At 41.7% G+C, this 60,948-nt stretch overlaps 7 protein-coding genes across 8 annotated transcripts; 6 read left to right on the plus strand and 1 right to left on the minus strand.

Annotated features, from left to right (window-relative positions):
• Positions 1-371: 371 nt before the first annotated feature.
• LOC106649386 (innexin inx7-like) lies at positions 372-5,293 on the plus strand. The gene is made up of 6 exons (XM_014366760.2): positions 372-964; positions 1,345-1,435; positions 1,502-2,087; positions 2,252-2,442; positions 2,629-2,883; positions 4,089-5,293. The coding sequence occupies exons 1-6, from the start codon at positions 877-879 to the stop codon at positions 4,162-4,164; spliced, it is 1,287 nt and encodes a 428-aa protein (XP_014222246.1). The 5' UTR covers positions 372-876; the 3' UTR covers positions 4,165-5,293.
• A 19,369-nt stretch (positions 5,294-24,662) lies between these two features.
• LOC106649337 (MDS1 and EVI1 complex locus protein EVI1-like) lies at positions 24,663-25,902 on the minus strand. The gene is made up of 3 exons (XM_023462246.1): positions 25,826-25,902; positions 25,645-25,753; positions 24,663-25,562 (listed from the first exon to the last, which is right to left on the minus strand). The coding sequence occupies exons 1-3, from the start codon at positions 25,858-25,860 to the stop codon at positions 25,143-25,145; spliced, it is 564 nt and encodes a 187-aa protein (XP_023318014.1). The 5' UTR covers positions 25,861-25,902; the 3' UTR covers positions 24,663-25,142.
• A 2,404-nt stretch (positions 25,903-28,306) lies between these two features.
• LOC106649338 (serine/threonine-protein phosphatase 6 regulatory ankyrin repeat subunit C-like) lies at positions 28,307-29,977 on the plus strand. The gene has a single exon (XM_014366699.1). The coding sequence runs from the start codon at positions 28,307-28,309 to the stop codon at positions 29,975-29,977; it is 1,671 nt and encodes a 556-aa protein (XP_014222185.1).
• A 1,187-nt stretch (positions 29,978-31,164) lies between these two features.
• LOC106649339 (ankyrin-3-like) lies at positions 31,165-32,779 on the plus strand. Its single transcript, XM_014366700.1, has 2 exons — positions 31,165-32,106; positions 32,177-32,779. The coding sequence occupies exons 1-2, from the start codon at positions 31,165-31,167 to the stop codon at positions 32,777-32,779; spliced, it is 1,545 nt and encodes a 514-aa protein (XP_014222186.1).
• Positions 32,780-39,342: 6,563 nt separating this feature from the next.
• Positions 39,343-40,978, plus strand: LOC111694356 (serine/threonine-protein phosphatase 6 regulatory ankyrin repeat subunit A-like). The gene has a single exon (XM_023462230.1). It carries the CDS (start codon positions 39,433-39,435, stop codon positions 40,675-40,677), a length of 1,245 nt encoding a protein of 414 aa, XP_023317998.1. The 5' UTR covers positions 39,343-39,432; the 3' UTR covers positions 40,678-40,978.
• Positions 40,979-43,018: 2,040 nt separating this feature from the next.
• LOC106649340 (ankyrin-2-like) lies at positions 43,019-47,476 on the plus strand. The gene is made up of 2 exons (XM_023462229.1): positions 43,019-46,424; positions 46,598-47,476. The coding sequence occupies exons 1-2, from the start codon at positions 43,061-43,063 to the stop codon at positions 47,218-47,220; spliced, it is 3,987 nt and encodes a 1,328-aa protein (XP_023317997.1). The 5' UTR covers positions 43,019-43,060; the 3' UTR covers positions 47,221-47,476.
• Positions 47,477-52,272: 4,796 nt separating this feature from the next.
• On the plus strand, positions 52,273-60,529 carry LOC106649374 (innexin inx1). 2 transcript variants are annotated; one of them, XM_014366743.2, is made up of 6 exons: positions 52,273-52,574; positions 54,723-55,462; positions 56,875-56,982; positions 58,009-58,164; positions 59,657-60,116; positions 60,198-60,529. In XM_014366743.2, the coding sequence occupies exons 2-6, from the start codon at positions 55,211-55,213 to the stop codon at positions 60,311-60,313; spliced, it is 1,092 nt and encodes a 363-aa protein (XP_014222229.1). In that variant the 5' UTR covers positions 52,273-52,574; positions 54,723-55,210; the 3' UTR covers positions 60,314-60,529. The 2 variants fall into 2 exon arrangements, with proteins under 2 accessions (XP_014222229.1, XP_023318008.1); XM_023462240.1 differs by having other exon boundaries at positions 54,726-55,462.
• The last annotated feature ends 419 nt before the right edge of the window (positions 60,530-60,948 follow it).

Genomic DNA, 60,948 nt, shown 5'->3' on the forward strand with positions numbered 1-60,948 from the left:
AATTGACGAGACGATCCACGAAGTCGACTTTTGCGAAGCAGCAGCAGCAGAAGTCGAAACGATCGATCTCACAGTATGCAACGATAACCCTAGAAACAAAGCTGGCCACTCGTTTCTCAACCGGAGGGGATCGGCAAAAAATCGGCGCTCGCTCGCCGCACGATGCACTCTGCATGTGACAGCTTATTAATAATAATGTTTTTTTCCGAAAACATCATAATATAATGTACGCAAGTATACATATGCAATCGTCGTTATCAATCGTCAGCTCTCGCTCGTTTTCTTATCATCATACTTCTCGCGATAAAAAGCGTAAGTGTGTATACGTGTAATCAGTCCGCGGGCAAGACGAAGACAGAGAAGCTCGCGCGGAAAAAAGATCGAGTCGCGGCGAGGGGAGGTAAGAAGAAGCGGTAGAGGAATTATCATCGGCGAGTTATTATTACGGCCCCGAAGAAGAAGTTCGGTTTGTGTCAGTCATATTTCTGTATTTTTGATAAAAGAAGCTAGAAGCAAGAAGCCAGCCGAGCGCAAGCGCGTAGCTCGCGGCCCGTCTCTCTGCGCCGCCGTCTTTTATAATACAGAAGACCATACGGATTCGATAACGAACGACGAGGAAGACGAACTTTTCCTCGCGCGACGAGAGAGACTCTCGCCCGTGTGTGCGGCGCGACGTCGACGAAGAAGAAGACTGTTTTCTGCTCGCGCGTGAATGTGCGATCATCCCGTGGGCGCTCGCTGGTGACGCGCGCGCGTGTGCGACACGACGAAAATACTATACCGATCATCGTCGATTTTCTTCTGCTGCTGTTCCTGCTGTGTGGTCCAAGTGCTGTGTGACATTGACAATAACAACAACGACCGGAAGCCGCCAAGATGCCGAGCTTCATCGACACCTTCGCGATCGTGAAGAGCCACGTCAAGCTCAGGATCGATCCCAATTCGCCGGCCGTCGATAATCTGAGTGAGTGTACTATAGACCCTACTGAATGAACAGAAATCGGTTGAGATTATTCCTTTTTTTTTGTTTTACGTAAAAAACCGCGAGAGAACGAGCACCTGTTATAATTGATTCGTAATCTAGGTCGCAATAATGTCCATAAAAGTCACTTTACGACTTACCGAGCGCGCGACGCAACATAATGCCTTACAATAATAATGATTCATTATATATCGGGCGCGCGCGAGAGATTTGTTGGAAAAGCTCGCGAGCGAGACTTTTATGACTGTATTGTCGGTTGCTCCAGATCGTCGTCGTCGCAGTTGATTCCATTTAAGCTCGTTTACGTCAACTTGCGATTAGAAAATATAAACGATGTATTTTTTTTTGCTTTGTTTATCCAGTATTCAAGCTCCACTACAGGGCGACCTTTTTGATCCTCGTTTTGGCCACTGTCCTCGTTTCGTCGCGCCAGTACATCGGCGAGCACATAAGGTAAGTGCAATTTACGAAAATTCTTCATTCACCCGAGAAATTAAATTTCATTTCCCCTGCCCTCAGATGTATAGCGGACAAGGGCGTCGCCGAGTCGGTCATCAACACCTTCTGCTTCTTCACGTCGACCTACACGATCCCGCGACTGATGAACTCGAGCCACATCGACAGCGACCTCATACCGCACATCGGCGTCGGCACTGCGGCCAACGGCGAGGAGATCACCCATCACGCCTACTACCAGTGGGTGCCCTTCGTCCTCGGCATCCAGGCCATCTTCTTCTATCTGCCCCATCTCTTCTGGCGCACCATCGAGGGTGGCAAGCTGCGTCTCCTCGTCACCGGCCTGCAGACGGCCTCGCTGGCCCTGCGCGAACAGGCCCTCACCACCGAGTCCATGACCATCATGTCGCGGCAGGATCGCTCCAAGCGCATCCAGGAGATCAGGCAGAGCTTTCTCAGTAGGCTACACATGAATCGCTCCTGGGCCCTCTACCTGAGCATGTGCGAGGTCCTGAATCTGCTGAATCTCTGGCTGCAGATGCACCTGACCAACAAGTTTCTCGGCGAGCAGTTCTACAGTCTGGGCTTCGATCTGGCCGAGACCGGCATCAACATGAAGGGCGACGCTCTGGATCGCGTCTTTCCCAAGGTAAATGAAAAAAAAAAACAAGAGACAAGTTCTATTATTTTCCGGATTCTTCGGCTCGTTACGACTTGATCGTTCGAAATTAAAGCTAGAAATTCCTCCGTTCATTCGAGCCAATCGCCAGCAATTGGGACCAAGGCTAATTTTCTCTCTCGACTCTTTTATAGGTGACCAAGTGCACCTTCCACAAGTTCGGTGCCTCCGGCACGGTGCAGAAGCACGACGCCATGTGCGTGATGGCCCTGAACATCATCAACGAGAAGATCTACATCTTCCTCTGGTACTGGTTCAACTTCCTGGCGGTGCTCACGGTTCTCGGCCTCGTCTATCGGCTGTTCACCTTCTTGCTGCACGGCAGGTAACGTATACACTTCCTGGATATATATACGAAATTACTTACGTCAAAACGGCAAACAGTCGAAAAAAAAAAAAATGGCGTTACACGACTATCTTCTAACGTCTCCGATAAAAATCACGCGCGACACGTGACTCCGCGCAAGATTGTCGTATACATGTTTTGTTTTTTTGTCTCCCTGTCACGCAGGAGCAAGGCCTTCAACAAGTGGGTCTTCAGGCTCGCCTGTCCAGGCAGCTCGGACGCCTCGGCCATCCTCGAGGTGACCCAGAACACCAACTTCGGCGACTGGCTGTTCCTCTACTACATCGCCAAGAACGTCGAGAACATCGTCTTCAAGGAGATCATCGAGGGCCTCTCCGACGACATGATGGAGCGCAACAAGAGGCTGTACGCCCAGCTGCCCCAGGAGATCGACGACGACTACGAGAAATCGCCAAAGACGTACGTTCTACTTTTTTTTTATTATAGACCTTTTTTTACGACTGTCATCGCGGATATGCATATAATGCGCAGCGCACTGGGTTAATTACCTTTCGGTGTTAAAACGCAGTTGTAAAAAAAAGAACGCACGGCTCGTAAACTTTTCAACGCGAGGCTGCTGCTGTTATTAAGTTGCGTAAGAACCCATCATACCACGACGAGACAGAGAGAGGCCTTGAACTTTTCTTTTCTACCGATAATACAATACAATATATAATACATAACGGGAAACGAGTGAGAGAGAATATAAAAATCAAAAGTGAAAAACGCCCAAGACGGTTTGCGCGCGCACTTGAATCGACGTTAGCGAGAAACGTACGTATATACGCGCGTCGTAAGACAAATATTCGATAATGTGGCCGCGAAGATAAGGCTGGAAAGATTTCGAGTCGCGATCTGCCGATTCATCCAATCTTATATTATATATTATATACGATAGAGGAATCGTCGAAATTCTATGTAGCGATAAAAAAAATTTCACGCTTCTACCTTTTGTACGTACGTATACGCGTGAAATAATATATCGAGTTATGGAGTTTGCGTAGAGGAAAAACGGCGGCAGATTAGTAGGCGACAATAGTCGCGCTTTTCCTGCGATAAATCCACGCGTGCGTGCGTAGAGCACAACACAAATAAACAACGTGTCGAGGCGCAGGTACTCGACAACGGAACTCGATTATTTCGACGGATTCACGAGTTGACTATTCGCGTGCATCGTCGCTATTATATACATAATGTAATAGTAGTTGCAGCAGTGGTCGTAGTTGAGTAATGTCGCGTGCGCAGCGCGATTATGTTCTACAGCTCGCTCGCGAATGTAATATAAAAAAAATGAGCCGTGCTCTCGATCGCGTCACTTTTCTCTCTCTCGGCAATTTCTCGAGTATAGCTCGACGCTTTTCCGTCGAGATTCGCGCGTCGAGGAATGTTTATTTCCGGTGCTTGGAGAAGGCGAGGCGTGTGCTACCGGCTACACGTTACATTTATTTTATTATATGTAATGATATATTTGCTCGGAATCGACTCCGGCCGTTGTTGATCCCCGAGATCGTCGCGAGAGAGCAAACATAAACACACGGACTAATTGCAATCGATTACGAAGTAATGTAAATATTTAATTGATCGCACTCTCGTATTACATGTCTCTGTATACTTTTTTTCCACAGCCCTCCACTCATCGGCTTCATCTCGGAGAAGCCACTCAAGAGAGAGGATGCTTTGGACACCCTCCACGTGGCTTAAATCGCACCACTGGATGCTACTAATGATCCTGTCAACTAAATAAATACATCACACGCAGCGAAAAAAATCGTAATATTTTCCTTCCCGTAAGGTAAACGGATTGGTTTTATTTTCCGAGAGGGTAAAAATTACAATTTTTTTCACTCCGTGTATGGATCAATGTATGTATGTGTGCCTATGTGAATTTATACTTTACTTCCACACACGCACACACACATCGAATAAGAGGAGATGTAGTACGTGTTTAATGATGTTCTGCATTTATAACGATGGCTATATACGCAAGTGGTGGACTGTTGCTGCGGTCAGGACGTCGCCGCCGCACCTGCTGTATACTACCGATGCCTACTGCCACGCAATTGTCCCAATGACCTATAGAAGCGATGTCACTGCTCCGCCAATGGACCTTATTACACATTGTTGCCGAATTGTTACTGTTATTTCGTTAGTTTTATATACTTAAACTATACTCAGTGTACCTGTGCGCGATCGTGCATGGGTGCAGTGTACTCCGAATATAAAATTTCGGAACTACATTGTAATATGTACGCGTGTGAATGAGCTGCACACAGCCAGAGTCTTGAATTCTCTCTTAATTCAATCGCGCCCCTCTCTCTCTCTCTCTCTCTCTCTCTCTCACTTTTATAAATCTTGACGCACGATAAACTTTGCATGTCGTTGCGCTGCCGTTGTTGTAACTATTGAAACGCGCGGAGGAATTTGCAGTTGCCGGCGCGCGAGCATTAGAATTTTTCCCGCCGAGAAAACAGGTCGGTCGTTCGCGATTGCGCAACAATCGAAACTCACTACTGCAAACTTGTATGTGTAGGTATACAGAAGTTATGCCGCTGCTTTTTTTTCTTCTTCGAGCGCTTTTCACCTGCCGGCTCTGCGCGAGCATTTAACCATATATTATTGTGTCTCGCGCGCGCACTATTAGTTTTTCGATTTTATATGTTGCCAAGCGCGCTCGTTTTCTCTTTGCGCAAAAGGCAACGTTTTATTGAATTTACGCGTACGTAGCTCGACTCACTCGCTGTGCAGCATGCAAGTACCAAATAGCCATTTATTTTATACACGCGTGACTCTCGATGTGTGTATTGTGTGTGTGTGTGTGTGTGTGTGTGTGTGTGTGTGTGTGTGTGTGTGTGTGTGTGTGTGTGTGTGTGTGTGTGCATTTGTACCAATGCGTGTGTGTGTATGTACATAAATAAAAATATCAGAATGTGATGTGGCGAACGAGATTTGCTCTATCGATATACTACTGTAAGAACAGCGATCGAGAGCCGCGATGTAATGTATATAGCATATACACTTGCGCGCACCCGATCGATTCGATATTGTATCTGTGCCGAGCTGTTACTTAATAACGAAGGAATTTTTACTGTCCGTGTGTGTGCGTTGCACCGGTTGAAAATTGAACTTCTATTGTTGAACGTACAATAATAATAATAATAATGTCGTGTTTTATCGATTTTCATTCTCTTATACAAATAATAATAATATGTTGTTGCTGTTTGTTTATATGTAAGTACCTAGGAGGTAATTGATATTCTTTTAATATTATGCATTTGTGTATACGACTACGATGATGAATAATTATTATTTACACAGTTCAATGTGCGCGACGTTGCGCTCGTATGTAATGTATGTATACGCAGATTGCTATCCGCGGAAAATAAACTTCTTTTTTCCTATTTCTTTTTTTTATTACAAAAAATGTGTCACGGCGTCAAGGATTTATTAAACATCACATACCCATATGCCTCTTTTCCTTGCACACTTACACACATAGGACTTTCGTATAGCGACTTTCTTTGCATTTTTTATATGAAAAAAAGACGATCGAGTACGAGATCACGTTCTGCTGCTGCTGCTGTGCTACGTACGTCAAACGGCTCGTCGCCGTCGTCGCACGCACCTAGCAAAATCGTGTCAAGGATCATTCCTATAGCCTAGTGTTGTTCGGTTGTAATTGGTTGCAGCCGATGATCTACTATATGTAATATACCGCGGAGAGCCTACGGCGTCTACGCGCGGCCGCGAGACTGAAATTTTAAATTCAATTTGCCCGAGGAGATCTTGGCGATTCACGATTGATTCAACGACTCGACGAAAAAAAAACAAAAAAGAAAAACAAATGGTGTAGTACGTACGTAACAGCCTTCGCGCGCGCACTGGCGTCAATCATCGTCACTCTTTTGCATAACCGCCTTATCTCTTCTCGTTGGTAATTCACGATGAGTAGTCTATCAAATAATATAGAGGATAATATAATTACAATATTTTCACTAGTCTCCCGCAGTACCTCCAATTCAGATTTTCCGCGCGAGATCGCCTTGAATCTGTGCCTTAAATGGATCTCATCGGCTTTTCCGCGACAACAAACGAATGCGGCGATTATTTAATTCACCGGACGCGCGAGTGAGATGCGGAGAGTTGATTAGCCGATGATGCGCGATGCGCGTGTAATTGTTTCGCGGCGATGCAGCTGGAATATTTCCCATGCGCTAGCGCGAGGCAGGAAGTGATTCATTTCTGAATCGAGAGCTGCTTCTGCTTCTGCATTTTTTGTTGCCGTTGTTGCGAGATATCGTTACGTTGAAAACGCGATGATTTCGTTGAATCAAATGTGACGGCGTAAATGAGAGGCAGCGACGAGATGAAAGAAAATTCGGATGAAAAATAGTGCACCTCCCGAGCAGCGTACACAAAAATCGATATTCTTATGTAAACGAGAAATTCGTCGATCGTGCCCAGTGTCACGGCCGCAAAAACGACGACGTCGACGACCGTCACAGATGAAAAAAAGTACAATGACCTATCTCGTGGGGTGGGGCGCCGAGAGATGAGCCTCTTCTTTCAAAGAGACACATATCGATGTGTCAGATATATCTCGTGCTGATATACACGCGAGAAGGGGGGAAGATACGCGACTAATAACGTGTTACGCTACACGTAACGCGGGACACGTTTTTTCGAAATCTGCCTTCTTGCCATCGGGCGTGTCGCGTGTGTGTAGCGAGTGATTTTTATACGTATTAATAGAGGAGAGAGAAAAAAGAAGAAGAAAGAAAGAAAGAAAGAAAGAAAGAAGCTATGTACGGACTTTTGTCTTATGGTGCTAAGAAAGCTTATCGAACTCTCGCGAAAAAATGAGAGAGAGATCACAGCTTCAACTTATCTAGCTGCTTCGCACTTTTTTAATCGCATCAGCGTTATCGAACTAGAGAATTTAGCGAGAAACACATCTGTCTCAATTAATTATTTCGGCGATTATCGCACACATACGCACGCACTACGTGCTATGATTTCAGGCAAATTTCTTCGTCTCGCGCGAACGCGACGGCCCGTAAATCATGGGCATCGTTTATCATGAATGTCGTATAGGCAAAAAATGAGCTCCGTTAGCTATACATCGATTGGTAAATTAACTCTTCGCTTAATAAATTGTTAATTAAATAATCTTTTTTGCAAAAAGCATACCAGGACAAAGTCGAAAAATTAAATTTTGAAAAAAAAAAACAGCAGAACCATGATGTTCAAAAATTAAGGGAAAAATTTAAGGTTTTTAAGGTTACTACTTTTGAGCAGTCAGTTAAATTTAACAACTGACGGTCCAAACAACACCTTAGATCGTACATTATTTAAATGTACCAGAATTAAGGGGGGGGGGGGGATATTTTCTGCCGATTGGTATCATGGGACGCATCCCACTGTACTGGTCCCGAGTCCATACCTGCTATATATATAAGAGATAATCGATTTCGGCGCTTGCGGGAATCGCCGGAGCTGCACCGAACGCCACCTAGCGGATCGCGAGTTCATGAACTCGTAACGCTCGACGTACGTGACTTTTCCTCCCATCTCTCTTGGCTGGAACGCCAAAGCGAAAAAGTTGTAGAGCGAAAATTTCGGCTTCTCATCTCTCATCGCAATTTCCACTGACTTTCCGAGATCCTCGTCGTTGGAAAGCGGACGCTCGCGACATCGGCGCCTCAATCCAGCAGCACCTCGACCGCTTGGGGCTGGGGGCGCCACGGGGTAGTGCAGCGGGGGGTACACACGACCCTACAAGTCCGCGACGTCGAGCTTTAGCTCCCCCAGCCAGAGCTAACTGTCGCAGATCTCGAGAAACGTCCGCTGCAGCCGCGAGCCGTCGTTCCGGGTACATGTAAGCGATCTGCAGAGGACCGACTGTCCTTGTTTTGTTGGCCGAGCTCGGACCGGCGGCTTCTCTCAGTAGTCCCTCGGACAACTTTTCGCGTTGACCCTCTGCAGTGCCAAGTGCAGCGGTGTATCGACCGACTCGTCCCCCGCGTCCACCAGCACATTCCCCTAATTGACGCTGCAGCTCTCGAGGAACACGAACCAAATCATGTGCAGAGGACTTTCATCAGCTACATTGTCCAAATTCGGATCACGCCTCTCCTCGGATATAGAGCCAGGTGCAGCGGGGTGTTACCCGACCAGTCAGGCGCTTTGATCAGTGTCCGTCGTCGCTTCGGGTTTTGGAAGTGCCTCTCCACGAAGCCAAACCCCGAGTCGTGATCGGCCTCCCGCACAGGACGCGTGTGCAGAGGCCGAGCTCCGCCGAGTCAGACGCCGTGACACAGCAACAGCTCGGCCATCGACTCGTACCCGTGAGCGAGAGCCCGTGATTCAATCGATCTTGCCGAGCTCGAGGATTCTCCGCGCGACGTCCTCGAAGCCGAATCGGCAGACCACGTGGCAAATGCGTCAAGCAGTCCTCGTCCATGTAGTTCACGCCGACCGTATATCTCCAAGAGATCGGTCGGTCGCGCGATGCACCGCGGCGTAGCGCGACGCCGGATCGGTCGCGAATCTGAGAAACAGTACGTAGGTGTCGGTGTCTGTGCTCTCCGGTGTGAATTTGGCCATCATGGAGATCGAGTCGAAGAACGGACTCTGATCCATTTCTTCGGGCGGAAAGACGGCCCGGAGATAAGGAACTTGGCTCGACGCGCCGTAATTTTCGTACAACTCGTCCAAGTGCTCGAGCAACCGATCGACTTTCGTAATTTTTTGAATTCGTCTAATATCTATTAAAGGATATGTTCGTCCTCTTCATCGTATCTGTGAATGCAGGTGGTCGACTCGTGCTTCAAACTTTCCGCATCTTTCGGATCGCACTTGTCCTTCTCTCCGCTTGACTTTTTCGGTAACTCGATCTGTGTACTGCTTGACTTTTTTATTAACTCGTTCTGTTCATTGCTTGACTTCTTGATTGACTCGTCTTTATCGATGCCGAACGACCAAGATTGGGAGTCTCCGTCGGATCTGTTGCTTAACGAGAACATATTTAACTAACACAGTTCGCGTACACACACACAAACACAAAAAAACAAAAGTTGAGTACTTAAAATCTTTTTTTTTCGGCGATTTGTCCGATTCCGGCAAAATGACATGAGTCTTCACAGCATCTTTGTAGCGGCGTGTAGTAAAAATTCGCACAAAAAAGCGACTCAATGATACGTACTTTTTTTTGCAGCTCGGATGCGTCTCTATAAGTCATTAAATCGACACGTGGATGTTCCCAAGAGTCGACGCTCTATCCGATTGTTTAATTCTCATACATTATGTCACGCACAACAGTTGGGTATCCTTTTATTTTAATTCAACTCGGATACGTCGCTTCTATCGATCGTTGATTCACGTTTTTAATTACGTACGCATATAATATATTACGATCGCGACCTAGAGCCATACAGGAGGAATACGCGACGATTCCGAGTATTTAATCCGAATGAGAAATCAGCAGTACCTACCGGGTGCGCGCACGAACAACAATTATTTTTATACGTATAGGAGGCTTTGCACAGAGAGGCGAGATAGTTGACATTACCTATATATTATATACGAGATATGAATTGTGTCGGCGCAGCGGTGAAGTATCTTGTCTTGTAATACACTAAGCACGCGAGTACATTACCTCACCCGCGCAAACAATGTGCGATTAATGAGACGGTGCGGTACACTCGAGCAGTACATATTTTTGCAAAAAGACGCAACAACGCGTATTTTTAATTATGTATGCGCACAAGTATGCACGGACGATTTATATCAATAGGTAGCTGTGCAAAGCTATGATATCAGTAAATTATAATGCATATGTCTCGTTTGAGAACTGCAGTTTTTTTCCCACGCGAAAGAGAGTGACAATTGTTTTTGAGCGCGCAGGAGATACTCGCAAATACTTTCAAGCTCGATATTGTCGTTTTAGACGATAATTTACTATGTGAACACAAACACTGGGTTACCAAAGCGTCACGCGATGTATCTGTGACTTTATATAGCTCGTTCGATTATGAAAACGAGCACGTGCAGAAAGCGCGGGACATTTTATGCCTTCTTTGTCTTCTTCCGAAGAAAAATATCTTAAGGATCGACGAGTACATAGCTTACCCGGGGTAGGTTACAACCGAATTCGTGAACAACAAGAAAGACGCGTGAGAGCGCGATAGCCGTTAATGTTGTGCCTCTCGAGACGAGACTCGTCCACACATTTAGTTGTTTCGCGCGCTGTGATTGGTCGGATCAAGTCTGCTCACTCGATTCTGCACAGGCCCTTGTAATGTTGTAACGTCTCTTTACTATGCCTCGTTCGTCTCGGCCTTTCTCGCGCCCATTCGTCTTAAACCTGCTGCGGTGTGCGTGTCCGTGCACGAATTGCTCGGTCGAACGAAATCTTTCCTGTCCAATTCACTGTTCTATCGGTTCAATTGTGATACTCGCGAAAAAAACAGTAAAAAGTTACTCCTTTTACCGTGTGTGGTGTATAATAGTATAAGTGTGCAGAATGACCAGCAATTCGCGGAAAAATTTAGAAATCTTTAGGCAAAAATATCAACGTGTCAATAGGAATGCTGTCAGTGACTGGATTAAAATTGTAAACTGGGAAGTTCCGAATCTCCTTACAGTGTATTCCGGGTCCAAAGGCTACACTATTCCGATAAGCCAACTCATCGACTTCGTGATCAGGACCGGCTACAAGGACGAGCCCGACGTAGATGACAATGGCCAGCCACTGATGAATCGCGCTACACCGGTGCATTTTGCGGCTAGACACAAGATGAGCCAAGTCGTCCCTGATCTTTTTAAAATTTACGACAGGTTTGATGTGAACTACACTGACGAATCCGGCCTTACGCATTTTCATGCGGCCTGTATGTTCGGTTGTGACGATGTCGTCGAGAAATTCCTCGAGCTCGGCCTGGATCCGAATATCCTCGTACCGAAAACCGGCGATTCGCCATTGCACTTGGCTCTGAAGCACGAGCACAAGAGGGTGATCGAATTACTATTGAATAAAGGCGCCGATTTGAATTCGGCCAACGAAGAGGGATTGTATCCGTTGCATGTCATCTGTAAGAAATACGATGCTGATGATTTATTGAAAACATTCTTCAAGATCAACGAGGACATCCAGCGAACCGTGCAGCTCGATGTCGTGGACAAGATGGAACGAACACCGCTTCAATGGGCTGTGGCACATTGCAAGCCACACATGGTCGATATGCTCTTGGACCATGGCGCCAATCTCTCCGACTTCGTTTTTCCCACTGAGAGTCATTTCGACGAGAGATTCAGGCATGTTAAAGTTTGGTTTCATTTAAAATTGAGACTAGCGTCTGGCGCTTTGATTATCGTCGAACAGCTTGAAAAAAGAGGATACGAGCTGCTCCGAAGCGACTTACTTTTGCTCATGACATTATTCGACAAATATAAAATATTTGAAAAATCTGTGAATGTTGAAAAGTCTTGGCACGACTACGACGGATTTAAGAACAAAGAGGATTTGTACGAGTTCGCGTGCACGATGAAATGGGACATTGTTGATGAAGAGCACGGGAATGCTTGCGTCGTGCACCTTTGTGAGTTAATGTCGAGAAAATTTTTCCTACACCGGGCATTAGATCCTTTCATGGAGCTGATACACTACCGATTGCCGGTTCTCTGCTGTGAAATGATCATCGAGTACCTAAAAAACCAAGATGTATATCACATTTGTCTGCTGGTAGACAAAAATCTTACGGAAAAACAAAAATCAACGGACACGAATGATAGGATTAAAAATGAAATCAGTGCGACACATGAAATAAAAATAAATAACCCAAGACCTTCGAGGGTAGCTGGTAAAAATCATAAAGACAGTAAAAAAAGTGTAAAAACAAATGAAATTAAATGTAATGACCAAAGACCTGTGAGGACAACAAGCAAAAATCATAACAACAGTGAAAAAAGTGTTACAAAAAATGAAATAAAATGCGATGAGCAAAGACCCGTAAGGGCTAAGAAAGTTCCACAAAGATTACAAGATTATATTTGTTGAACATTATAAAGGTTCATTGTTTATTTGTGTTGCAATGTTTCATGACACACCTGTTTAAAGACTATACGGCCTAAAGCTCACGATGGCGTTCGAGTATATTTATAATCTCTTGTGTTATTCAATGTTATATATTTTCCATTTCAATCGAATAAATAAATTGAAAAAAAATGAGTTTCGATTTTCATTTGAGGTGCAAGGTGTTCAAATTGTGTATGCATTTACTCGGCAATTGAGATTTGTTTCGTTGATCAGCCCCGCCCGTACCTGGATATGACCGTTAGAACAAAGCGCTCGGCACGATGACGCCTCTCAATCTAATAATTGATAATTAGAAACACGTTAGAAAACAAAATTATTCTCGGAGAGAGAGACCATTTACAATTTAACACGGGCTACGCGTGTAAAATATCGAGAGGAAATTACGGGACGAAGTAATATCCGGAATCGCGTATTATATAGAGAGAGCTTATATGATCCGAGTAACGATGGAGCGCAAATACGTTTGTGTGTGTATACGCTTCCTACGAAAAGTAATTGGGCACGCGAGTCGAGTGCTGTATACGAACGTATTAGATTCTCTTTTCTTTTATTTTCTCTTCTATATGAGCGACTTACGGACAAAAACGCAATGATCATACGTTTTTGTTTTTTTTTTTTTTCGGAGAAATGAAATGAATTTTTTTGATGCTCGCTGCATCACTTTGAGTTGCGCTTTGTCGACCAAAAATTGGAGCAAATAGAAAATCACCTCGGCGATCGCAGCCACGCGGCTAATCCCAAAATGAAAGTCGCAAGAAACGAGATACAAACGCACATTATGTTGCACGCGCGACCGACGACACTCGAGTCCACGCCAGTTTTTGCCGCTTAAATACAAGCCCGATGCGTTACGCTCCACTCGGACATGTGTCGTACTTTTTTCAAGTATTATAATATGTAACTATATCGCATGTAAGAGTGTGTGTGTAGGATATATATATAGCTTGGTGCGCATCGCGACTCTGCGGAGAATGGACTGTAATTGGGTTTGATTGGCTCGAGTAGAAAATTTTCTACTTGTATACTCGTATAGCAGTCGTGCTGTTGACCTAGAAATTCAAAGAGTACAGTCTCGCGCGGACGAGTTTCATCGAACTTTGCAAGTTTTCATCGTCGTCATAAATATATATAGGACGCAGCTTCTCAACGGAGACTCTATATGGCTCATGAATGGCGAGCTTCCGCGAGGGTCAGTCTTATACAGCTCCTTAGTTTGTCGCGCGTTAAATAATTAGCGAATGCTGGAAGGTATTACTCCGCCTACTCTATATAATATACGTTATGCATGCATCTCTTTCGGCACATGTTTCTTTGATTTATAAAGCTGCGCTCAACTGTCTTTTTGAACTCGCCGTTGAAGTATGCTATAAAGAAGTTATATATCGATGCTGCTGCTGCTGTTTCTAATTCGACGAATACATAAATGGCAACGACGCGTGCTAACACGTGTAACGTCTGAGCATTTCTCTCTAATCAATAAGCTCGAGTGTGTTTGTGCGTGTGTGCGTATACAGAGGCTCGCGAGGCTCGAGCCGTTCTGTGAATCGCCGTACACGATGCCATGCTATATTACGCATATGCGCGTAAGGCTAAAATAATAATTCACAGACGACTCGAGGACAAAAAAGTCGGCGCAGGCATGTGCCGAAGATTATTCATCGCTACGTATATATGTAGTTTAGAGACGCGCGCGGCTGGGCCCTGCGCGCCGCCACCAATAAAAGTCACATGTATGAACGTGCATGTGCGTCCGCGTGTGCGATCGAGCCAGTGTAGCGCGCAATAGAGAAGACGTTTAATACCGCAGCTGATATTCGCTCGCTATATGCAGATCTTATTCAACGATGACTTGAATGCGATGATACGATACGAGTGCAATGCACGAAAAAGCATCGATAGGTTTATTATTGATATTGGTCGCTTCAACAATTATAATTGCAATAATAAGAACAGGCCCGTCTCTGTACACCGCGGTGTGCGAGTAACCGAAAAATCATTTTTATAGATATAGCCAGCGGTGGATTAGAAAAAGCATACCGAGAGTTGAAAACATCTATGAGAGCTTTTGTACTAATTTTGAAGAAATACAGAAAACCTTTTTTGTTTGAATTAAATTATTTATTTGTTTCCAAGCTGTTTTTTTTAGTGAGAAAGTATTGTTATTACCAATCTTTCTTCTCTTAGCAGAAACATAATCAGTCTATTAGCATTTTTATCAATAATTTTTAACTAACGCGCGTTTGATCGATTCGATCGAAAAAAATTCTTAATCGATTATCGCATGAAAAGCTACTAAAATTAAATGAACAAAAAATGACTAGATAGCAGTTCGCAACGTCATTGTTCAAAGGTGTCATTATCAGTCAGTTGAACGCCTAGGGTCAGATAATACAAAATTATTTCAGCAAAAATTTTATTAAACGTTCAAAAAATATATGTACAAATATCAATACATATTTGCAATTGTCAATCATCATTTCATCTCGCAATTATCGCACACGTAATATTTATAATCGCCGTGTACTGAATTTTGGTGCAAAGGCAAATGCAGTTTTAATGTTAAATCCTAATGATCTTTGTGTACTCTCCTTAAGTGGGAAAGCAAATTTGATTTTGATCCAAATACTTTCTGACACTTGTCACACGCGAAATCTTTACGACCCTCATGGACTACCCTTTGATGATCGAGCAAATGTGATTTTTGTCCAAACTTCTTCTCGCAATTAACACATGCGAAGTTTTTGCGACCTTCATGGACAGCCATCCGATGCGCGATCCAATTCGATTTACTTCCAAATTTCCTCTCACAATTGTCGCATGCGTAATCCTTTTGACCTTCGTGGATTGTTCTTTGGTGTAAAAGCAAAGTGCTTTTGTGTCCAAACTTCTTCTCGCAATTATCACATACAAAATCTTTACGACCCTCGTGGACGGTTTTTTGGTGTAAGATCAAAGCTCTGCGTATCCCAAATTTCTTATCGCATTTGTCGCATGGATGATCTCTGCGACCTTCGTGTACTGTCCTTCGGTGTAAGAGCAAAGTCGATTTTTGTCCAAATTTCTTGTCGCAATTATCGCATGCGTAATCTTTCCGACCTTCGTGGACTGTGTGCTGGTGCTTTAACATATCTGATTTACTCCTGCATTTCCTCTCGCATTTGTCACATGCATAATCTTTTCGACCTTCATGTACCGTCTTTTGGTGATAAACCAAATGCGTTTTTTGTCGGAATTTCTTTTCGCACTTGTCACAGGCATGATCTTTCCGGCCTTCGTGGACCCTTGATATATGCTCGATCAAATGCCTTCTATATGTAAATTTCTTCTCGCACTTGTCGCATGCGAAAACTTTTTCTTCGTGTTGTGTCTTTTGGTGCAAGAACAAATGCTGTTTATGTCCGAATTTTTTGTCGCAATGGTTGCACGCAAAATCTTTACGATCATCGTGAACTGTCATTCTATGTACGAACAAATTCGATCGTATTCCAAATCTTTGCTCACACTTGTCGCATGCGTAATCTTTGCGTCTTTCATGGACTGTCTTCTGGTGGACGAACAAGTTTGCTTTTCGTTCAAATACTTTCTTGCACTTATCACATGCGTAACCTTCGTGTTCTGTCTTTTGGTGCCTCAAACGTTCTAATTTTTTTCCAAATTTTGTATTGCAATTGTTGCATGCGTATTCCTTATGACTTTTGTGAACTGTATTTCGGTGTTTAATTAATGTCGATTTTTCTCCAAACTTCTTCTCGCATTTGTCACACTTGTAATCTCTGCGACCTTCGTGTACTGTTTTTATGTGTAAGCGCAAATTATGTTTATTCGAAAATCTCTTCGCGCACCTTTCACATAAGTAATCTTTGAAAACTTCATGAAATATTTGTTTGTGCTTGAGTAAAGTTGATTTATTTTCAAATTTTTTCACGCACTTGTTGCAAGTCAAATCTTCGCGATCTTTGTGTACTAATTTTTGGTGCGTAGATAAACTCGATTTTTTTACAAATTTCTTTTCGCATTGGTCGCATGCAAAATTATTGCGGCTTTTGTGTTCTGATGTTTGATGTCTACTCAAATGACTTCGGAACTCGAATTTCATGTCACACTTGTCGCAAGAGTAATCTTTTTGCCCATTGTGCATTGTGCCTCGATGTGTTATCATGTATGATTCTAGTGTAAATGTCTCCTGACAAATATCACTGACGTATGTTTTGTCGTTTGAAACAACATCGTCGCGTTTACTTGAATTACATTTCTCCTCTCTTTTATCCATTTTAGTGTTTAAATTAATTGATGGTACCTTCAATTTGTAAAACGGAAATTTAATAAATACAGTTTATCTTTTGGGATTACGGCTTGTTTCATCAAGAAAGACAACATTCAAACTAATTTGTTTTCACTATTAACTTGATCAGCGTGTAGAAGGAATATGTCAAAATCGATTGCGATCATATTGTTTACACTCAAGGTACCTGATTTATCTATTTATTCATTGTTGGTCCAACAGGAACCAATTTAAAATTTTAACTTTACGATGACTCTTTCGAGAAATTTTCGGTTGTCAGTACTTTCTAATTTATGTCAGCGGTATTCAATGATCTGTACTTTCTAATACGAGTCAGCGGTATATAATGATCGTTACGTTCTAATTCAAGTTAGTGGCATTGAACGATCAAGGCAGTAGGCTATACGATTTCGCCCAAACTACATCCAGTGCCAAAAAGTGACAAAAAGTGTATCCCTACCCAAGTGAGCAGTGCAATGTCTCGAGACGATGGACCAGTCGGACAGCTCGTACGCTTAATAAACGAAACGGGTTGGGGACGTCATCAGCCCGAATTCTTCCGTAGGTTCGAAGAACTTTACAGTAATTGGCAGGGTCCGTATCCCAATCTGAGAAATCTCTTTAATCCGGTTCAAGTTGAGTTTCTCGTCTACGATGCCTTGTATCTCAGACACGAGGCGGCTCCGACCCGTTGCCTGGGAGATAGATTTATCGAGTTCGTAGCTGCGACCGAGTACCAAATCGCCGAGCCTACTATCGACACGGATCGCATGCAGCTCCGCAGCACAGCCGTGCACCTACTGGTCAAGAGGCAGCAGAGACCGGAAACCAGAATGGCTTTCCATCGCGAGCTGTTTCAAGATCTCTTTATCATTTACCATCCACGCGTGGTGGACTCGGACGGATCAACGGTGCTGCATGCCCTCTGTCGATTGAAAAATGACAGCTACAGAATGACGCGACTGTACTTCCGCATCAACAAGATTCGCAATCGATGGGTCGACGTGGACGCGCGCGACAAACGGGGTAACACGGCGCTGCACGTGGCCGTGGGCGCGGGCAACATAAAGGCGGCCGAGGTGCTACTCGAAGAAGGCGCCGATCCAAATCTAGCCAACAAGTACGGATCGACTCCTCTGCACATCTTCTTCGGTAAAAATAGAGAGGAGGACGATGGGTCGGACTTGCTGAAGACCTTCCTGGAGGTCGCCGAGGATGTTGGGCAAAAAGTGGACGTCAATGCCAGGGACGGCTACGGCCGGATGGCGCTGCAGCACGCCTTGTTGTACATCATGCCGAACACCGCCTCGTTGATACTGAGGCGCAACGTCGATATGGCGAGGTTCTCGTTTCCCGAGAGTTTCGCGCCCTGCCACGATTGCAAATTGAGACAGGTGTCGGGCGTCATGCGCTGCGTCGAGTCTCTGGAGCGGGACGGAGGATACCTGCTGCGGCGAAACGACGCCCTGTCGATTCTGAGATTTTTCGCCGCGGACGGATTCTTCAAGAAATTGAGGAGTCTCGACGGCAAATGGTTCGAGGATCCGATATTCATGGGGGAAGCGGAGAATGTGTGGCTGGGTGAATGCACGCTGCTCGACCTGATTTTTATGAAACCCAGGGCAGCGGAAAGAAAATACGAGCCCGCCAGGTACTGGATGATCTCGCAGTTTAAACTGTTGGATCGACTTCCCGAGGCATTCCTCGAGCCGTCAATCCTGTTTCTGTGCAAGGTACTAGCGAGAGGATTTTTCCGACGCTTGCGGCTACTTTGTTGGGGAGACATGGTCCCCGCTGCGCTACGCCGTCCACAAACAGATGTAGAAAGATCGATCAGAGAAGATTTGTTGCATATTTGCATGTGACATCTGATAGCTGATAACTAAATATGTGAGTGTATAGTTAGCAAGTATTGTAAATAAATTTATGTTGGTAAACATATTTAAAAAAATGAAATTCGATTTCTTCATTGATAACACTTTATCGAGACGAAACTTATCCATCCATCAAAAGTATTAAATATTGAAAAAATATAATACAGGCATCCCTCGTTATACGCGGGGATTGGGTTCTGGAAAAGTACCGCGTATCACAAAACCGCGGATAATAAGACCTGGCTCTTATTGCTCTTATGGGAAAGAGGGGGTTACCTTCCTCGACCTCGGGAAAGCACAGTTTATAATAACATTTTACCTATAAATAAACGTATTTGTTGAGTAATTTATCTAATTTATATATGTTTATTTATATTTACAACATATATGGGATGAAATCTTTCAAAACTCCTAAGCGCCTCGCGCAACAGCGTTTTTGAGCGAAATTGCTCAATTTCTAACTCGCTCTAAAAGTACCTGAAAAAAAAACTAATCAGTCATTTCGATGGGAAATTTGCTCAGCTTTCCGTTGGTGAGATCCAATTTCCCGGAATTTTTCATTTTCACCTCGGAAAATGCAAGTATACTTTCAAACTCGGATATCTCAAAATGCGTTATATTTTTTATGTTTTTTATTACTTCAATGAAAAGCTAAGTTTTTTTTACATAAAAAACAGTTGTTTTCAAAGTATAATACACATAAGGTAAACGTCCCCAATACTGGACACGACCGAATCCTGGACACCTTATCGAAAATATGCTGAAAATAAGATTATAGGTCCTTTTTCGTGATTATGATAATTTAGAAATTAACCTAGAACCCTATTACATTGTTAAGTTACACTTGAATACGTGAAAAATTCTTTATTCTTACATAAAATATACATGATAGACAGGTCAGACGACTGCCGAGGCGGCTACCATGTTGGCCTTACTGCTTTCCTTGAGGAATTAGCACTTAAGTCTTTAGACTATTACTCACTTGATATTCATTTGTTTAATTCGAAGTAAAGTTTTTAGAAACTATAAACAATTCTTAATTCAATAAAAATTAAAAAAAAGAGTAGAAATTATTACTTTTTCAAATTGTCAGTGTCCATTTTTCGGCATGGAAAAATTGACTCTTGGTCGGTGCCGGGACACAGGCCTAACCTATTACCTATATATGCGCGGAGTGCGGACTCGTGTAATGTGACAAGTCCAGAGCGCGTCTCGATCTATGCTGTCCAGCTACTGGGGTTATAAATTCGAGACAGAGGCACAAGTCGCATTTTGCATGTCCAGTTATATGCTCACGAAGAGGTTATCCTTTTATTCTAATTTCTCATAAACTACTGCTCAAAAGTTAATATAAGTGGTTTTAAATTATTGATTAAGACATAAATGATCCATTCTAGTTATTCATTCATGTCTATAGAGGCTCAAAACATCAATATTCCGCCACGCCGCTACTAACTGTCCCGCGACTGGGGACTTTTCGATAATTTTCATTTTCGTACGGAAAAATGGACTTAAACGTTTATTTCCTATTTTTCCTAGTGAACGTGTAAATTATCGAAAAATCCGACTTCACCACGTGAAAGCTGAAAAAAAACGCATAAAAACCATATTTTTATTTATTTTTCTAATTGAATTACATTGTCATTTGTGCGAGTTGCGATTACACCGAGCCCCCGCGTAAAAATCGAAAAGCTTCGCCCAAGCAATGCCGAACTTGGTCTTTGGGCGAAACCTGCCAAAATCTTGGCGCAGGGGACTGTCCCAAACTACGACTCCATGTTTTGGTAGTTTCGTTCATTTTTCTCTCAAACTACTCGACATTTTTTGAAAAATTGATCCAAAATTTTGCGGAAATGATGGCGAAATGATGGCGATAATACGGCACAATTACGGCGACATTACGGCGAAATTAGCGCAAATATATTTTTTAAAATTAAATATCTTAATTCTATCAATAAATTAAATCCATAGCTTCTTGTATGTAAAAAGCAACAATGCGAACAAAAAAGTGGCGAAAATCAAAAGTTAAATTATAAATCTTTTTTCAGCTGGCTCGTCGCTGTCATCTTCACGATTATCCCGCTTTATTTTTTTGCCTCCATAACAATCTCGCGGATTTCTCAGATGCAGTCGAAAGTTCGAAATGGAGGTTACTTACGTAGTACAGAAAAGTAAATGTTTTCGGGGATGGGCGTTCTCTCATTTTTCCCTGTCGGTGAGCTCTCACGGAGCACCTCTTCGGGAATGATCGTTTTTATGGCTCGTCTTGCTAATTCCCGTGGCTTCCTGTGGTACATCTGGTATACGCTGTTCATTTCAATTCATCGAGCTAAATATTTGAACCATGAATCAATTCGGCCATCTGAAATGAACGAATGTAAAAATCGTACGTAAGCGCGTCGTGGGCGTGGACCTATTATCATCTATTTTACACTACCATTTTTAAAGACGAAGTCAAATTAAATTTTACACTGAGAAATGTTGGTGTCTTGATATTTTTATGGCAATGACATGAACTTCGTTACATCAATGTGCAATGTACATTTGTCGTTACGTCCAGTTCATGTCGTCGACAAAAGAATATCGCGTCAACTATATAATCGCGTCAACTATTAATAATAAAATAAATTACTGTAATTGAAAATTATCTTTACAAGAATTTACCTTTGCGCTTCAGTCAGATTTTTCAGTATGCGAATAAGAAGCGCGAGGGTTCGATGATCGGTTTCTTAAAATTGGCAACATTCTAAGAAACTTCGATGACTATTTTTCGGTAACTATGTAAAAAATAATATGTACTGTCGTGTAACGTAAATATGTAATATTTTTTAATTAAATAATTTCTTACGATTCGGCAGTTTCGAACATAACCATTGATTTTTCGTTTCGACCAATTTTGATTTTTTTCCATGTTTTGACCTCTCAATTTCCGATTCACCTTCAGATAAACTAAAAATTACATTATCTAACTTTAATCTCAAAATTTCAATTATTTCAGTGCAAGAATTGAAACATAAATATCATCTCTCTTTGCCTCGTCTCTCTCTCTGATCGTCTTGGGAAGATAAATCCGAAATAAATTTTGTTGCTTTCTCATCTTGTTTAGGATCGATTGATTTGTGCTGCATAGATTTAGGCGAAAGAACACCCCTCGCCAAGAATGAATGTTTTATGACACGTTTAGATGTTCTCCCTTTGCTGAAAAATCATAAATTATGATTTATTATTGTATGCAACAAGGTGTGTAATTGGACTATGAGGCGATATTGATATAAAAATTGTTATGATCCATAACTTCGACAATTAGTTTTGAATCAAAAATCGGTTCAGGTGCATTATCAGTCTGATCGTTGATCGTATGGTAGATTCATTAACGTCGAAGCGCCTTGCAGTGGTGTTTTTGATGGAGTTTTAGAAGGAGCCATACTTATTAAATTTAGAAATTTTCAACAAATTTAGGTTAATTGACAATTTCGATTGGCGCGTCTACATTGATAAAATTCAAACTGAGTATAGATACGTTCGAGAAAAAAAGTACGATCATTGATTCGCGGATAACAAGACTTGACCTGCGGATACGAAGGGACGGGCACAAATGGACTAACCGCGGATAACGAATTCCGCGTATAACAAGGGATGCCTGTACCACCGCACAATTGAAACAGTACAAATACTCGAAAACAACTAAAATACTTTCATTATGAAAAAATATTTAATTCACATATTATGCACGATTTAATTGATGAAAAAAATAATAATAATAAAATAATCGTGTAATGTGGTCATTTTCTTAGTGCAAACGCGATAGATTTTTACGGAAAGGACAAATCGCACTTTTATCGAGTTCAAAGACGACAACAAAATTGAAAATTTTTTTCCGATCATATACCCAGGAAAATTGATCGTAAAAACACAACGTTTTCATGCCACGATAGTCAAAAACAGAAAGTGTGCTAACTCGAGAATTCGTCGATTATAGATGGGACACTTTTATCTATACGGTTAGTGCATATTATTGATGCGTATATCTTACAGTCGCGCGAGTGGACAGTTGAATTTTGATTTTTGTTCTTTACCAAAATTTGACTGCTCTTTTTTTTCTGTTATAGTTCTAGCCACTTTCGCTTCTCTACTTTTAAATGTTTAAAGATAAATTGCAGTGTACAAATATTTAGTCAGTACGCTAGACATAGCGCCGCTGCGTGAACATCAATGAAAAATCAGTCTCTGGCTCCGCATATGATGTCGCATATATTTTCCATATCATTCGGACAAATGAATTTAAAAAAATTGATTTCGGTTTCTTCATTGCTAAGCACAAGATCATTTAAAATAAGAGATGTCAAATGTTAAATCGAAAGAAATAAAAATTATTCATACGTAAAAATACAATAAATGTACTCAGAAAATACGCGATAATACGCGTATATAATAATACGAATCGTTAATGACCTATCGACTATAAAGCTCCTGTATGTTTAATGACCACACACTTATTACGTATCACGCTTAATTAGCATAATTTAGCGCGCGACACATTACAGTCCAGCTATACATTACAACTCAAACTGATTAATCCACGCGGAGCGATTTTTTTCCTTCTCGTCGCAACAAGTGCACGCGGGCGATTACACCACGCGCACCTGCCATTGTGTATATTTATCGGATCAGTCTCCGATCGGTCACCAGGTATAGTGGTAAGGTGTAAATTCACGCGAGCGAAATAAGCCGCGTGTGTGTATACGCGCGTATACGAGCGAGAGATTTTCAAGTTCAACGACGCGCGTCGTCGTGCATCGCATATGTGCGCTCGACTACGTACGCACGTGAGCTGAAAAAGCTTCCCAGTATAGTTACTTCAGCTTCCTCGGGTTCTCTCTCTCTCTCTGTCTATCTATCTACTCGTGTACGCATGAAAAAAGAGAGACCGACTGCACATAATATACACACAGTCACAGAGAGAAAGAGAAAGAGAGACGATGCTTTATATGGCTGCCTATGCTCTACTCCTATTTGTTTGCCGCAGTCGATTTCTCGTCTCTTCCTCCCCGTTTTTTTTTCGCTTCTCTTCTTTCTCTGCTTCTTCTTCTCCTAACCATCACCACCACTGCTACTTGTACGTGAGTGCATGTGGCAGCAGCGATATTCGGAGCTTTCACGCGGCAGGAGCCAGCAAACCGATAATTCGGCGGGACGGGAAGAGTGAGAGAGCTTTTGTCGCGCGCGACTTCTTTTAAACTTTTTCGGCTTTTACTCCGAGAGAGAATATTACGACGACGCGCAGCAGCAGCAGTGGCGGCATGTGTCGCGATCGATTCCACGCGAACATCATATATGCGAACAAAAGTTTTCCGGGCTGCGGCGTCGCGCGTGTGAGAATTTTCAAAACCATATGTACTACGTGCGCTGAGCGATTTCGACTGCCGCATGGCATATGTAATGTCGTTTCTTTACCCATTTCCATTTTCTAGCACGACTGATTTTCCATTCTTTTTTTCTCTCTCTTTTAGACGCGTCTGTTAGACTTGCTGGGATGAGCCTCGTTTACACACGCAAGAGAAAAAATCGATGATATTTGTGAAAATTTAGGGCCAATTTTTTCTATACATTGTTATTTACGTACTTTATTTATTTTTTTTTTCATTTTTTTTACTTATAAAATAGTTATGCAATGAAAAATGAAGCTTCAAACGGCTTCCGATCGGTTGAGTTACTTCTGTCTTGAATCGCAAGAGATAAAAAATTGACATCAAATTTTATAAACCTTAAAATTAATTTTGTTTTTTATTTTCCACCAAAAATGTATTGATTTTATTTTAAATTCAAGCATTGGTTTTACATAACGAGACAAAATTGGAGCAACTTATTATAGATTTTTAAATTAGTATTCTGAAATAGTACCATCGATTTTATACGTTTCTTGAGTTATAATACGTGAGTGGTTCACCGAATCATGGTTTTGAAGACGCTCCTGTCTTGTAAATGTCCTTTAGGCATGCGCCACGTGCATCTGTGATACCTTCATACGGCCTTTATGTAATGGATGTATGAGTTATTTTTTATGAATAGAATTCATATGAATTTCAAGATAACCCTTCTGCGTAAATTTCTTCCCGCATGTATCGCATGGATGCATGATACCTTTGTGCATCGAATCGATGTGGGTTTGGAGATAACTCTTTTGTGAAAATGATTTTCCGCAAATATGACAAATACTTCTAATATAATTGTGCGTCCTACAGATGTGATATTGGAGATTTTTCTTGGTTTAGTATGTCTTTTGGCATATATCATATGCATGAGTGGTATCGCTGTGCGACGCATCGATGTGGGTTTTGAGACCACGCATCCGTGTGAATGTCTTTTCACGTACATTACACGTATATTTGATACCATTGTGCACCGAATCTATGTGAACTTTGAGACTACTCTATAGTGAAAATGTCTTGCTGCAGATATCACATGAGTGGGTGATACATTGATGCATCGATTCGTCATGCCTACGCAGACTGCCCTTACTTGAGAAATTCTTACTGCATATTTTACATACGTGGATTGTACACTGGTGCACTGTACCGATGTGCGTTTTGAGGTTACGTTCGTTGTCAAACTTTTTAGCCATTCCTCTTGTTTTATTATGTTTGTTAAGTTCACAGTCGAAATTCAAATTCGAATCTTCTGTAACTTCATGGGAAAATTCCTGTTTCACTTCTCGTGCGGTCTCATCGTCAACTTTTTCAACTTTCAATGAATTAATTTCGGGCTTGACGTCTTCGCATTCAACAACTATTTCTGTAACGTCATTGACATCACTTTCAAGTTTAATGTCACGTCCTCGAAGCGTTTGGTTCTGTTGAAAAATCAAAGAAATGTGATAATTTTTACTAAAAAAACAACTAGAATACGTTTAACATTTATTCATAAATTCTTACTGGATTTTCTTCCAAAACTGGTAAGAGTCGGACGTTTTTGAGATCGCTGCTTTCGTCAATGATTTCACCATCATTCTCAATGGGCACATCACTAGGCTTCTCTTTCACTCTGAAATAACCCCAATAAGATCGAATATTTTGTTACATTTTTATCGTTTCATTCTCAATAGATAAAAATTACCTGTCAGGACTGTTCAATAAACCAATGGATTCCATCCTTTCCACTTCTTCAATAGTTAACCTTCCCGCGACGCGAAGATCGAGCTAACTACACAAGAAAACCGGCGAAGAGCACTGAGAGCTGTGCTCGTTCCGTTGTTCACGTCGGGCTTGGAATGCATAACCTCTGCTGAGCCCAAGTAACAGTCGAAATTTCGCCGTGCATGAAATATACACCACGAGCAGGGCTGCGAACGAAATAAAAATAGGTCATTGTAATTATATCATTGAAACAATTGCAGTACGTAACTCACGTCTAATGAATGATGAACGACGAGAAAATTAGATATAATTCTACGGTTCTACTCATTTTGATTGTACGAATGCAGAATTGTTTTTATTTCAAAATGTAAAAGAAACGGTCATCTTATATAATTGTTTATAAGATCATATTTCTATAAATCACTGTACAAATGTCATTACGATACTGTGATAAATGTATCTTTTATCGCTAAATAAGTTGGTTTTTCAAGAAAAAAAATTGTAAAAGAACATCACTCTTAGATGTAAATATAAAAACAAAAATATAATACATTGGAAAATTATAAATGAAACGATCGAATCATCGATTGAAATTGATATAAGAATAAGAGTATAAGACAACCATCATATGTAGCCATATGTGGGCAAATATTGTCGCACGTACGACTCCTCGAGTGGGCCGACGCCACCTGTCGATGATAATCCGTACCAAATTGGTAGTCACCGGCTGCGCAACTCTGGGTGCGAACTCGATATTAAAAATAATGTAAGCGAGCGAACGAAAAGCCACATGCATAATTGAGTTCGTCCCAGTCGCCAAATTAAGTAAGTTCGCGAACTTTTCTCGCCTCGCAACTGTCTCGGAAAAGTTTCGGTCTACATCTGTCCTCATAGAAAATAAAGCGGGAATATCTGCATATACATATCTCGCTACTCGGCTAATTATAAATAGCAGCAGACGGCGCAAGCAAAGCTGTACAATAATACCGAGTCTTTTTTCCGCGATCGAGTTTCATCCACAATCTAGCCTTCTAGATTTCCCTCGCTCGTGTAGTATATGCATGGTCTCTCGATCATGCGTTCCTATACTCGAGATCCTTACGGTGTCACGTGCTGCAGCTGCCACTGCCGCTGCGATCATAGATACCCGATCGAGGCTCTCTGCATCGGCGTATCGAGTTATTATAATTAATAACGTTGATATTTATATCAGGAGGACAGATATGATCTCGTGTGCGTATGTATAAGAATGAACTCGAACTTGGCGGCAATTTCGATTGTAGCTGTCGACGATGTATAAAAAAAAGATGAAGAAGACTCAACAATTATAAGCCGTGAAAACGTATATAGCTCGAAGCTTTTTATACGTGTAAAGAGACCCTTTATATTGTCTTCCGTATAGCGAGAAGTAATTAGCGTAATCGAGAGCCGTAAGCGTGTGTGCGCTCGTGGCTCGATCGACTTTCGTTACACGATTTATTTATTTATTCGTTTTTTTACGAGCCTTCATTACTGGAACTGACGCTGCGGACGGCAATACGAATCTTCGCGACGGAAGTGAGCTTATCGAAGCAAAAATTCGACGAATAAGCATAAGGAGACGCTTGAAAATTTTATCGAGTAATCGAGTCGCATACTTCCACTCGATCGCATATTTCAACCAAGGGCTGCAGCCGATGAAAAAAAATTACACTTTTTGTCGAGGCAAAAAATGTTTTGGATATGTCGTGATATCGTCTCTGTGGCATGTCGTGTAAGAGAGAGGTTATTGCAAGAGTAGCAAGAGAGAAATAGTAGATCGTGTGTATCCAAGAGACTGCCGGACATATCCGCGAGGCAGTGTCGCGAAATCGGTATATATCCTTACGGAGCGGCCGATTCCGGCGCTTGCGACGATAGCCGGGACCGAGTCGATCGCCGCCGAGCGGTGCGACTCGCAAATAATACATCGTGTTCGCACACAGGCTTATTTTCCCGCGTATAATAATATCAGGGGAGCGACGCGACGATGTATACATACCAAAATGATAGCGATCGAGTGTTGTGCACCTGTGTACGCCACGTACGAGCGAGAGATTCAGTCGATTGTGCATCGATTGTGCATCGATGCTCGCAGGTTGAAAGAAAAATGAGGGGAAAAAAAAGAAAAAAAGCACACGTCCACGAGCTCTCTGCGGCAGTCACGGACGCGACTCGCGTGCGCGATGGTTGCTGCACTTGTAAAAATGCTTGCGCGATCCCGTCATGCAGTAACGAGTCGTTTCATTGCCAAGGCATTGTACCGATTTCAATCGTCGAACGCGTAAAAACTTTCACAAAATTGATGCGTTATGTTTTTGTTGATATGTTGTCTTGCGAGGTTCGGCGAGATGTTTACTTATACTGAATGAGTCGTTGTCTATTATACATCAGTCAACAATCACTTGTGTCGTGTAGTTGCTGTGTTATTCAAAATTTAAAAATGAATATCTACACGCTAAGCAAATTGCGAGCCAAAGTCAAGGAGGATACCGAAGAAAATAAATTCAAATTTTTGAATCAATTATATCGGACAGTAAAAAATTGGAAGGGCGAAATTCCAAATGTCCAAGACATCTGTACTGACGACAATGTCGTATGGTACTTATCGCAATCGACAAGAAAATTCAAGACAAACACATTTATTACGTGGCTATTACGCAGTGGCTACAAGGATCGGCCCAAGTTCAATGAAGCCGGCGAACCGTTGGTGTTCCGCACCACGCCAGTACATCGAGCCACGAGACGCAGGGATCGCGATTTCGTCCGCGATCTTTTTAAAATTTATACAAATTTGTGCGTAAATTACGTGGACGAGGAGACGGGCCTGACGCACTTCCACGTCGCCTGTCAATTCGGTTTCGCAGACGTCGTCGAAAAATTCCTCGAGCTCGGCCAGGATCCCAATTGTCCTTGGCGAACGAGGCGCGAGTCGACGCTACATTTAGCTCTCAAGTGGAACCAAAAACAAGTGATCGAGTTGCTGTTGAGAAGCGGCGCCGATGTGAATTCGGCCGACGAGGAGGGATCGACTCCGCTGCACCGTTTAATCGAAAAAGGCAGCTTTAAATTAGCAAAGTTGTTCTTCGGCATCTGCGACGAAACTCGTCAAACGGTGCAGGTCAACGCCCAGGACGACCAAGGTTGGACACCTATTCAATATGCAGTTCAATTCGATTTTAGAAAAGCAGCGGCTTTACTACTTAGAAGAGGCGCGGATCCAAATATAGTCAATGTAGAAGAGAAAAACGTATTGCATATTATGTGCCAGAAGGACACAGATGACGATACAGTTCGACTTTTTTTCATCGGTAATTCGTCCCCTCGTGTCAACGCCCAGGACAAGTTGGGTAATACACCACTACATTTGGCTCTCATGAACGCACACAAGGAGTTGGCCGAAGTACTACTGAGAAACGGCGCCGATCCGAATGTGTGCAACGAGGATGGATCGACACCTCTGCATATTATTTGCAAGAGGAACGTCGACAACGAGGACTTAGTGGAGACGTTTTTCAAGATCAACGACGACATCCGGCAGACGGTGCAAATTGACGCGAAGGACAAGTTGGGACGAACACCACTCCAATGCGCCGTGGCGCATCTTATGCCAGATACGGTCGACGTACTCTTGGATCATGGTGCTGACACAACAAAATTCATTTTCCCCTCTCTGAATGACTTTACACTTGCCACACAAAGTTTCAGATTCACGGAACCTCGATTCCTCCTGGTTTTAGCATCTGGTGCTCTAGACGTTGCAGAACGTCTGAAAAACAATGGGAACTTTTTCCAAAATGACGCTCAGATTATTATAAATCTATTTAATGAACATAAATTGTTCAAGAAGACGGCGGGTCTGAATAATTTTTGGTATGATAACGATGACTTTAAAGAAATGGCGAAACGGACACTCATACCACAACATATTTTGTCGCTATACGACCTGGTCGAATTTAGATATAATGAAACCATAAACATTTTTTCTTACGCCCCATATTTCAAATTTGCACACTCTATGGAAAAATGGGATCGTCTCAAAGAATATGAAGAAACTTGCGCTTTGCATCTTTGCAAAGTAATCATTAACACATTTCGGCAGCAATGGGAATGAAACTATTTTCCAATAATCGAGACATTAATTTAATGATAAATTAAATTTCGATCTCAATTCCGAATTCCTCAAATATTATTTATTAAATAAAAAATTGAATTCTTCAACTTTTCCAATTGAAATTATTTTGCGTTTTAATTTTATTTCAATATAATTTACCAAAAATCGTAAAAAATGTCACACGTTGCCGAAAGCTGGACACTGCTGAAAACCTGGACACTTGAAGAATTTATACTGTTTTTTAGTTTCAATTAAGTGTACCAGATGAAATGTGATTGATTTGAGTAATTCTTACAATTATACGTGTCTTTCCATAAAAAAAAGATCATTAATCACTTTTTTCAAGTAAAAAATCAAATGTCAATATTGAACAAAAGTTGGGAGCGGTCATCCTTGTCTTACGCAGAGATTAGGAAAATACTTTCGTATATACCTAATATGGGCCGAAAAATAGAATAGGGTAACCGCACCAGTAAATGACTGAGTTGTTGTTTTTCAAATTTTAAAGATAAAAAATGAATTTTGGTCTTTTTGTGTGCAATAAAATGAAAAAAAATTGTTTTGGTAAATATTCATTAGTTTAGGAGTTATATAGCCATATAAACAATTAAATTGTTTATAAAAAATTAATCGACCCTTTGAGCCTGGTGAGAGTTGAAAATTCGGGATAAGCGGGCAAAAATGCGCAGAAATACACTTCGTTTTTTGTGGAACTTTCCAATGCATATACGAGAAACCCCCTCAGTGGCTAGACTATATATTCAGCTAAATAGAAGCAGTGCTTTGGCTTATGTGCTATTATCTTTATTGCCGCGAATTTTGCATACAAGTGTGGCCCCTACACTGAAAAAAAATGTTCTGATTCAGCGGTCCACTTTTGTTGGACTTGCTTCTGAGATTTTTTTCAGTCTATACTACGGTCACTTTCACTTTCACTTTCTAATCTTGACCGAGTTTAACGTCTCTTACCATAGATATAGTTAGCTCACACTTGAATCTCTTATAGCTTCGCCCGTGTGTTTTTTATTCTATCTGTATATCATAGTGCATGTAAATATAGTTCAGTATAGGTTACGACGCCGCAGCGTGAGCATCTAAGGAAATATCGCATCGACTGCATCAAGTGAAAAAGTAAAAAATATTTCCAATTTTAAGCTTAAGTGTGTGCGCGAGTGCAATTTTAAACGATGGCACAAGATAATGAAAACTATTTCGACAAATTAAAGAGTCTGCGTGAACAGGTCAATTGGGAGATCGAATATGACAGACACGAACTTCTCCGTCAACTTTATCCCATTGTCAGACGATGGAAGGGTCGACTTCCAAATCTCCGAAACATCTTTCGAGCCGAAGAAATCGAATGTCTTCTTACGGATTCCGTAAACTTGATATACAACAAAAACGAGAGGTATATTCGTCAAGGCGAACTGATCGCCAAGTTCGTGGCTCGCAGCGGCTACAGAGACGAGCCCAAAGTTGATAAAGACGGCAAGACGTCGACGCGTCGCACCACGCCGATACATCATGCGGCCAGAAGCTGGTTCAGCCATTGCGAAACCATGGCCGGTGCGCTTTTTCAAATATACTCAGACGTGAACTACGTGGACGAGAAGACCAACATGACGCATTTTCACGCGGCCTGCCTGTTCGGCTGCGTCAAAGTCGCGCGGAAATTCCTCGAGCTCGGCCAGGATCCCAATGGTCTCGTATCGAAAACCGGCGACTCGGCGCTGCACTTGGCTCTGTGGCGCAGCAGAAAAAAAGTCGTCAAATTGTTGCTGAGACGAGGCGCTGATCCGAATCTACCGAACCATTACGGCTATACCGCTCTGCACTCGATTTGCCTTACGAACGATCGCGATGGCTTGGCGGAGCTGCTCTTCGAGATTTGCGACGAGAGGGGTCGAGAGGTGCTGGTCGACGCCCGGAACCGCGAGGGCCGCACGGCGCTGCACATGGCTCTGGCAAGAAACTACCGGGACACGGCCGAGTTGCTGCTGAGAAGGGGCGCGGATCCGAACTCGGTCGACGCCGAAGGTTTGACTCCGCTGCACGTCATCGCCGCGATATTCTGGGCCGATAAATTGGCGGAGCTGTTCTTCGACGTGAACGCCGAGCTCGGGCAGCGGGTGGCGATCGACGCTCCGTTTTCTCTTGGATCGTGGCGCCGATCTGTCCGACTTTGTTTTTCCCACCGAGAGTTATTTCGTCATGGATTGGCCGCGATGTCCGAACGAGACGTGCGACCACTTCAAGCTGAGACAGACGTCGGCCGCTCTGATCATCGTCCAACTTCTCGAGCAAAGAGGATACGAGCTCGACCGTAGCGGAGCTCTGACGATCATGAGACATTTTGCCCGTTACGATATGCTCGAGACGTTGGCGGACTACAACGCGACCTACGAATTTTTCGGGAAATCGGATCTCGACGAATATCGCTACGACGACGAGTTCGCCAGCGAAGCCAAGAAGATAACGATCGTTCCGAGTCTGTCGCTCAACGACTTGATACAGTTGCCGGCCGAGGAGGCGGAAAAACGAGTCGGATACGAGGACTACTTCGAGTTCGCGCGCTCGGGAAAGTTGTTCCACTCCCGTCTGATTAATATCAGTCACGTCGCTTGCGTCGCGCATCTGTGCGAGCTGATAACGCGGCGATTTTTCCGGCGCTGGTCACTGGATCCTTTCTGGGAGTTGATTCGCAAGAGGCTGCCGCTTGAGATTTGTGAAATGGTCCTGGATCAGCTGGGAGTCAAGGATTTATGCAGCATTTGCTTGGCCGCGGCCGGACCGAGTTCGTGATGTCGATAAATTTTCCACGTCGATTAAATAAATGAAGTAAAACATTTGAAATTGTGTACTTATTACCACGCGATATACCTCCTCGAGACCAACGTTATCCACGCAGAAATGAAAAAATACGAAGACTAAAAAAATAATCATCCGATGAGTTGGATTCTAGTCGTGTGATATCCGAATAATAGAATGCTCGCACGCCCTTGAACTTCTTTTTGTTTTGTTATAAAAACTCGTAATCACCCGCTGCTGTCGCTTTCTATTGAAAATATACACTTGATCGCTTCCCTCATTACCAACACGAGTGAAGAGCTTTATTTAGAAAAAAAAACTTGCCCCCCGTTCCAGTACACCCGTAACGTCGAGTACAGCAGAGGACCAGGAACGATTTTCAATTATTCTCTCGAATCGCGCGCGTGAAAGGCTCGTGTGATCGAGTGTGCGCGCGTTCGAGCTCATTTGAATAACACAATGGCTCGTTTTTGCGCCGCGGCCTCTCCGTGCCGATTATATTTTATGCGTGTATATTGAGTTTCGACGTCGTCCCTCTACTCTGCTATTTGCGGGTTGACGATCGACGACGGCGGCGGCGACGATGATTATAATTATTTTTTTTTCTCTCGTACGAGGCTCGTGTTACTCGCGTTGTTGCACGCCCAACGGTGCTTCGAGCTTTCTCAGGGGACCCCGATTCGATCCGGCCAAATTGATTTCAACGATGACAGCTGTAGCAGCAACAGCAGCAGCAGTTAATAACGCACGAAGCGATAAATAATCGCGCAAAATTAGTGTCATACACCGCGGTAATATTATGCGCGCCGTTGAGAGTCGCTCAAGGATATATTCTCGATTTGCGAAGCTTTTGTAGCGGAGCATCCGACGACACAGAAGCTATACAATATAACAAATATAGAAATGGCGTTCCTGGAATAGTTGACGAAGTGATCGAGCGTTAATAATCGCCGCGACGATCGATCCCCGACGACGACAATCAATGCCCGGCGCATATTTGCGCATATGTCATATACGTGGCGCAGTGCCCGTGGCGCATTGTGTGCAGACGTTGCGTGTATCTTCTTCGCGTTACGTCATGTATTTTGATCGGCCCCACATACACGCGTAGACGGTCGATTTAAGGAATATGATGATAATTAACCGAACGATCGATGGAGACAATAACGAGGCTCTATATTGCTGCTGCTGCATTGCGAGCCTACATTTATAGATACGTGGATCGTGACGAATGTCGATCTTAAAAATTTGAGTATTATTCGTGGTTCAAAAGCTCAATTTCGAGTATCTGTCACGAGAGAACTTCGAAAATCGGGCATTTACCTAGCGCCTGCAGGCAAAAAATAATTATGACAATGGAATTTTGTTAGTCAATGTTGTAAATTTTTTATATTAATTAAATAAATAAATCTAAAAAATGAGTTTCGATTTTTTTTTTCGTCGACCACACGACCATTTGAAGCCTGATACCGTGATAAGCTAATACATACTATTGAAACTCTAAAAAGGGTCACTCAAAAATGTTTGGTGGAGACCTGTGGCTCTCCTCGTAAGTGAACTTTTGATTATATACTCGAATTTTTCATCAGAGAAGAGAGTAAAACACGCGGACAAAGCTATTAGGGATATACAAGCGCGAGCTATTATGTACACAAAGGGGACATTAAATTTGTCAGGTCGCGAGCGAGAGAAAGAGAGAGCACGAACGCTACCGTATAAAAATATTTCAATTGAGCTACTTTCACTTATTAACTTGTATATATTGCGTGTGACTAAATTGTGCATACTTTAAGATTTTTTCATTTGCTTATGAATATATACGTATTTTCGGATTTCTAACGGTCAATTCTTGGCATCGCGTGCAATGAAGTCACAGGCGAAAACAATCAAAGTCACTCGGCACCCTTGCCTTAAACGTAATGAATCGATCCCTGAATTTAATCCTAAAATGATCGCCTTCGCTCGTTCACTAGTTTTTTACGGCTCAATTCCTCGATACCCATGGAAGTTTTACTAACAAAGCAGATTCAGAAAAATTCGCGTACCCGAAATTTCACTTAAGGTCAATGTGAATACTTTCGCTAGTGTCTGCTATATTCGCTCAATAATTAATATTAACGATCTAATTTAACATAAAATTTTTTTTTTTAATTTGACGTATTGAGCTGAACATGTTTAACATATTTATATTATTTAAATCTGGTATTATGTTTTCATCTCATGTAAAAACTTGATTCAAAGTTGAGTGAAAATACCCACACTGACCTTCTCGAGCTTTTTTTTAATATTCGAACTTTTTCAATTCCGGTATAGTATAATTTTTTTTTTTAATACTTGTAATTTAGATTTATGTTTAAATGATTTTAATATTGATGGGGGATCGTCTAATGATGTGTGCTTGTCAATAAAAAAAAGTAAATACTAATTTTTTTTAATTTCTATATTAGAATGTAAAATATGCTATGGAAAATATGAAAAACGTGAATCAACTATTTGGCGATTCGAAGAGCTTTGGCCCGAAGCCGCCAAGCAAATATTATATAAATCTTTCTTTCGTTAGATGATCGAAGACCATGTCACAGCAGAGAAGCGGCAGTGTACAGTGCGTCAGCTCCATAAAAGGATCCATTGCTCAGGACTCGATAAATCCTCTCAATACTTTTTCGCTCAAAAACTCGACGCAAGATTCGATTCTTTTTATCTTCAATGTTTTCGAACGAGCCAATTCGAAGTAGACCGCGTACATGAGTAGTTTCGCAGCCTTCGCGGGCCGTAATCTGAGCAGATCGTAGAGCGACAGACTAGGCTTCACCGTTATTTTTTTTGCATCGTTCGTGAATATCTCGTCCTGATGCCAAACTTCTTCAAAATGCTCCTGCCCAAAGAGTACTCTACAGTTGTAAAAAAATTTCATGATCAATTCCGCGTCGCTTCTGTCCAGTTCGTAGCCACGAGACGTTCGGCGACGAGCAGAACTCCAGACGCTATTTCCAACTTGTTGAATCTACGCCACACTTCTGGGTGTTCCTTGTCGAAATAACTCGTAGGGGGGAAGATCATGCCGGACGGATCGGCACCGTAATCCAAAAGGCGAACGACCACGAGCGGCAAGACCCTCGGCGTTGACCTTCACTAATCTGCGTCTTTCGTCGTTGACCTTGAAAAGTATCTTTGCCAATCCTGTGTCACTTTTTTCAGCAGCGATCCGGCCATCCTCTTGTGGCCCCGAAACAGAGCTAAATGCAGCGGCGTGTTGCCCAAATTATCTCGAGTATCAACCAGCACCCGTTGACCGATTTCGTTGTTGACCGAGAAAAATCGTTCCGCCAAATCATCGTCGTTGTCTCTCCTGCCAATATTATGCAGAGGCGTCATTCCATCTTCATTGACCGAATTTGGGTCGACTCCTTTCCTCAGCAGCAGTTCCGTCGAGTTTCTGTTGCCGGAATACGCAGCCACGTGCAACGGCGTGTTGCCCAACGTATCTCGAGCGTCGATCGGTGCCGGCCTGCTGCTCTCGTTGTTGATCTGAAAAATTATCGCTGCCAATCCTATGTCATCTTATTCGTAGCAAATCTTGTGCAGAGCGGTGGATCCTTTATCGTCGGCCAAGTTCGGATCGTGCCCCTTTTTAGCAGCAATTTGACCATCCTCTTGTGGCCGTAAAACAGAGCCACTTGGAACGCCGTTTTACCCCAACGATATTCCTGAGCGTCGACGTGCACCGATCGATGCTTCTCGTCGCGGACTTTGAAGAATTTCTCCATCAAGTCGTCGTCATACATTCTCCTGCAGATTTTATGCAGAGGACAAGATCTGCTTCTATGGGGCCAATTTGGATCGCGCCGTTTCTCAGCAGAAATTCGACCGCTTTCGTTTGAACCCGCCTCTCCAACGAGGTGTGCGCTTTGTAGTCGGGCCCCAGTCCCACGGCCCAGTGCAGCGGTGTCTCGTCGTACTCGTCCGGCACGTAGATCCGCAACGGGCGATTCGATTCGGCGTCGAGTCGGAACAATGTCTCCACCAAATTTACGTCGCTGCTGTTTTTCCGGCAAATAATCTGCAGAGGCGTCTGAACCCTTGTATCGGCTAAATTCGGACCCGATCCCTTTCCGAGCAGTAATACGATCAAGTTTCTGCGGCAATGATACGCAACCAAGATTGGCACGGGGCCTCTTCGAATGCAGGTGATATGCTATACTAAAAATTAGAAAAAACGCCGATCTTGCTATTATTCGATGCTACAAACATTATTGTCCAAGGGACAATAAAAGCAAAATTCGTTGCAAAAATTTTTTATTAGGCAATGGGTAAGATTTAAAATTTAACTCTATATTGTATAAACAACAACATTATTTATATACTTTTCCGTCAATATACATAAAAAGTACACAAAAACTTTAGAAATAGAATCCATGTAAGCTTCAAAAAGCCTTCAAAGGGAGACGCCGTTTTTGCTGTAGACAACTTACGAGATATCAACACTTGGCTTCTATAACATAGGAAAAGAGAAGCTAAGAGTTCAATGGAGACAAAAAAAAATAAATAATGTAAGTTTGATGACTTTCGATAATTACAAAGATTAATTTATACATTTTTCGTTAAATATTTTCTTTCCTTTTTTTTCAAATGAATCATTCGAGTATAAACAACGTCTGTCGGTTAGTGTTTCTGCCCAGAAAATCATGGTCGGACTTGGAGCAAAACAACATCTATCCACTAACGGAGAATTTGAAATATTTTTACCTTCTCGAGTCTGTGAAGTTTTAGGAAAAGATGATAAAATATTTCAATCATTTGTCGAATAAAGCTCAGAATTCGAGGCTGCTTGAAAAAATCCACACAATAGTTTTTTAAATTATTGCATCATTAAAGTTTCATAAGTTCTTAACAATTGGTATTAATAAATATTGATTTTTTAACAGTTGCCGTGCAAAATTTGCAATAATAAATAGTATCAAAATTTATATTGAAAAATTGTTAATGTTTCTGTTGAACCCCGCTACGTGGCGCCAGCTCTACGTTTTGCTACCGCAAGTAGGAAAGCCAAGATGCTCGCATATAATGTATTCACTTTGAGCGATACATTATTCGCCATCTTCTAAAATGTTTTCTGAATTTTTTTTTTGGAAAAATCAATGGTCTATTCGAATGGATTTTACATTCCACTAGCGAATCGAGAAAAAAAAACGAGAAACCTCGAAAATGCTCACTTCGTATTTAATTAAACTCTTTCTGAGTTTTTTTTCTGCATCGACAGTAGCAAGTACCGTCGGACTTGGCTATATAATCGTTATGATGTAGCACTTGGTACCCAAATCTTTCACGCAGGCGACATGTTTTTCCGACTCAATGTCGCAAATGGATTAAATTCTGCGCGATGATTTATTTTTCGAGAGAGTATTTTTTTTTTCCTCCTTTTTTTCGCCTAAGGAAGTATACAGATCAGAGACAGAGTCGGAGATGATGCTTACTATACAAACGATCCTCGAGTCTAAGCTCGAAACGCCGCGGCGCAGACACATGGCGTGTACGTATATATATTGAAACTCGCTGCGCCGCTGCACGTCGAGAGCCCGTAAAAGCGCGCGGATAACGATCGGATCATTCTGAGCAATGCGAGGATGAATATAATTGAGCTTGTGAAAGCGAACGTTAGTGCCGCGTTTGTGTGTATAAGATATAACATAGCTGCAACTATTTCGCCTCATCTCGTCTGCTGCTGCTGCTTTATGGCTTATTTAAAAAGCTATAACGTAAGTCGAGCAGACGCGACTGAGCGCGGCCTTTACTATATTTTCGATCATCTGTACTCGCGTTTGTCTGTGTGCAGTCGCTCGTCTAACGCAACAGCCCGACCTCCTATACACACAATAGCATGTACAGCGACGATTGCACTCGTCGCCATTGGCAATCTTTCTCTCTCTCTCTCTCTCTCACTCGCTCTCTAATCGCTCTTCGTTAAGGCACGCTCGCAATTGTTGAATTAAAGAATCAAGAGCGGTCGCGTCCGTGTCCCTTGGTTGCAGTTTGCTCTACTCGTATTACATACAATACCGAGATCAAGTCCACGCGCATATAATGTGTGTATAACGCGTTGACTCTCCGAGGTGAGCTTTTCATGACGTTATAGTGTTCTTATTCGAGCTTTTTAAGCTCTCGATCCTTTTCTGGTTTTTTATTTGGAGGATCAATAAATTTATCGATGTAAATATTTCAACAAATTGTCACGCATCCTAAACTGAGAAATAATTCAGTTGAAAGGATTATTAAGTTGCGATTAATTAAATGAAATACAATTTTAGGGTATAGAAAGGATGAATTTAATTTATCGAGTTCGTGTACTCGGTTTCATTCGAAATAAAAAAAAATACATGTATTTATAGGTACATGTATTTTAGTTCAATGTTTGAATTAGAGACGATACGTTCACGATTTATATTTCAGAAACGGCAGTAGTGATCATGTAAATAGAAAGGAAATCTTGAAATCGACATAAGATACACAAAATTAGAAGAGGGGATGACAGAAGAGTCGGCAGTTTATACAATTTGACGACTAAGTAACAGTTTTCCGTCGTACTGAAAGCGGCTCGGAGCTAGTAATTCGTTAAAGTATAACTGTTCAAAGGCCGAAGTGAAAATACAATGCCGCATTCTGTAACTTTAGCGTGGAAACCCCTACAGGATGCCGCTTTATCAGGGAATTTAACTCTACTGGAATCGTTATTGAAAGGGGGTAATCCCGATCCGGTTGACGAATTAGGCAGAACAGCTTTGAATTTCATGTGTTCGCTTCGCAAGTTGAAGGATATCGACTTGGAGGTGCTTCAACTTCTTGTCAAGTATGGAGCCGACGTAAATAAAGCAGATAAAGACGATGACAGCCCGTTGATGGTTCTGTTTAATAGCGAATATAATGAATCTAAAGATACGGGAATACGCATACAGGCATTGAAAATACTTTTGGAAAACGGAGCCGATGTCAAGTGCGTCAACAATCAGGGTTTAACTATATTCAAAAAAATTATTCTTTGTGATCCAACAAATCAAGACACTGCTGAGGCACTTAAACTGCTTTTGGAAAACGGCGCTGATCCAAACATGAAGGTTGATGAATCAGGCAACACAGCTCTTAATTTAATATGCAATCAGTCCAAGTTTACAAGGGTCCACTTGAAAATGGTTCAAATTTTTCTACAATATGAAGCCGACGTTAATACCCCAGATGAAGAGGGTAATAGTCCGATGATGAATCTGTTTTGTAAAGAATCGAATGATATGGGAGTACGCAACGAGGCATTGAAAATACTTTTGAAAAACGGAGCCGATGTCACGCATGTCAATCATGAGGGTTTAACTATATTCAAAAAAATTATTCATTGTAATCCAGCAAATCTAGATACTGCTGAGGCACTTGAACTGCTTTTGGAAAACGGCGCCGATCCAAACATGAAAGTTGACGAATTAGGCAACACAGCTCTTAATTTAATATGCAATGAATCCAAGCTTACAAGAGCCCACTTGAAAATGATTCAAATTCTTCTAAAATATAAAGCCGACGTTAATATCCAAGATAAATGCAATTTCAGTCCCATAATGAGTTTATTTCTAGCGGCAAAAGATTACGAATTGCGCTTGGAAGTTTTCAAGCTATTACTGGAACACGGAGCAGATCTCACACTTGTCGACCAAAGGGGTAATACAATATTACATATCATCTTTTACAGCAATGCATCAAAAAATCCATGCATTGTAGAAGCAGTTGAATTGCTGTTAAAACGAGGAGCTGACGCAAATATCGAAAATAAAAATGGTCAATCTGCATTCAATGTTGCTGTGAAAGACTTGAAACACCCAAAAATAATCGAACTACTTTCAAAGCAAATGTGACGATCCAAATGGGATGGTTGGACTTCCACTCGTGGATTTGTAAAATTTGTAGTTTCGTTAAAAAATGAAGTCATTAAGTTTTTAGGCACTAGGACTTAGTATCTGTATGTAAAGTAGTTATAAAATTTAAAATCCGACATTAATGTAATGGTTATACGTAAGTTAATTTTTGTAAACGAGTAAAATGAAAATATCGAAAAGTTCAGCAGTCTCTTATGTGAAATCGTTCATAAGCGTAGACGACAAGTCACAATGAAAATTGACATAAATTATTAAAAAAATATCATACATTTCCATTCAACATATGTTTTTTACTTATTTTAATTACTTTTTCACAATCCATAAACTTCAATCCTGCATCCAAATATAGTCACTTTGAAAAATATATTGAGATTAATCCATCAGAAAAAAGAACAAAGCAGCTTTTGTTTCGTGCGATTATTATGATCATTGATAAAATGAAGTAGTGTATACACTACATTGTTAAATTAGCGGTGTAAAGTATAGTATGCATTATATTGTATAATGAGTAATCTACATTTTTAGACTTTTCGACGTTTTCATAATTATCAGCCAAAATTTTTTAATCTTTGAAACCAATGGTAATGACTTCTAGACTCAATCATTGAATTGTTACAGTAGTCGAGTAGTTTATATTCGTAATTAATTGATCTTTAAAATCTACAAATATTTAGACATATTATCCGAATAATTATAATACTTTTATTATATTTGCATCATTTATGCAAATATTACCTCAGAAAAGTTTGTTTCAATTTCTGTCTAGTATATTCAATTGTGTCCTCGGAATGTAATGAAGATTGAGGGAAAATATGATTTTTTGATAACTTGAGCAAAGCAGAATTATGGAATTTAAAACTATAAAAACTGATTCTACAAAAATAACTGTATCTCAGCGAAATTTTTAGAATCTGAAAACGGCATTGAGAAAGCGAGATGAAAGCCTAGTAGATTAATTATTGAATTTTTTCCTATGAGTGATTAGCATACTAAGCCATTTTCTTGAAGAAACAAATAAGCTTTTCACGAAGTACGCAAAAAACACGTTTTTTGGCATACAATTGCTTTTTAACTTTCAAAACAATGCATCAATCTTAATTTTGGAGCCAGAGTCTTAAAGAACATATAATTTTACATCAAATTACGTGCTTTCATCATTCTCAGTTCCTCTGAGAGTTATATACCGAAGATTAAAGCGAAAAAATTAATTTTTGCAATATTATTAAAATGGAAAATAAAAGTGCTCGCAACGATTTGTCTTATTGTTAAAACCCCTTTATTCAATTATTTTTTCAGATATACATTAAAAACAAATAGAAATATGACTTTTTCCAGTGTAGAGCGATTTTAGTAAAAATAAGTAAAAAATTAAATTTTTATAAAAAAAAACCCGATGGTTCTGGTAAAAAAATGTGAAAAAATTTTTTTTGAATTTATAAAATTCGACGTCCAATAGGAATGGCCTTAACTTATATTAGACTTATGCTCTGAATTTTTCCACAGTGAACATGTACTTCAACAATGACATAATTAAAAAGCCATCATGCAATTTTATTACTACATCAGGCTAGTGGTTATATGGGCGCCTAAAAATATCAAAATTGCATGTATAAATCAGAGAACCATGCCTCGCACGTGCTCTGCATGAACTTTGTGAAATACACAATAAAACAACTATATGAAAGTAAATATAAAAGAAGTACACCTTGGTCAATTCATTGAGATTCACTTCTAACTAAAAATATTAACAGTAACAGTATTCAACCTAAATTAACTGGCTGTTATTCAATCACTCACCTCTCGCGCGCGTACGATAATTTAAACCTTCGCTGCTAAATGGCGAGTAGTTTCGCCTCCATAAATCTGCAAATGGGAAAGTCAAAATGACTGTATAAGTCACAGCATGGTTGTGATGGAAATTGGATCATTTTTTTTTATTTCAAAAGATTTAGACCAGTTTTCAACTGCTTTACATACCATAATTTAAGCCTTCGCCGCAAGATGGCGAGTAGCTTGGCATCTGTAAATATGCAAACATTATCGTGTTTTTATTTGAGCTTTTTAAGCTCTCCCTTCTTTACTGCTTTTTTTTATTTTTAACGTTTCATCTCACATCCAGTTATTCATAGTTTGATATTTGAATACAGGCGATACGATCACCATCTATATTTCAGTAATGTCAGTACCGATGATGTAAATGTAAGGAAACTCTTGAAATCAACAAATTATACACAAAGTCAGTAGAGGGGATGACAGACGGCAGTTTATTCAATTTGACGACTAAGTAACAGTCGTATTGAAAGCGACTCGGAGCTATTAATTCGTTAAAGTGTAACTGTTCAAAGGCCGAAGTGAAAATACAATGCCGCATTCTGTAACTTTAGCGTGGAAACCCCTACAGGATGCCGCTTTATCAGGGAATTTAACTCTACTGGAATCGTTATTGAAAGGGGGTAATCCCGATGCGGTTGACGAATTAGGCAGAACAGCTCTGAATTCCATATGTTTGCGTACCAAGTTGATGAAGATCGACTTGAAAATGATTCAACTTCTTATCCAGTATGGAGCCGACGTAAATACAGGAGATGAAGACGGTAACAGTCCGATGATGAATCTGTTTGGTAAAGAATCTAATGATATGCGAGTACGCATTGAGGCATTGAAAATACTTTTGAAAAACGGAGCTGACGTCACACGTGCCAACCACATGGGTAGAACTATATTCAAAAAAATTATTCTTTGCGATCCAACAAATCCAGACACTGCAGTGGCACTTGAACTGCTTTTGAAAAACGGCGCTGATCCAAACACGATAGTTGTTAATGAATTTGACGAGACGGTTCTTCATTTTATATGTAATCTACCCAAGTTTACAAGAGTCCAATTGAAAATGATTCAAATTCTTTTAAAATATAAAGCCGACGTTAATATCAAAGATCAAGATGGTTACACACCTATTATGGGCTCATTTCGTAGAACAGAAGATTATAATTCACGCTTGAAAGTTTTCAAGTTACTACTGGAAAATGGAGCCGACGTCACTCTTGTCAATAATGAGGGGGATACAGTACTACATAATATCTATTTTTATAGTGTAAAGAATCAAAATTTTATAGCAATAGTTGAACTCTTGTTAAAAAGTGGAGTAGGCGTAAATATTCAAAATGAATATGGTTATACAGCGCTTCATATAGTAGTTAATTACTGCAGAGATATGAGGAGAATCGAGCTGCTTTTGAAAAATGGTGACGATCCAAATATCGTTCATAACAATGGCGGTACACCTCTGCATACCATATGTTGTCGAACTGAATTGACGGAGGTTCACTTGGAAATCATTCAACTTCTTATCCAGTATGAAGCCGAAGTTAATATCCAAGATAAAAACGGTCGCAGTTCTATTATAAATTTGTTTCGAGATACAAAAAATTACAAATTACGCTTTGAAATTTTCAAGATATTACTGAAAAACGGAGCCGATGTCACACTTGTCGATCACGGGGGTCATACAATATTACACAATATTTTTTTTCACAATACAGAGGAAAATACGATCGTTGTAGAAGTTATTGAGTTGTTGTTAAACATTGGAATTGACGTAAATATTGAAAATAATGACGGCGAAACTGCATTTTATGTAGCGGTTACGCATTGTAAGAATATAAAAGCGATCGAGCTGCTTTTGAAAAATGGCGTCGATCCAAATAGGGTTGATATCAACAAGGGCTGGACAGCTCTACATTCCATATGTTCTCCACATCAGTTGACGAGGTTCCACTTGAAACTGATTCAACTTATTATCCAGTATAAAGCCAACGTCAATATTCGAGATAAAGACGGTTGCACTCCTATAATGAACTTATTTCGTAATGCAGAAAATTACAAATTACGCTTGGAAGTTTGCAAGTTATTACTGGAAAACGGAGCCGACGTCACTCTTGTCAATAATGAGGGGGATACAGTTCTGCACCTTCTCTTCAAAAACAATGCAGAGGAAAATCCAATTATTTTAGAAGCAGTCAAACTATTCTTAGAACGTGGAGTTGATGTAAATAGCCGAAATAATGACGGTTATTCTGCACTTCAACTAGCAGTTAGATTCTGTAGAGACATAAGAGTGATCGAGCTGCTTTTGAAACATGGCGTCGATCCAAATATCGTTGATATCAACTGTGGCTGGACAGCTCTGCATTTCATATGTCATCAACATAAGTTGACGAGGTTCCACTTAATAATGATTCAACTTCTTATCCAGTATAAGACCGACGTTAATATCCAAAATAAAGACGGTTGCACTCCTATAATGAACTTATTTAGTTATGCAGAAGATTACAAATTACGCTTGAAAGTTTGCAAGTTATTACTGGAAAATGGAGCCGATGTCACTCTTATTAATAATGAGGGTAATACAGTATTGCACCTCATCTTCAAAAACAATGCAGAGAAAAATCCAATTATTTTTGAAGCAGTTGAATTGTTGTTAAAAAGTGGAGTTGACGTAAATAAACAAAATGAAAAAGGTTATTCTGCACTTCATCTAGCGGCTGACCACTGTGAACATGTGAAAATAATTGATCTGCTTTTGAAAAATGGCGCCGACCCAAACGCGCTTGATAAAAATGGCTTAACAGCTCTGAGCTATATTTGTACAAAACCAAACTCGGCAGATCGTGACGTGACATGTACTAAGTTGAAAGAGGTCCATTTGAAAATGATTAAACTTCTCATCCAATACAAAGCCGATCCTTATGTAAAAAACCATCAAAATAGTAGTCCAATAATGTACCTTTTTGAAGGAGATTTTTGTATTGGTGATGAATTGAGTCTACGCATGAAAATTTTTAAATTACTAGTGGAAAGCGGAGCCGATTTCAGCAATTTCGACGTATTCAGCAAATCAATGTTGTTGCACCGAATTCTTCGTTGCGATCATTGGGGGTATTTGTCAGAGCAGCTAGTAAAGGGACTTGAATTTCTGTTAAAAAATGGGGTGGACATAAATATGAAAGATAATAACGGTGAAACTGCACTACATCAAGCGGTTCGCTGTACACAAACCAAACATGTGGCATTTCTATTAAAAAATGGAGCTGATCCAAATATAACTGATGTCATCGGCAACATACCCTTGAATTATACTTTCGAAAATTTCCATAGATTTTTAAGTGACCATCTACTCAGTGAACAATATTTAAAGAAACATTTGGAATTACTGAAACTCAATGTTGAACACAATGCAGACCCTTCCCACGTCGGTGGTGATGGCAAAACCGTGTTGCATTCACTGATGGATGAAATACGCTCATTAACTTTAGACTCCGAAGAAGCAGCCGATTGGAAAGCGGTCTCAAAATATGTGCCACAATATGTTGAAATACTGTTAAAACATGGATTAGATGTGAATGTCAAAGATGGAGATGGATGTACTGCTCTCAACGAGGCGGTGTCATACTGCAATTACGACGTAGCAAAAATTCTAGTGAAACATGGAGCTGACGTTAATACTGTCAAATTCGAAGGTGGATTTTTGGAATGGGAATGGATGGGATACTTAAGCCTACTGAACTTCCTGGCAATTATCAAACTATGGCAGAGCAAAGGTTTCCAAATCAATAACCATCAGTATTTAACGGCATTTAAATTTTTGACGTTTCATCAAGATTTTGAAATACACTCTGGGATACTTGATCTCCTTTCTAACTGGATCCGGCAGATTTATGAATTAGGTGAGAAAACAAAAATCATTCATCGCTTTGGTTGCAACATCCATTGATGAGTCTTTAATAGATTTCTTATAAATACAAAACTTAAACAGGCGACCTCCGGTTGCTTTCAAAAATGTTGTTCTGATATGAATAAAAATCAACATATTGTTTTAATGTTAATTATTTTCATTTAGGTTCTGGGTCTTTGGTTAGAAAATCCATTGAAATGCTTATTCGCTATGATAGTTTAACTTGTACCAATTTCGATAGTGCCGAGATAAAAAAAACATTATATACAGAGATTAATCTATATCTATACTTAATAGAATATGGAAATATGTACATGGATATTAAAACGCACAACTATTTACGGAACAAGTTAAATTCACTTGTTTCCGAAAATCCAGAAATTGACGAACACGATAGAGAATTTAGAGACAGAGAATGCCAATTCATTCGAAAAGAAGTTGACTTAGCTAAAAAGATGATCATTAGTAATAATATTTCATATCTGGATCTTTGCACTTCTAGTCCTGATAAAACGTATCGTTTATTGACAAAGTGTGATTATGAATCAGCAATAAGCTCAGCAGCGTTCAGGAAAAATTTTGATGGTACTGGAAAAATCGGAGGTATTATTCGTGGATACATTACTAAAGCTTTAGTAAGGAGATTCATAAGACAATCGACAACTGACTCTATCAAACTATTGTTTCATGGTATTTTACCCGATTTATGTTGTGATAAAATCATCAAATTTTTGGACGTTATAGACTTAGTATCTGTATATGAAGCAGTTATGAATTGTGAATCTTAAATTCGGTACACATTTTTATGTAATTGTTGTACGTAAGTTGTGTTAAACGAGTAAAATAAAAATATCCGAATAGTTCAACATTTTACTATGCAAAATCGATCTTACGTATAGACGACAAGTCATAATTTAAATTGACATAGACTATTTCAAATAAATTATATTTTTATTTTAGATCGAGGTTTTTACATTTTTTAATCGTCTTTTTATAATCCATTAGTTGCGATCCTGCATTAAAATATCGTCGCTTGAAAAATATATTGAAAATAAATCAACAAAAAAAGACCAAGGCATCTTTTACTTCGTGCGATTGTACAAAAATAAATCATAGTACACGTGATATTAAATGATAAGCGATGTACATTTCCAGACTTTTTGAAGTTCTCATAATAATTATAGCAAAATTTTATAATGTTTCACACCAACACTCATGACTTCCAAACTTTGAACTTTGACTTATTTACCTTATTTGCTTTATTTACCTAGAGTCGTACCTTCACGAAAAATTTAAATGTATTAAAAATAACGCATTATCAATTATTTTCATTTTTAATCTCAAAAAGAAATAACTCTAGGAAAATTTAATATGAGTTTTTCAAGGACTTTTTTGAATGATAAAAATGGCTTATCCGAATACTAATGATGAACCTCCAGAAAATGACGCTAAAACATGGACAACAATTACAACCACGTGCAACGAGATCTGCGACTTATTTTTCTTCAAGAATTTATCTCGATGTTTGATTTATATTATACGCACGTGCATTCGTTTCAACGCCCGGTGATCGATATGACTTTACAAATGTATACAAAGAATATATATAGATAATATTTTGATAAACAGGAAACTCTTGTTTATCTCTCTCTTTTTTTCTTCCCTGCCGGCACAATTAGCGGATGGTTTAACTTTTCTGATGAAATTTCTAAGGAATGCTGGCTTAGATCGGCCTGCGTACGGTACACACACATATGCGCTTGGAAGAAGAAAAAGTAGAAAAAAAGTTTCGGGAACACGGACGATGGTCGCTTTATCGATCCATAACTCACGTATATATATCTATCGGGCAATTAAAGAAGTAAAGGATCATCATCACAGCTGCAGAGAGAGAGAGAGGAGCGGCTGTGTAGTATAGATATATACGTGCGGCCAGAGGTCGATTAGTTCTCTCTCGTGCGGGAGACGCGCATATGTATACAAGGCCTACATGTATGTGTAGCAGCGTCGATCAATCCCGTAATAACAGCAATTCGGAGCAGTGCTGCAGGAGGTGGCATGTATAATATATATAGCTTATAGTCGACTCGAAGGCCCGTACATCGGATCTCGTGCGAGTAAAAATTTCTATCAAACTTCTCGCCCGCGCGCGTATGGCATTCTTGGCTCTGCGCGTGCTATATATTATATAGACAAGCACGCACTTGCACACGCGCGGGCGAGAAGTGCGCGGGGTTATTCATGGTCAATATGTATATTATACAGAGGCAACAGCAACCCTTTTATGATACGCGCGACGACGACACGCGATACTATTGTATGCTTCTACGCTTCGCTTATACACGAGGCGCAGCTTTCGCTACATATATTAGACAAAAAAATATATCTGTATAGGCACAAGCGCTTAGGAAAAGGACACTTGGCTTTGACATAGGAATATGTACACGAACGAGGGGTCTGTGGAAGCTCTCGAGCTGCTGCTGCTGTTGCTACGACCGGATGCACGTGTGCGCGACGAGAAGTAAGCTACCCACACCTGGGGAACCGGTACAAGTGCGCGCCACCCGCGCCGACATCCATACACTCGTGTATGATATGCAGATACAGCCTGGCTTATATGGGCGTCCTCGAGGGCTCGAGAGAGAGAGACCTTGAGGGAGGGAGAGAAAGAAACGAGTAACGGTTCCGAGCCGACCTTATATTATTATATACTGTATATATGAGGATGATCGAGAAGAGAAAAGAAAGAAGCGAGAGAGTATAGTGCGAGTCGAGCGATTCAAGGGCGCCTATATTGTTTCATCATATGGTTCAAAAAGAAACAATATAGCTACGTAGCGCCTCTGCTTGGGTCTATTTTATTTTATCAATCGTTAATTATAACACATTCCCACGTGAATTTCGTGACACCTTTCGTAAACATAATTCACATCGTAATTGTAACACATATTTATAAAGGAACATACGTATTGTTTACGAATTAAAGCTTTGACATTATAAGCTTCTCGAAGCGTCGCGTCTATTCGACAACGAGACGATCGGACTCAATTCTCGAGTATATTATTCGAGATGATTTATACATACGGCGATCTCTCTCAGCTCTCGGCTCGCAGTCATCGTTTCTTTTATTTTTCTTTTGTGTTGTTGTTGTTGTTGTTGTTGTTGTTTTCGAACTATGAATGAAGAGAAGGTGCGCGAGCGGGGGCATATCGTCGAAAATTGAAACTAACTACTTATGTATACCATTATATGCCTTCTCTCCCGCATCGATGCTTTAATAAATCGCGTAAGGCAGGACAAGTCTCAGCGCCGAGACAACTGCACTATAATTTTTATATCATTAATTTGCATCGTCCACGCGCTGCGCAGTCGCATATGATATATTTTTTCACGATAATAAATATTATAATGAATTTTATAAGAAACAGAGAGAATAACAGGAATGCGGTGGCGGATGCGACGCGCTGGTATTAGAGCTATGCGCCGAGGAAAAAAACTTTCGAATCCGTATGCGATTGGCGCGACGTAGCAGCAGCCACAGCGGCGTAAATACCCATAATATGGGCAGGCAGGCTTTTTTTATAATATACATGTGCACACGCGCAGTCGAAAGTCAGAAACGCTCAGGCTTTTGAAAATGTGTCCGAGTGTGTAAATTATAATATACAACGAATACGTGCCGTACAGCATGCGACTCGCAACTGAGAGGCATATAGCAAGGAAAGAAAAGAGTCGCGAATCGAAAGCTTAATATACAACAGCAGCAGTGCCACATGCATATTCCACGTTGAATGTATCGTACGAATGTTATTGCTCTTTGCTCTCGCGTGTTGTATGTGTTTGGGTGCAGTTTGAGAGAGGATATATGCTGCTGCTGAGTCCGCGTACACTGCACCCGCGACGAGACTCGAGAGAGCGGAGATTTCAATGCGCTTGATAATAATATGCAATAGCGCGCAATATAAAAGCAGCGGCAGCAGCGGCGAGCAGCAATCCTATATGCACGAGAACCATCGGGTAAAGCCCACGAGGCTCGAGAAGCTGAGCTATATGAAAATAGGGACGAATTCGCGTGCCGATGTCGCAGGATTGCGCCCGCCGATGCAAAACGTTCTATTTGGGTCTTTGCGATTTTACGCGCGCAGACCTGTACTTACGCGAGAGCGCGTCTAATTACTAATTTTACGCCGCATTACGTATGACTTTTCTTTGTTTTTTTCTTTATTTTTCCATCCTCTTTTTTGTCATCGCACGCGAGAAAGTAGGTGCAGGATGATCGCGCGAGGTCGCCACCACAGCATTCAGCAATATCATTATCGTTGCGCGGTGGTCGCGCGCGCGCGATAAGCGAGAAAGAGAGTCGTGTGCCATTATACGGAATCGAGAGAGCGACAGAGAAAAAAAGTGCGCGCAATCGACGGATATACTGCTGCATTTTTACGCATGAATGGCTGAAGCTTATTTTATGTGTGCATGTGAGTATGTGTTTCGCAGTTCTCTTAAAGAAGCCTTTAAAGAAAAGTTGATGCAATATTAGCTACGTATACAACTACTGACTTTACCCGCCGATGCCGAGTCCTCTCATTCTCTCTGCGCTGCGGCTTCTATACGGACGTTTTATACAGTATAGAATACGTTTGCGCGACGTTGCGAGATTATTTACTTACATTACTCACCGATCTGATGCTGCCGCAGTCGATCGAGCTCGAGAGATATTCATGCCGGCCGGCTTTTTTATTTTTATACATATATAGTTCGACGAATCAAGGATCAGAGCTCGGATAAACTCGATAACTCCAGATAAGCGCTATACGATTTTTCGAGCTTTATTAGCAAAGAATACGGCTTTAAGGATGATGTAAGTACGATAAAAAGCTCGACTTTTGCCGGTATCGCGGTGGCTTTTAATCCGCCCGTCCTGTACCTATAATAAATTGGACCAAAGCCAACGACGGGCTAAAGCCAAAGCTGACGGGATTTCGCGGGGGTGTTTCATCATCATCGGGCAAAGATCAGTCCAAGCTCCAGTAGGGTGGTCGTTTCAAAATTTTCTTTTAGTAGATTGGAAATTGCATTTGCACTAGGCTCCGGACAGCACAAGAAGGCCCTATTAAAGTAGCATACCACGTGCGTACGTGTGTGTGTGTTTTTCCTCGTGCTGCAGCCCCCACGTAGAGATGCCCTTTGCAGGCAGCACTATAGACATCGCATGTGCATATAGAGATTCAAAAACGTGCGCTGCTGCAGAGTTTCTAGCTGGCTGCTATCGTGCTGCACAAACGCACACACGTATACAAAGCTCCGTGCATGCAGTGTGTACGTGTATGTGCATCGGGTAATGGACTAATGGACGGATGGCTGCTGCTGCCCCACCATAAACCCCCCCAGCCAGACCACGCTATATACATATAGCTGTGTATGTACAGCACAAGCGCCGCAAGTGTTTCGCCGTGCAGCGCAAGCCAGGCTCTCGATGAGCAGCAGCAGCCTGACGCTCGTGTGCCGCCGTCGTGTTCTGCACTTTTCTCTCTCTCTCTCTCGCCTGCTTCTGCCTTCTCGCACACGCACACACCGCAGGACGACGACTGACGCGCACACACACTCACACAGACTTCGATGCCTGCGTTCGAGCGTATGTAAGAGAGAGAGACGCAGTCAGCAGCAGCGCGAACGCACCAAAGACTGCTGCTGCGTGTACGTGTGTACGTGTGTAACAGTGTGTATAGTAGTACCCCTATATGGCTGAGCAGCCGTGTATGTACGTCTCTCTCTCTCTACTACTATACGTCGCTGCTACCACGGTCGTGCTGCGGCTCGGGCAGTATCGCCGAGCTGTGCGGCCTAGCCGGGCCATGAAAGAGAGCTCAGAGCTGCGCCGTTGCTTCTGACGCCGCCGCCGCCGCTACAACACAACCGCCTTCGCGTTATAAGTTACATGCGTTCGCTGCAGTGCACAATTCGATCGAATATACAGTGCGCGAGTGCGAGAGTTACATATGAGTGTGTGACAGTGCTACGACAACAATTAATAATAATATAACGCAAGAAGTTAAATATTGCAAATTGATACAAAAGTGTCGATAGTTCGTAGGGGCTTGACAGCGATTCTCGACCTCTCTCTGCCCGTTGCACACCTTCATATGTAAGTTTACACGTTATGAACTAGTGTTGTTGTTGTCGTTGTCGGTCGTCGTCACTACTATTATATGTGCAACTATGTGCAGCCCACTGTCCCTGCCACCGCCTCTATAACTATAATACGACTCCCAACTGATTTACACTCACATCTATGATGATCGAGCGTCGAAACATTTTGTCGCTGATTTGACAACCAATAAAGCATGCGTGTGCGCGCTTCGGACACGCGATCCTATCTTCCTCTCTCTCTCTTTGTTTTTCTGTATATCTATAGGTTTTGAAAACAGTCGGTCCGTCGTGTCACGTGCTGCTGCGGCGTCTTTAGCGGTCGTCCTTTCGGTTACATCTTCTCTATACATATACACGTTTGTAACTGTACCTTCGATATATATTATATTATGTGTGACGTGAACTTTCGACACTGCATGGCGGTATATTATGCGCGCGTGTATGTGCGTGTGCGCAGCTGCTGTATCCCGTGTATCCGTGAGCCGGTGTTCAATACAGAGACAGAGCGGCACATACACACAACGGGCGAAATGTCAATTCGCGATTGTTATAATTCGGATCCCTCGCGACTGCTCATCGGTGTACAATCTCCCTCTTGACACAACGACGACGACTTTTTGAGGCCTCGACGCCCGCTCGAGAGAGACGAGCATTTTCCCCCCGCGTGCCGAGTGAGGTTAGATTGTCCTGCAGGATAAGAGCACTTTATCGCGTGCGCGCGCGCGCGGGGGGCGGGACCCCCTTGCTCGCTCTTACCTTCAAGTTTCAAGTCGTGTCGACGTTCGAGAGAGAGCACGAAAAATCGAGCGCAACTTTTTTTTTGTATTATTATTTTTTTATTACGGCATCATCGGGCTTATCTTGAAAATCTTATACACAGCCATCTTCGGCTTTTTACACCGAAAAAACGGTCGATTTTACGATGCATATTACTCGTTGCATCTCTCGGTGCAGCATCGGCTGCACTTCTTCCTCGCTCTATCTGTACGTACAAGAAAGAGAGAGAGAGAGAGAATCGAGTTTGGAGAATAAGAAAAAAAAAGGAAGGATAATGAGGCACTGTGCGCAGTGCGCACGCCAGGCAGAAGAGAGCAATTGCAGCAGCAGCAGCACAGCAGTGCAAAGGGAAGAGAGAAGGCGCGCACACACAGATTTATACGTGTATTTTCTATATATAGGAAGGATATAATACCTACACACAGGTAGTAGTAGTAGTAGGCAGCAACACGCGGCACCGTGTACAGGATAGGGCCTCGTCTTTGTTTTTTTTTATTTTGTTTTCATCCTTGCCCTCGGAGTTCCACGAAAGGATCTCGCGCTCGCTCGCAATTTCCAATTATATTTTATTTCTCAAACTACTTACCCTATTGCCCAGGCGCGCGAGCGAGCGCCCCGGCTTTCTACTACTACTACTACTTCTGCTCGTGCGGCTCGGATGCGGTGGCGGATATCCGACGACGACTGTAACTTCTTGATCCTATACATATATATCCTACTGTATGTATGCAGCTGTGCTAAAGGGGGCACCCAGTGCTTTTTTTTGTTTCGCTCAAAAACTTGCGCTTCCCTTGCTACACTGCACGCTGATGCAACAAGTTTTTCGAATGTCATAAGGCAAGAGAGAGTAGTAAGAGTTTTGGACGAAATCTTCTTAATATCATCGATACACTTATCTATATCTATAATGGCATACTAAATGCGCTATTATATCGATATCTCGGTGAGATCGCTGCCACGAAACTCCGTGACTCGGCGTATCTCTCTATATTTAATGTCTCTGCTGCAGCAGTATATATGTGTGTGTGTGGGCGTATTTATCTCAATGACCCACGCAGCTGGACGACGGTTCGTCTTGCTCTCTGCCTATATATACGTTACGTTGTCACGTGGATGTAGTAAGTCGCTGATTCGGCTTGTTTCTCACGTTGCTGGCACAGGTATTATATTTATTTCGTTTTGTTTCCTTTGCGCGGGGTCATCGGCATCGAGTGCATCGATTATTAACCAATCGTTCGTTGAATCGATTTATTTCTCTCTCTACTCGTTTTTTATATTGTTGAATTATTGCGCGAATGCAGTAGATTTTTCTTATACATTTAAATTCAATTGAAAATAACGGTATATGCATCTTGGTCTGTTTCAGCAGCAGCAGCAGCAGGAGTGGTAGTGTGTATACAAGCCAGAGCCTTCTCGAAAGGGCAGCAACAATTACTCGCTCTTGGTGGAATATCAAAAAGAGAAAGGACCCTCTCTGGTCCCGCGGAGAGGAGCAGAGGAGCTGCTGCTACCTTTTCTCTCGGCTGCACATTCGCTTGCACACACGTAGTGTATAGAGATTGCAACTATACGCGGATTCTTCGTTTTGTTTTTTTTCTATAATAATTTATTGTACAGTGTTAGTGTATGTTGCATTCATTTTGACGAATGAGACTCATCGTAAGTTCGCGAGATTCATTGCCGACTTTACATGCGTCTCGGTACGAGAACAAGAAGAAGAAGAAGTAGAAGCAGAAGAACAGAAAGTCTGCTGCGCGTTGTGTGCCGTACTGTGCCACGAGATCTTTAATATACAGTCTCGAGCTTAGCGAGACTCTGAAGAAAGAATAATATAAACGCAAATCAGCCGCCAAGATGCTGAAGCTATTCGGAGGACTGAAGGAATACCTGAAGACGGCCGACGTCAGCACGGACTCGATGGTCTTCAGGCTGCACAATCACTTCACCTCGGTGCTGCTGATGTGCTGCTCGGTCGTCATCACCGCCACCCAGTTCGTCGGCAATCCGATCTCGTGCATCGTGCCGTCGGCCCTGCCCAGCCAGCCGATCAACACCTACTGCTGGATCACCTCGACTTTCACCATGCCGGACGCCTTCAATCGTCAGGTAAGATTATAATTGTTCCGTTGTCGTTGCGGTTTTTTTACGCCACATTGCGCGCGACGCGATATTTTGTGCCTACGAAACGTGACTTTTTAAATGGGTATATACGGCTTAAAACTTGGAAATTTTTACGATCGCTCGAGAGAGCTCGATTTTCCTATAATATCGTTACATTAGACGTGTAGCGCCGAGTCGAGAGGCCTTCTCGTCGACGCACAGGCGACAATGCCTTGCTATATAATATTGCCTCTCTGTGTGCTCTTTTTTTTTTTTTAATGATCAAGGCATTCTTCGCTGTCTGTCTGTGTGTTTTTTTTTGCTGCTGCTGCTGCTCTTATAACACGCATCATCATAAATAATGCAGAGCTCGCCCTCGCCGCCGCCGATCTGTATGTGTACAAGAGAAGAGTTTACATAAAGCCTCGATAATTTCGCGCCGCGTCCGATGGTAATTATAGTAAAGCTCTTCGGCGCTGCGGCTAGCTGGATATTATTATACGGATATAGAGGCTAATTACTATACGTCATTCGTTGTCGTCTTAGCTGCTCTTGAAAATCCAGAGAGAAAAAAGATGAAGAAGAAAAAAGTCTTAAAGTGTCATTAGTTGCTGCTGCCGGACACCGAGCGTGTGTGTGTGTGTGTACGAGAGAGTGAAACATCGTCGTATATATTTCTCTCTCCGAGGCACCCGTAAAATATATTTTATGTCTCTCCGTGTGCTATATGCTATAATAGTGTGGCTGAGAGAAAAATGAAAAAATGAAGAAAAAAAGCGCTGATGTACACGAGAATGAGCTTAGTTATGCACACACGACGGTATATTATATACGTACGCGACACCGAATCTCGCCCACGCGACGACTGAATTTTTCAATTTTTTTTTTTTCATTTTGCGCGAGTCATTTTGACCGTAAGCTGCTGCTGCTGCTGCTGCTGCTGCTGCTGCTGCCGGTCGTCGGGGCGAGAGGGTACAACGACACTATGTACGCGAGACATTGGCTTGTACACAGGAGTGAAAGGGCCCCGGCCACTGGCCTCGATTCGTGTGTCTGTGCCACGCGCGATACGTATACCTTCCGCGGGTATTTTATATCATTATTATATTATTATCGTAGCAGTAACTTCGAGAGAAGCCGCCGATCTCGTTACGGTATACGCAACGAAAAAAATCAATTTTGAATCGTTGGGCCGGCCCCCATGCCACGCGTGCATAACGGGATTCGCATTCATGACAATTATAAAAAAAAAGTGCAAAAAAAAGAAAGAAACAGATATCTTGCAAGCACAGCACGCGCGCGTATATATATAAAACAGCTGTGGCCGAGGGCGCAGGAATTTTTACGCAATCAATCGAACATCAATTGTTCTATATCTTATATGATGATTCTTTATTTATCGATTTTTCAATTTACAGGTCGGAGTGGAGGTGGCCCACCCGGGTATAGCCAACGACTTCGGCGAAGTCGAGGCCAGGAAGTACTACACTTACTACCAATGGGTCTGCTTCGTGCTCTTTTTCCAAGTAAGTTTTTTTATTTTATTTTATACCAACCCTTCCTTCTTTTTCTTTCTTTTTTTCCTTACTTTCTCGTCTCTCTCTCTTTTCGGGGCGGCTTAAATCTTTTTCTTTTTCTTTTTCGTTCCGCTGATTATCGGTCGTGCGCGCGGAGCGCATCAGCGCCACCGGGCACGTGCGCAACTCCTTACTCCTTTTCTTTTTTTTCCAAGAGAAAGATAGAGAGACAGAGCGTATCGCGCGTACGCGTGTCAAAGTGTCAAATTTACCTTCGCGTAGTTCTTTCTTCTCTCTCGCGCTACTCTTTTTTTTCTCTCTCTCTCTCTCAACGCCATAATACACGTATAAAAGCTAAAAAAAGCTTAAAAAAAAAAAAAAAAAATGGAAAAAAAGTGACGCGACTCGGCGAAATTCTAGCAAAGGCGCACTTACACACATACATACATGGTGTGCTGACGTCGGCGTATTTTAATAATGCTGAATCGCGCTGAAATGGGGCTTTTCAATGTGTAATTTTTCGGGATATGTGTGTATTAGACCACGAGGCAAGGGTTAAAAAAAACGAAAAAGAGAAAGAAGAAACGCCTTGGTTCCCCCCTGAGGAACACACACGAACTTCGCGATAAAACACGAAGGCTCTTCTCTCGATCGAGGATATCAGACGTGTCTGTTTGTATGTGTGTGTCCGTGTGTATATGGTCCGATCGGCCAATGGCAATGTGATGTAACGTAATGCACACACAAACACACACATCACACACACAGACGAGCTTTTATCGTATCATCCGCTTTTGCGAGTGCTTCCTTCTCTCTCTCTTATACTCCTCTCTCGGTCAATTCTCTAATTACACTCGGTATCTCGCACGCAGGCAGACACACATATAATAGATCGAGTGTCATTGAACGTGACACGACGCGCTGTGCTGTGCGATCGACGTACGATCACCCACCCACACACACACACACACGTTTTTTAAACGAAAAAAATGAATAAATAAATAAATAAATGTATAATGTAATTTTTTTTAACAGGCGATGTGCTGCTACCTGCCGCACTGGCTCTGGAGCATCTGGGAGGGCGGCCTGATCCAGCGTCTGGTTCTCGGACTGAGCCGTACCCTCGAGCACGAGGACTCGCTCAACAAGAAGAAGGCCGTGGTCATGGATTATCTCATCACTCACATCAGAGTAAGTGAATTATATAGCATTATTATCATTGTTCATGCGATGCTATTGCCAATTGATTTTCGATTCTCTCCGCGTACTGGTACATGCATGCGTTCTAAAGAGTGAGCATACAAGTTTACAAATATAGTCGAAAGCCGACTCTTTCTCTCTCTCTCTAGTTGCAGTTATAGAGGAAAGCCTTACACGGCCAAGTTTTAAAAGCATTACGCACTCGCGCGCCAAGTATAGTAAAAAAGAAAAAAAAATATGTGCATGTGTGTATGATTAACCTCGGGCTTTCTTTCTTTCTCTTCTCTCTTCTCTCTTACACACTTGTCTCTCTTTTTGCACCCTTGTTGCGTGCGCTAGCTGCCACTGGAAAAAACCAGAGAGAAAGAAAAAAATAAGGAATAGGCTTCGAAAAAATATATATCGACTCGTGTCGCGGCTGAACACAAAACTCCGAGTGTATGTATACCGTTACGTAACACACGAGTATTACTGCTGCTCAGGCCAGTGCAGTGCATCGAGCGAGAGAGAGGTCAATTGCTTATCTTACACTCATGTACTCCGTACGTACGTACACCTTTCTGGCGTTCGCGCGTATAGATTTTTGAATACATTAGACTTTTTTTTTGCTAAAAGTAAAGATGAATAAATCCGCATACACGCCATGATCGTGCAGAATTCGCGCGTAACGCGTTGACCGCGTGTACACAAAGTGTCTTTTCCCACGTCCTCGCTCAATTAGCGAGTATCGAGTAAAAATTTGCAGCTCGCTATACTCGTGAGCTGTGTGTAGATCGTAGACACACGCGGAGAACAAAAACATTTGTTGCATTCGCGCGCGCATGTACACACTCTGGGAAGGAAGTCGACGTAAAAAAGAAACACACACGCAACAATGAGAAATTGTCGGAAATGTCGTCGCGTTTGCGTAATCGAAATCTTAATACACCTGTTTCCGAGATAAATAGGCGTATAATTCACACAATTTTGCTGCCGATCGATGTACTAGATTTTGGGACGACGATTCATTGTAGCGCGTCGAGGATGAGACGAGATGAGTCGTCCAATGAACTTGAATTGTGCATCGCAGTGTGTAATACTCGCCGATGCACTCGCTCGCACACACGACACAATACTACTGCCTATATATGTATGAGTCGTCGTCGGTTCCGTGAGATCACCGAGGCGTAAAAAATACAAACCTCGCGTGCTTACTACTGCTGTCACACTATTTCCGTGCACAATTTTTTTTTTAGTCGTCGTTTTGTTGCAAATTTAGTTAAGGTTTTTGGCTCTCGTAAAGATAGAATTGACAATGAATGCGCGCGCACACATACACGAGCGTCATCCGATTGGAAAGAGTGTCGTTGGCCGGTTGTGTCAATTCGGTCTAATCAGCGCCTGTGACACGACGACGACGACGACGACAATAACAGCCATTCAACCGTGTCTTCGTTTCATTGTAATTTAATGTTTTTTTCCTTTTTCTCTTTTCATCGCACAGACTCACACGTCGTACGTAATGCGTTACTTCGCCTGCGAGGCTCTCTGCCTGATCAACATCGTCCTGCAGATGTACTTCATGAATCGCTTCTTCGACGGCGAGTTCCTCACCTACGGCCTCAGAGTGCTCAATCTATCGGACGTGCCGCAGGAGGAGCGAATCGATCCGATGGTCTACATATTTCCGCGGGTCACCAAGTGCATCTTCCACAAGTACGGCGCCTCGGGCACCATACAGAAACACGACTCGCTCTGCGTACTGCCGCTCAACATCGTTAACGAGAAGACCTACATTTTTCTCTGGTTCTGGTACTTGATACTGACGGTCATGCTCGTCGGCCTGATGATCTATCGACTGGCCATTATATTCGCGCCGAGCATCCGGCCGAAAATTCTCGAGTGGTCGTCGAGGCAGATCGAGTACGAGACCTGCCAGAGCATCACGAAGAAAGTTAGCTTGGGTAAAGTCAATTTTTATTTTTTTGATCATTTATTATTGATAAAAGGAAACTTGATATTAATTGTCAATTTTTTTCTTACAGGCGACTGGTGGTTGCTGTACAATCTGTCCTCGAACATCGACTCGCTGGTGTATCGGGAACTGCTGATCGAGCTCACCAAGAAGATGAGCGAGCACATGGTGCCGCTGAATTCCTAGGATAGGCTCTTGGCTGCGGCCAGGCTGCGGGCGACCGAGAAACCCAAGCGGTAAATACGCCGAATCCGTGCGGTGTATGATAAAGTTTATTAAATATACCAATTGCGACGAATCGATTGCGACAGAAAAACAAAAAAAATGAAAGGAATTGAGAGAAAGCAATGATCGAATGAACGTGTGTGCCAAATTTTTGTAGGCAAAAAAAAAAAAAAAAAATACAAGAATATTCCAAACGCATTTTTAAGATACTGTGTTGTCCTCAGAGGATTATATAATATTCGATATATTATTATTATAGTTAAAAATAATTCGAATGAAAATTCGTGTTCTGTAATTACTCGAACTGGAAGTATAGATCTGCATGAAATATCACGCAAAGGTTGTGACTAGTTTTTTCTTTTTTATAGGAACAAAAAAATGATAAAATAAAAAAGAACTAGAGATAAGGTTAGTTATGCTTAAAGCTTAAACAAGAAATCTTGATGCGTCAAACGCTCAATAAATTTTTTTATAACGAGTAGCAAATCGAACATAGTACTATAAGTTAGCGATCGATCATTAATGTTTATATACGATTTAAATTTACAAAACGTTTTTTACTACCATTGTATTTTGAGTATTTAAATGCACACTCG

The sequence above is a fragment of the Trichogramma pretiosum genome, unplaced genomic scaffold (assembly GCF_000599845.2).
Source record: "Trichogramma pretiosum strain Unisexual culture from Peru unplaced genomic scaffold, Tpre_2.0 scaffold9, whole genome shotgun sequence".
Classification (NCBI taxonomy): domain Eukaryota; kingdom Metazoa; phylum Arthropoda; class Insecta; order Hymenoptera; family Trichogrammatidae; genus Trichogramma; species Trichogramma pretiosum.

Coding starts and splice junctions, on each gene's coding strand:
- LOC106649386 (XM_014366760.2), top strand. CDS start 877: ATGCCGAGCTTCATCGACACCTTCGCGATCGTGAAGAGCCACGTCAAG. Junction 1,436..1,501: donor TACATCGGCGAGCACATAAG/GTAAGTGCAATT, acceptor CCCTGCCCTCAG/ATGTATAGCGGACAAGGGCG. Junction 2,884..4,088: donor TACGAGAAATCGCCAAAGAC/GTACGTTCTACT, acceptor TTTTTTCCACAG/CCCTCCACTCATCGGCTTCA.
- LOC106649337 (XM_023462246.1), bottom strand. CDS start 25,860: ATGGAATCCATTGGTTTATTGAACAGTCCTGACAG. Junction 25,754..25,825: donor TTATTGAACAGTCCTGACAG/GTAATTTTTATC, acceptor GGGTTATTTCAG/AGTGAAAGAGAAGCCTAGTG. Junction 25,563..25,644: donor CAGTTTTGGAAGAAAATCCA/GTAAGAATTTAT, acceptor ATTTTTCAACAG/AACCAAACGCTTCGAGGACG.
- LOC106649338 (XM_014366699.1), top strand. CDS start 28,307: ATGAATATCTACACGCTAAGCAAATTGCGAGCCAAAGTCAAGGAGGAT.
- LOC106649339 (XM_014366700.1), top strand. CDS start 31,165: ATGGCACAAGATAATGAAAACTATTTCGACAAATTAAAGAGTCTGCGT. Junction 32,107..32,176: donor ACGCCGAGCTCGGGCAGCGG/GTGGCGATCGAC, acceptor TTTCCCACCGAG/AGTTATTTCGTCATGGATTG.
- LOC111694356 (XM_023462230.1), top strand. CDS start 39,433: ATGCCGCATTCTGTAACTTTAGCGTGGAAACCCCTACAGGATGCCGCT.
- LOC106649340 (XM_023462229.1), top strand. CDS start 43,061: ATGCCGCATTCTGTAACTTTAGCGTGGAAACCCCTACAGGATGCCGCT. Junction 46,425..46,597: donor CCGGCAGATTTATGAATTAG/GTGAGAAAACAA, acceptor ATTTTCATTTAG/GTTCTGGGTCTTTGGTTAGA.
- LOC106649374 (XM_014366743.2), top strand. CDS start 55,211: ATGCTGAAGCTATTCGGAGGACTGAAGGAATACCTGAAGACGGCCGAC. Junction 55,463..56,874: donor CGGACGCCTTCAATCGTCAG/GTAAGATTATAA, acceptor TTCAATTTACAG/GTCGGAGTGGAGGTGGCCCA. Junction 60,117..60,197: donor CACGAAGAAAGTTAGCTTGG/GTAAAGTCAATT, acceptor TTTTTCTTACAG/GCGACTGGTGGTTGCTGTAC.